At 37.6% G+C, this 72,089-nt stretch overlaps 1 long non-coding RNA gene across 1 annotated transcript; it reads right to left on the bottom strand.

Annotated features, from left to right (window-relative positions):
• Positions 1–31,797: 31,797 nt before the first annotated feature.
• LOC128785812 (uncharacterized) lies at positions 31,798–54,092 on the bottom strand. The gene is made up of 4 exons (XR_008430042.1): positions 53,967–54,092; positions 40,862–40,960; positions 38,462–38,647; positions 31,798–32,146 (listed from the first exon to the last, which is right to left on the bottom strand). It is a non-coding gene; the product is annotated as an uncharacterized LOC128785812 (long non-coding RNA).
• Between the last annotated feature and the right edge of the window lie 17,997 nt (positions 54,093–72,089).

Below are 72,089 nucleotides of genomic sequence, written 5' to 3'. Positions count from 1 at the left end.
GAGTATAAGAACACTTCCTTCTCACTAGTGACATTTACAGCAAATCCATGAATTCAGAGCAAAACATGTGAAAATCATTTTCTATAGCATCCCAAAAAAACACCTAATCCATGGATGGCAGGAAGCTGAGTTGTAACTGGCAGACCTCTTAATTGCTAAGTGATCAATTTAAAATCCTCCTCTCAATCAAGGGAAAGCATTATTAAATTGTTGCAATAATAATAATAGTTGTTGCCTGTTATATGGCCCATATTAATTGACATGTCAAATTAATTAAATGAAACCCACCTACAGCATGCAAAACTTACTTATTCTCTACAAAAACCTCTTGTTATGAAAAAAATTTCAGTTTCACCAGCAACTTTCTGTTTTGACCTTACATACACTAGATAAATCCAGAATAAGTAACAATAGTTGCTATGGACATAATAAAATAGAGTAGATAACTAGAGCCTGATTGACATAAACTTTTCTCCCTCAAGAAGAGAGAAAACATACTAATTTAGAGAAGAATGTTAAAATGACATTATCAATAGTGCCATGAAATGTACAAATCCAATGAACTGAAAATAGATGAGAGATAAGTTTTTTTCATTTTTTTTTCCATTACAGTAATTCAACAGATTTTTGGGGGGTTTGTTTTTGGTTTTGGGTTTTTTTGGGCAGTAGGATATGATGTCACTGGTACGCAACTGTTCACCCACAAAAGAAAGCATGTTGCTTTTGGTAAAAATATGACATGCTGCACCTGGAAGAACCCACTGACAAATGAGGCTGTCATGCCCTTCATTTCCCACCCTTTTTTTCCATGACATGAAACTGGATGCTTCCTGGATAGCACTCTGCAGTCCATCAGTTAAAGCTCTCCTTTACTTTGATTTTGTGAGACCCCTTTGGGTTTCTTTACTGGAACTTGATATTGCAGCTCACAAAGAAAATCATTCTAGCTCTGGTTTGGTGGAAGGATTAGCATTTAACGTCAGTGGTCTAAACTCACTTGTGAACAGTGAATCATTGCTTTCATTACAAGAATAGGCTTATTTTAATGAGATCATAACAATCTCCAGTTTAATAATTACTCATTCAATTCAAAATGTAATGGCTATATATAATGGTTATATATAATTTTGTTTTGGTAAAAAAGAAAAACCTGTGAGGAAATGCAATGATGCAAAATTAATCTGAAGTCTAATTTCCCTCTCACTTACATCAGTGCAATCAACTGAAATTTCATCAGGGAGCTACTTTCAATAAAGAGTATCAATAAAGAATGCTTATAGACATTTTATATACCCATAAAAATTGTGAAGAACGTAAATATGAATACATACAGCAAGTCTGTTGAATCTTATACCTACCTGGAGACTACACAGTAACTCTGGGGATAAAAGTGCTAGCTGGCAAAATATAAACTATCTTGAAAACCAGATATTTTGGCTAAGATACTCAACAAGTGTATTCAAACCTTGCTTCTTTTCTTTAAGTGCCCAGCAAGGTGCCCAGCCTGACTCAGAGATGCTGCACACTTGGTACAGCTAAGCTTTGAACCCTTACAGTTCAAAGGGTAAGCCAGACCTGCTGGGCAGGTGTTGGTGTGCCAGCAGTGCCCTGGCTGCCTCCAGGGCATCCAGCCCAGCAGTTGGGTCCTTCTGGACTGCAAGCCCCAAGGGTCTCCACTGACTTCTTCTTTCATGGCTGTGCCATAGCCCTGTGTCTGGAAGGCATAAAAATACCTGGTTTACCTCTAAGGAATCCACAAAGGAAACCTGACCTTGATGAAATTAAAAAGATATTTTGCATTTTTAACATTGGTGAGCTCATTATTTGATTTTTTTATACTAAGATTTATACCTGTACCTAAAGCACAAGATCTTACTGAGCTTCTCAGATCACTGTTACTGTGAAACACTTTTCCTCATAGGGCTCTGAGCACAATATCAGCTGTAAAACCTGCTCTTTCTGTGCCTTTTTACACAAGCATAATGATGTTATATGGGATTTTCTGCTGTAATCTGTCATTTTGGTCAAAACTATTTTTTCCTTTCTTTGTTATGGGGACTCAGTAGTGCCTATTTTGTTTATGGTAATAAGCACAGCACCCTTACTGAATAGCAAAGAGACAAAAAATATCTGTGACCTAACTTTTCTCTTCATTCTAAAGTTCATTTTATCTTTTCCCTTACCTACTCTGTTGTCATATTATCTTTCATTCAATCAAACTTTACCAACTTACTGCTGTGAGCAAACGCTGTTTTATATTTGGCAAGTGCTAGGACTTTGGAAGGAGAGCACAGCTGGAGTGGATATAATGAAGAAGCATTCTTCTGTACCAAAGTTATCTTGATGCTGATGAAAAAACCAAAACATACACAACAATATGGTGTATATTTATACCAGTTTAATGAGGCTCTATTCAAAAATCCAGCTGTGAAAATGTGATTAATCTATATATGTAGTCTTGCAGTACTAGAAAGTAAATTCTTCATAGTAAAAACTAATTTCCCCACATTACAGACTGTATCTTGTCACTTAATCATTTCCTGGAGAACATTCACAAGCATGTAAGTGCACTTTGGAGTTTGAATATGCTGCATGGAAAGCATAGCAGCTACTAATAAGCAGCACTTCATCAGTAGAGGGCTGAGCATACATATAATTCTAGTTCCTGAAATTCTTTGTTTATTTATTTATTTATTTACTGGGGGAGGGGAGTACTTCTCTTCAATTTTCTGTCTTTATTTAAATTTTTTTCTTTCAACAGAAAATCTTTAAAGCTAATACTGAATTACTTCTGTAGGTGGTGCCAGAGATGTTTTGATGGTTTTGCTTGCTTAGATTCAACTGTGTTTTAAATACATGAAACATTTGACTACATGTCATATATTATAGTTTTGAATCTCTCCTTGCAATCTCTGAGTGTTTTTTATCAGAAGATGAAAACAATTGTTATACAATCTGGAAAGCAGGGGATTGTCATTCATGCTCTATGCACTGTGCTGGCATAATGTACTTACAGAAGGAACTTTCTAAATTTTTAAGCAACAGCATGGAATCTTTTTAAAAAGCTTCTAATATTCTAGGTTATCCAAATTTTGGGTTTATGTCAAAGTTAAATAGAGACTTCATTACGAATATAGCAATTTCATTCATTCCATAGCTCAGGTTTGGTTTGGGGGTTTTGGTTTTTTTTGATTGTGGGGATGGGTTGGTTGGTTGGTTGGTTGGTTGGTTGGTTGGTTGGTTGGTTGGTTGGAGTTTTTGTCAGAGGAAAATGCTTTTCCTTAATTCACATAGTAAGAGACTGAAGGGTTAGGGGACAATTTCTTAAGGACAAAAGCAGATAGAGTCTGTAGATTCTATTATTATTTATTTGTATTCTAAGATAATTACTTGGGACTCCAGACACTGACCTAGAAGAATGACGAAGGATACAATAGTACCATCACAGTATTGACAGGGAACAGGAACCAGAGGAAGCTGAAAGGAGCCACAGGAATCTTCAAAGGTAGAGAAACCAGTATCCCATATATTAAAAACACTACAGGTAATGGATCTCTCTCGACTCATGAGAGGAATCTGCACTGAACTGAGAGACCTGAGCTTCTTAAGCTATACTTATGCGTAGAGCACTTAGTTGTGCTTTCCATGATCCAGTGACATTATTTTCTAACTAGCTGCACAGCTTCCAGAGGAGATTTGGATTGTATCTCCTTTCTTCACTTAGGTCCCCATGGAACAAACTATTATTTGATGACTGAAGTCTTTCTGGTGAAGAAGAGATGTTAAAATCCCCTCCTTGATTTATAAATCCAACTCCTACCCCAGGCAGCTCTGTTATTTTGCAGGATTCATGCTCAAATTTCCTACTTGGGAACTATTGTAATAATAGATAACAAGATAAAAAATAGTTAGGAAATGTATAATAAACCTGGAAAAGTAAAGTATGAGAAGAGAGAACAAATAAGGACAAGAGTCCTTTTAGTCAGTGGAAGGGGAAAAAAGGGGAGTGAGGAATAATGCCATATGTAAGAAAACATGTAAGCTACACTTTCTCTACCTGGAAAAGCAGGCTTGTAATTGGAGTTTTCTTGTTTTCTTTTAGAGGTAGAAAAAAAAAGAAATGCTTAGATTATGGTTTCCTCTGCACATTTGAATTAAACATTTTCATTCCCCCAAAACATGTCAGCAGCAACAAAGTCTGATGCTAAGAGGCTTTTTCATCAGGGAATGCCTTCTCTATCTGAACACAGGATTGACGACTGAAGTAGCATTTCCTATGGATGCTTGTTGCATATTTATTTTAATATTTCATCATTCACCTGGATATAGTTTTGACTGTATTGACTTTGGGGACAGGCAAGGAACACATCAGGCTCTGAAATTTTATATATTTATTGCATGTAATAGGATGATGAGATGGGAATAAATAATAAATAACCACAGGAATGCTAAACATAGACTACCAAACTGACTGCTTTACAATGGAGCTTTGTCACCCAGAGCATGTAAGTACATTAACAGTTTGTTCTCAGACACATCTGTGGAATAAGATATAAGTGAAAGGAAAGAATTACAGTAGCAGCAGTCAAACAAAAGTAAGGAAAAAGTAATTTGTAAAATTTGTACATTTTACCACTGTGACACTGACATCCAAGTCTCTGATTCCAGCTGTTTCAAAATGAGCATGGTGAAGTTTTCAGAGAAGAGACAGAAGCCAATTATGGCATATTTTTCCTCTTCCGTGTCATGGTTCAGAAGATAATGGAAGCAATAGCATTCCTGACACTGTGCTGTACATCAAGGTTCATTCCTGTGAAACTGAAATAATTCTGGAATCTGTGAATTTATTTTCAGAGGTAAAACTTTCATTGCAGGACTTCAGCAGACAGCAACTCTGTCTGTACTGCCATTCTCCAGCAAAAACGCTATAACCTCAGTCTCTCATTCCTCCCTTGTCTGATCCAGTAAACACATTGACAAGATTGAGTTATTTTCACCTGTAATTGGTGCCAAATGTAAAATTTAGGCTTACAGGCAGCCTGTCTGATCCCAAAAATCATGGGACCACTGAACCATTTATGTGAGAGAAGACCTCATAAAATGATCTAGGCTCATCTCCTTACAGCAGGGCCAACATTAAATTGATGTTGCTCAAGACATTGTCCAAGTAGGTATTGAAAATCTCCAAGGATGCAGTCTATATAACCTTTCTAAGCAGTCTGTTCCACTTTTTTATTCCATTTTTTTAAAAGAAGAGGATTTTATTACTTCTATCTCCTTAAACCACAGTTTAAAAAGTCACCTTTTCTTCTCACTTCCTATTCACAGTGCATAGGCTTTAACACATAAAATTTGGGATGGTGTGAAGGCTGTTGATACAGGCACATTTGTTGCCCGAATTCTACATTTAAAAGTTCAGTGTTGATAGCCGTGACTGGAAGAAGACAATCTTTAGGAATGTTTGTCTGTAACCTGCTTGAGCCGGAAGGTTGGACCAGGTGACCTGCTGTGGCTCCTTCCAACTGGGCCCATTTGGGCATTCTGGGATTCTGTGATCAAAAGAAATTCTGCTTCCTGATAGTCCAGAGATCAGGGCATAGCTGCCACTGAGAATCCTATTAGATGTTATTGTCTTGGTTTACTGCATGACACATGCACAGCTCTTGTGTTATACTTCTGTCACACAATACACCCTGGAAGGTCACAGACTGGTCTGTGACTCCCTGTTGCCTCCTCCTCTTACTGAACATCAGAAGTTGTTCCCTCTCCAGGGGAGGAGTTGATGGCTACTTCTTGTTCCACCTGGCCTTGGAGTGGTTCGAAGAGTTCTAGAAAATGTGCCTTGATCTTCCTTTACTTTGGAGGGACTATTAGCCTTTATAATAAAAAAAGATTATTCTATTGCTATTAAATCGTATATATTTCACTTCAAATATATATTTCTATTCGCTTCACTTCAAAAATATATTTCTATTCCATTAACAATAGACAGCACTGTATGGGTATCTTTTATGCATATGTGTAAAAATTCCACAAAAGAATGGTGCCAATTCTTCTTGCAAGTGATCTTAATGGTTTCATGAGGATTGCACATCCTTAAGTTGTAACATATGTCTCATACAACTATAATGCTGTGAGGTAATTATTTTTGCATAAATATATTCAGAGTTAAAACATGTAGAAACATTAAGCAATGGCATTTCTGTGGCTGACCTATTAAAAGATCCTGTGTAGAGAATGAAATGTCTCCATCTTAGTCTACTCTCAGAAGAATGTAAGTGATAATGAGCCTAGTAATTTAGCTTTCTTTATACCAGTAAATAGTTTACAAATAACATATAAAGCACAACAGTGTGCTACACTTTACATCTTTGCTTTCTCATTTGCTCTGCTGTGATGAGACAAGTCATTGTAGTGAGAGTGGTTTGCAGAAAACAGGGAAATGTCCTGTTTAATACACACTTTATATTCTGGGTGGCTGTAAGACTTGTGAAGCAATACTGTTCACACGGTTCCCTAAATAATTCTCTGTTGTGATGAGCTGACAGACTTAGTGGAGTGCATTACTTGAAAGAGTAAACATCAAGAAGCCTCCAGGGGTTCTCTCACTTCATTCATTTTGCATTATCCCATTTAGCAATTGTAGTTACATCTCTGCAGCCCTAATAACTGCTCAAGTGAAGTAATGTTATAGTTCTAAAAGACATGAACCTATTGGGCCAAACACAATCATATTCAAGTTCCAGTGATGGACATGCAGACTAAAATGTATGTAACAGCAAGGGGATACGAGCTTGCCAAGTAATCAAAACAGACCAAAACTGACTCACTTCCTGATACAAAGAGCTAAGACTTGGGGTTTTCAAAAACTGCATTCTGTACAAAATTATAAATAATTGCAATTCACATCAACCTACCCTAAAGTGGAAGCTTTTCTGGCTACTACTTGGAAAAGTTTTCTTTTAAGACTCTAGGGCTTTAACTTTCTAGTTTGTTTATTATTCAGTCACAGTCTGAGAAAGTCCTTTTCTCATGTGCTGCTAGGAACAGAAGAGCTACACTGCATTCATTATGGTCACCCTCACTGAGGCAGAATCTCTAGAAAGGTTTGTTAAGAGCTGTGAGCTTGTGTGGCTCAGGAGAACTGGAACCAGTGTTCTTAATCACTGTTGGCCCTGTAACACTTGAGTCCATCTCAAATATTGCCATTGTGCTTAAAGAGAATCAGAACTCCTACAGCAAGAACAAGCTTACGGAGCTAAGCTCAAAACAGGGCCAAGACAGGACTGACTAATACATAAAGAGCAATGGATATTTTAAAGGAAGTTTACATGTATACAACTGGGGCTTATTTCTGTCTCTTTGTTTCTTTAGCTAAATCAGATTCATCTGTAGGTTAAAACTAAATATCAGCTGTTCACAAGAATCTTCTGTTGTAACTTTCATTTTCTTCATTGGTGCTTAATCACACTCAGCTGTCAGGTGAGTAAGGAAAGAGTAATCAGAGGAGGCTTAAAAAGGAAATCCATAATCTTGGTGGAGAAATTTTGCCTGGAAAATCCCCTACAGTGGAGAAGGCATATAAATGCCTTGTGAGGCAATGCAGAAGAAAGAATCACTGAGCCTGCAGTGCTGGATAAATAGGTTTTGTAAATGTTAGGTTCATCCATCTAGACCAGGAGTGTTTAAGTCTATTTGCAGGAAATATTACAGCAAGTCTTTAAGCATAGTTTGAGCAACTTAACTTGCTCCAGATACTCCTCATCTCGTGTTTTCAAATCTGCAAATCACATCCTGAAGCTGTGTCAGGCTGAATTAACCAATAGATTGGGCCCCACCCAACCTACTGATCAGCACAGAGTCACACATGCTGTGAGCTGATCACTGCAGCCCTTGGCTGACCAATCATGAGATTAATTTTGTACTGTTTTATTTGTACCTTGCCTTACTCCTTTGAAAAAGTACAGATCAAGGCTGAGATTAATGGAGTGAAACTGCACAAGTCATGGCACTTATTTTAATGGATTGAAGCTAGTCTATTTATTTAAAATAAATTTATTATGGCAGGGTTTAGTGGGACAAGATATTTGTTGATGTACCAATAGTACTTTATAGTAGAAAAAAAAATTATCCCTCTGAGGCCTTATTAGGAACCTTAAGGGAAACTGTATAGAAAAAAAATTAAGTTCTATTAAGAATAAAGCCACATCTCAATGTGGAATTTGGAAACATGCATTCAGAATAAAAACACTTCTTTGAATCAAACTGAAGTATTGTACCACAGAAGAGTATTTTGCAATGTTATATAAAAGCTAGGACACATGCACATACAGTCTGTAGGATCAAACCCCAGAAGTGTCAGCTTTGTTTCGAAGTAGTAATATGTATGCATTCATGCAGACAAACCTAAGTTCTTTGGCAAAACCTCTCAGCATACTGCTTTAGTATGAATAAATAAAAGTCAGCCAAATGCATATTTAGAAGCAGTCAAAGTGGTATCTTGGAAAAAAAATTAAATGAGGCAAATATCCTAAATTTTTGAGTCCAATCTAAAAAACTGTTTTTAGCCACTGATACAGTCTTTGCTACTCCTATTTGTATGGAACTAGTTAACTGCAAATTCTCTTTCCTTTTAACTTATGTACATAAGTAACTAAATATTTATTAAATTTCATACACTATAGTTCAAAGGGTTAGAAATGGATGTAAATGAAAATACCTTTTTATTCTTCCTAGTCTGTTATATTTTAGTAATAGAGTAAACTGGGGCTACAAAACATGCTTTATTGGAAGCTTCCCTCCTTTTGGGGATACTGTAGTAGAGGAAGATAGAAAAAAATATCCTCTAGTAAACCTAAATAATGTTGTCTCTTCTGAGTGCTGGTTTTGACCATTTAGAGTCAGTCTTCAACCTATGCAGGGCTTAAGACTGTAATAATTGCTTCTTCTCAGAAGGCTACAGAAATATTTGTCGAGTGTTTAAAAGAGACTCGGTTCTGATTATTGATTAATTTTAATTTTTTTTAAATGAAATAACAAAGTGATAGTACAGTAGTATAAACCAGGGATCACTTTTTGTTTGTTGTAGGAGATTGATGAATTATTACCTTATTCTCAATACTGCTCAGCAAGATGCCCACACCGCAGGGTACCAAATAGTGGATAATCAGGGAAATCCTTTATCCTTTACTAAACTGATAAAATAATATGATGAATAGAGGAAGACTGCAAAGTGCTGAGTTACTATGGTGATAAGGGTGACACAAGGACTTCTATAGAATGGTAGAAGATAGAAAAGCACCGGAAATTTTTCTTATTAAATATGCACTAGTCAAGCTTTCTGCTTTGTGTTAGCTTGCTCACATGCAGTCTCATATATTCCATTTTTTAATGTCCTTTGGGTAATTACTTATTTATTTCATACAAATCATCTAAGTAAACACAGGTTTAATATAACTAGTTACTGAAGTTTATATATCTCTTGGGCTTTTAGTGTTGTCTGATTAGATTAAGGAGAAGAAAAACATACCAAAAAATCCTAGTTTTCTCAAGTTTCCCCTTAACTCCTATAATTAAGTCAGTAGTATACATATTTAATAACACTTTGCTTTACTATGCCCTCATATATGGTTGAGTCATATTTCATAGATGTATATTTTCATTAGATTAAAAAAAAAGGGAAAATGTAGATTTACACTGCATGTATTAAGCTCTTTCTGTAAAGACTGACATAAGAATAACCTGACGCCATATGGGATAAACAAATCTGACTTTTAATACTAACTCAGGTTTGAACATTTGTCCTGAATATACAATTGAATTGAATTCCTTCTCATACCCAGCACATCCCAAATTATAGTGAGGTTTTTCTCTGAGGTTGTGTATATCAGTAGTGGTGTCATAGTGCATATAGAATAAACTGGTTGTCAGAAAACTGGATCATGAAAAGCACATATAACATATTATCTTCACTCATTCTACTGCAGACTGCAGTCTTAGTCAGCAGGCAAATATACCTGATCTGATTTCTCACCCTTCTCCCTTCATCCTATAAACAAATCAAATTAAGCAATTACTAATTTACCATTAAGCAATTCACCTATTGTTCTCTCAGACCCTGTTTGATTCTCATTTCCCCTTTCTGTCACTACTTTTCAATCTCAGTTCTGTAGTTTCCTCTTAAATTTTGTGTAGCTTTCTATTTTCTCTTAGAAATTAGCTCCTTAAAATTATCACATGTTTAAAAATGTTCTACGTGAAAATTTTCAAGTTTTTATTTATATCCTTAACAGAATATTGCAACATCTGCATCTTTCTTGAAAAATATTCTTTTAGTATTGCAGAAAAGTTCCTGATCTCCCATATAGACTTAAGTAACACTCTCTTTATATTCATTAGAAAAATGTTGATTGTTGTACTACTAATCAAATGTGTGCTTAGAAGATCAATAAAGTGCTATAATATTAGTAATACAGAAATTTTAAATGCAAAAATAGTATGAAAATATTTATATACTTTTTGGACACACTTCAATATGAAAGGTAAAATAATGTAATAAACCACTAATATATTGTCCTGGTCCACCACTTTATGATGCTGAATTGTATCCCCATTCATCTGTTTAGCCCAGAAATAAGTTCTCTGCTTTTAAAACTAGATCTGAGAGTGAAGTGGGGAGGAAGGAGAAGCAGTGGAATGTCTGAGGCGGCTGTATTCAAAACACAGAGATAAGAGCTTCAGCCCTCTCTCTTGGTGTGTGTTGTCTGCAGCATGGACAGCAGGACAGAGCTCACCTGTGCTTTTAGTCAGTTTTGGCTAGCTGAGGCAGAGAAGTTCCCCAGAGTGTGGCTTTTCTTTTCTTGGAACTGATCAGTCCTGCTCTGGACCAAAAACCCAGAAGAGCACCTGGAGCTCACACCTGTGGCCCACCAGGGCCTGGCCGTGGCATTTCCAGCGTAGGGGGGACTGATAAGAGACTGAGTGAGCCGAGCTACACCCCCCAGAAAGGACCTTCTGAGTTTGCCATCTCTTCAGAACAGTGAGAGGTTCCATCGTTCAATATTACTCATTTTTTCAAGTTTGTGAGTACTTTGCTTGTTAAATAAAGTTTTTCACAGCTTTCTTGAAGGAGGTTTATCTCCCAGACAGGTGGGGGGGAGGGCTGCTGAATTTTGCCCTTGAGGGAACATTCCTTTGGAAGTTCCCTTCCAAATTTGTCCCAAACCAGGACATCTACAAATACAAGTACAGTCATTAAAATGTTATTAATGGTAAATATAGTGATAAATCCATCATGGTGAAGAAAGCATATATACAGGTTTTTGTTCAGTTTGGATGAAGACATTGAAGACAAGCATAGAGACAAAATATTTCTATATCCTTTGCTCTTTGACAAATTAGCATTATCATAGCTGTTTCAATATTTACTTTTTAGAATCTAAACACTGCAAAGAAAAATAGCAGGGGATATAACTGAAAATTAAATGCTTTTATTCCCAAAATATGTATAAAAGCCTAATTTTCAGATAGAGGAATTAAAGAATTCATCAAATCCTGTTTCATTAAATTCTCAGCTCAAATCTAGAGTTGCAAAAACCTAATCTATGAAGCTGTAGGTGGGTACATGATTCACAAGATCAGGTCCTAATAAATCAAACTTTCTTTGTACTCAGTTTGGGAACCAGTGCATTGCATCTCCTTACCTTGCATGAATTCAATACATCAGGCTTTCAGAAGATGTACCTCAAACACTTGAAAACAAAAAGCATTTCCTTTGAAGGTTAAATCACTGTAGTATAGATCTCAAAACAGTTTTTAAAACTGATTATGACTCTGATAAATCAGAGCAATTTCAAGACATTTTTTAAATGCTAAATTTTATATCACCATAACAGTTTATGGCAACAGTGTTGTTGAACTATAATCTGTTATTAAGTGCATGGAAAATAAATGGATGGGTTAAAGGACTCATTGGGGGAAGTTTGTAATTTTGGGGGGTTTTGCATGTGCTATAACCTTTTATCAAACAGTTGCACCACTGAGAATTTGTTGGGATAAGTAGTCTAGTTAGCCAGCCGAGCTCCAGGCTTCTAGACACTTATTACCTCTTTGTTTGATTGGATTTTGGTTTGTTTACTAGGTTAAACTTTTTAATATGGATTAACAGTGAAAGAGAACCTAAGTAGACAAATCATTATGCTCATGAGATTGTGAGGGACAAACACATTCATCATTTAAAGGACACACAACAGGTAATGCAGCACAGTGTGTTCACATATACAATAGGGAAAAATTACTGTTACATTTCACAAGGATGCAGACTCCAACTTCTTGCTAGGATTTTGAAGTTGTAGCATATTAATTTGCTGTTATATATTTATTAAAGCATGACTTGCTGTCATATTGCCGTCAGATAGAATTATCTTTCAAATATTCACCTCTGCTGCGTTCCTTGGGGACTCACAGATGTTTGATAGCTATTTAGTCCTACAGTTCTTATATTTACTTATCTTGATAATCTCATTCCATCTAATTCTGGTGATAGAGATGAAGGAAAGAGGTACATGAATAACCTTATGAAATCATAAATTCACAGAAAACATAGTCTCAAAATGACCCCAGGAAATCACCTATGCCATATTCCTGCTTTCAGGCAGCCCTGTCTGAACTTGTTTTACTTGTGCACCCCAAAACTTCTAAAAATATGAGTTAATATATTTCATAGTAGGATTTCCTAACTTAAGCAGTTTTAAACAGTAGTCACATCTTGCTTGTGAAATACATAATAGTGTAAGATTTTCAAGCACAGGAATTGTCACATCATAGTTACTGGAAACAAAAGAATAACTGATATCCATTTTCTCCCCATACTGTAGATATTATTGGCCTGACTACAATTCCAGTTTTACTTAGAAGTCTGTATGGGCTACTTCATAGATATGAAAGCCTTTCCTTATAGATTACATGATTTAATGCTGGATAACACAACTAGCAGCAATCAAGGTATTGACTCCTTTCAAATGTACTGTGGAACTTGGTGAGGATATTGCCATCAGCCTTACTGGGAGAATCATCTGAGAGGGCTGTCAAAGGCACTGAGAGCACCTCTCTCAGCAATTACAACAGGGATGTTTTAGATACTCCCAAAGGTATTTCTTTGCCTAACAGTAGTCAACTATGCCAAGAAAAAATTAGGTTTCATAACTTCCTATGTATAACATTTTTAAATACATGCCCATGGTGCTCTACTCTTGAAGTCCAAATGCCCTTTAAAATTAAATAAATATTAATTTCAAAATAGTTGTGGCAAGGGCTGTTGTGTAGAAACCGTACAGTGCAGGCTTCCATAGGACTCAGTGATTTAAGGGGAAAAGTGAAAATCTGAGAGGGTTTCTTTATAGAGTATTTGCTCTTTTAGATATGTGAACTACTGAACAGTTGCCTTCAGCCCTTCTTTCCTGCCCCTGCATCCAAGACAGATGACAGATGAAGTAGTACCAGGTAGGAATCTCATTCCTAAAGCAGGATTAGAAAGAGTCTTTCCTTTTGGCTGTAAACTCAGGATTTTTTTCAGTACATACAAAACCTAAAGGTTCAGACATTATTTTTCATTATGTGTCAGAGTGCCAGGCAAGTTCTTCAAAAGGGAAAAAAAAACTATAGTCCCATAAGGTAAGGCATCCTGCTATATTTCAAATACAACCAACAAGCACTTGGGAGAGGGTTTTCTTTACCTGCTCCTTCTCTTGTGCTGAGTTTGGAAAATCTTTAGGCTATAAGCTTTCTGGAAATGGATTAGCATCTTCAAAGCATGAGTGCAGAATGAGCTTTTTTCAATTGAAAAATCCCAATTTCCTAAATTCCCAACTAGCTTGAATTAATATGTCTATCACATAAAGGGTGATGCCAGATGCTCATAGGTAGAAGGCTTAAGTGGCTGGGTCTGCTCCCACACAGTGAATTTAAACTATAGTAAGATTCTTTCACATTTATTACATTTTCAAACAGCCATGGAAACAAAACATTTTTCAAAAGTGGTCTTACAGTTTTGGTTTCATTTTGAGCTTTCCGCCAGAAATGTTTTCATCAGGCTGATTAAATTGCTTCCCAGCAAAACTATTCATCCCTTTAAAAAAGTATACATGCCATGATTATGAACTCCTGGGACTCAGCTCTGACCATATGTGTGGGAAAGGCACAAGCTCCCTGGGCTGGATGCAGCCATGGTGGTGACAGCAGATCTGAGTGTGACATTGAGCATATGCCTTGCCTATAAGGTATATGCTGGGACTGTTCTCCCTTCCCTGCCCTGGTAAATCCATCATTACATTCAAGTCCCTGTACTTCCCGAGGAGTGGTGCACATGGGTTGCCAGTATTCACATCAAGTCCAGTGGCTTACTGAATAAAGAGTAGGTTAATGCTCACTTATTTGTGAGGACATCCCATTCCTTATGCTTTAGGCTTTACCTTTTCAGTGGCAACAGAGCTAATCCCCAAACCTTATTGTGGAAAAAGTTCTCTTGAATTCAATAGTAGTTTTGCATGAATTACTTTATAGCAATTGGTCTTATGTCCCCAAAGCTTTTCATTAAACCTTACAGATTTTTTCAGCCAATTTTAGAGACAACAGCTGCAGCATGACATCCATCAGCAGAGATCCATGGAGCTTCCCTCTGGTTCATGGCATGCCACAGTGTATAGCCATTCCTGCAAATGAATCTGCAGCTCTAAAAGGCCCTTTGGGGGTATGCCTACACCTCTGCTGTAAACAGACTGGGCTCTCTGAGCCTAAGGACAAGTGACATGGAATGGCTTGCATCCATTTGGCTAAAGCTTTATCTTCCCCGCAGCAGAGTAGCACTGCTCATACACCCCCTGCAAGAGCCCCAGGCTACCAACAGCAGCCTAAGCACTCTGGGAAAATGATGCCTGCAACAGAACAAAATTATATGAAGTAGTGCATTAGCACTAAACACTACAGATACCCACTGGAGCAGCAACTGAGCCTAAGCCCTGTGTCTCTGTTTCACTCACCACCACCAGTACCACCAACAAAGCCCAGTTTACTTGTACACACTCATGAAGATTTGTTAGTAAGCTCCAGATTCATTCAGTTGAAGCTAAGAGCTAATTATGTGTGTTTATATAAAAGTTATATGTGACACTGAAGAGATTAAATATTCATTATGACAGCATGAAAGAATTTCCTTTATGCCTAAATGAAGTGTTTAAAAATAAATGAACAATGTATTCTAAAAATTAAATACCTGTTTTCTCCAACCATGTCCCATAGCTTAGTTATGCAATTGGGAATTCTTCATTTTAATTTTGTGCATTGATTTCAGATGGCATTAATAAAATATTTCCTTTTACTGTAAAATATTAATAGAATTTGTTAACACTGACATGCACCTGAAAACTTACAACCATTCAATATACCACCTCACCAAGAAATCAACAAGACTATTTCCCAAATGGGTTAGTGACAGACACTTTTGCTAAAAATCTGCATTTTTAGTTATACAGTAATTCTAAATTCTTCCAGAACACTCTCCTCTCCCCAGAACCAGCCCAGTCACATGTATTTCTCTGATAAATGAGGTCTGGTTTTCATTGGATTAAATAGTGCTTGCAGGGAAGAGCACCGGCTGAAACAATAGCAGTGGCTGTTCCTTAATTTCACTTAGCCTGCAATACTTTCATTCATAAGTGTTAAATTGAAATTGCCAATACTAACTTACCAAAGAGCTGGCGGAAGAAGTTTATGTGCTATTTATCCTCAAGGGTCCAATTCAATGGCATCCCTGTAAAATGTCACTGACCCACTTCATCAATTACTGAAGGCAGGCATGGGAGCTTTACATTCCTCCTGATTGTACCAGCCAAATAGACCTTCTCTTTTTCCTTTATGTGATAACCAGACTGCTCAAAAAAGAATTTTTGTAAGTTTCTTTGCATTATAACAATTAAATTCTGCTTCTATTATGCCTAACCACAGACTTAAGAAAAAGCTGGCCATTATAAGATTGCATGCCAAGAAACCTGTTAATAGCAAACTACAGAAATTGTTGAGAGAGTCTCAGCTACAAGGGCAAAATACAGCAAAGAAACTTCAGAAGAACTGTAAAATTGTTTAATTTCAATGTTTTGTATTGAAAAGTCATACTGCAAGTTTTTGTAACTTGAAAGTTATGAAGATATTTTCTCATCAGGTAGGCAGATATTTTGTGGAGCATACATGCCCCTAAGGGCAAATTCTGTTGACTATTTGCTTTTATAGGGTAATGCTGCTTTACACATATAATTTCATAATAATATTTCATATTCTGACTTTTTGCTTTGAGGTTTCAAAAGTAATGAATTCTATTCAAATGCTGATTACACTGCAAACAATTAAAAATCTCTTACAATTAAATAAACTCCTGCCAGCTGGAAAGTATAATGTATCACAATGCTTTTTTCTTTACCTCATCTAATGGAAAGATGACACATTTTGATGTCATTTTCTTTTCCTATAATTTTAGCATCCAAAAGAAAGACATGTAGTTCAAGTTTGTCAATGACACTTAATAGAGCAACAAAAAAGCATTTCTACAGAGTAATTCCTCCCATCCTAGGACACATCATTCTGTCATTTGGTGGTTATCCTCCCTTATTTCTTATCTGCTGCACAAAAGTAATATCAAACACATGAGAGTTATCATGTTTTTCCATGCCCAAGTCTTTTGTGCATGCGATTCTGAACGTGCAGTCTCTGCCCTGCTCCACATGAGGTGTCTACCAGGTGTGTAAGCGCAATGCAGCCAGCCTGGGCTCCTCTAACCAGCCATGGAAGTCTGGCCATGAGGAACAGCTCTTGATGAACCTGGAAGAGGAAACAGTAAGTTATGGCTGCTCAGCTGGCCAATGTCCTCTAACACAAAGCTGTAATACCTCAAAATTGTATTACAACATCTAGTTGACCCCTTAGTTGAATGGCTTTGTGAAAGATGAACAGAAAAATGTAAAACATAATTAAAATTTTTTGTGCTGAACATTGACTTGTACATAGAGAAAAATAGGTACTAAGAAGTAATTCTCTTCAAAATTCTTTAAATATCTCATTTGCTTCATTGTTAAGATCAAGAGACAAAACTTGTTTGTCAATTCTGGCCTTTCTTTTACCAGATGTATCACACAGGCAGATGAAAAAGCTAATGCAAAAAACTCAAGAGAAGGCCTGTCTCCAAGGAGAAAACATAACTGACCAAACTACTATTAAACTATTTTAACTGCTTTTTAATGAAAATGATAGGTATTTAATACCTGTAAAACAGGAATGATAAAAGGACAGGTTGCCTAATAAAAACTTTGGGGTTAGAGCAAGGCAAAAGATTTGCCCATAGCATAAAATATGGCAAAAGCAAATACAAAGGACAACTCTTCAGAGTCTTTGAATACCCTAGAATTGAAGATACCTGAGCCAGCAGCAAGCAGTGTTATCTCTTTACCTACTGTGTAGCAGTTCAGACTTTCAAGTGACGCATGTGCATCCATGGAGGTCTGCTCTGAGGGTATTAAACCTGTCTTTGAGTTAATGCCTGTGGAGTGAACATAGCCCTAACATACTTTCACAGCTTCCAGCATCAGTGCTGGCTTATGTAGAGCTAATGAAGGATGCTTGCTCCTCACAACACCCTTCCAGCAGGAGCTCATTTGTAATGCTACTGTTGCTGTCAGCTGAGGACTGTCCTGGACATCACAGTAATAAAACATGGCAAACTACCTGCAACACTGTACAACTTTCAGCTCCCATTTCTTTTATCTTTTTGGACTGAAGGACTGATTATCAGATGCAATACTTTCATACACCCTTGTTTATGCTGTGACAAATGTGGCATATGCTGTGACATGAGAAAAATGTCATCCATGAGTAATGTAAATGTGAATGCATGTTTTATTGAGGTCTTACAAAATCTATTCTAACTGCTGCTAGTCCCTTTAGTGTGCTCAAGTTCCCCACTGAGGTTTTCCATCACCTATAATATGAAAGAAATTATGGTCATTTTTTGTGTGCTTAGCTTTGACTAAGCATTTTGCTTTTATTGATCCCAAAGATCTAATAAAATAAAAAGAATAAGCAAATAAAAAGAAGAATCACTTCTGAGTGTGTTTCCAGACACTTGATGAATCAACATTACTATTTCCACAATGTCCTAGGCGTATGCAGTGCTTTGCAATGCTAACAGCAAATAATCTGACTTTGCCCACAGAAGCCAGGGGAAAGTGAGAAGGTCAACACTGACCTCTGGCATCAGACAGGCCATGGAAAGAGAAAGCACTCTGTGTAACAAACTAATATAGTCTTGTCAGCTGATGGGAAAAAAATAGCTCCTGCTGTTTTTGTTGAGAGGTGTGTAAAACAGCGGTGCTGTATCTCTTAGGGCTGTTAAAGTGTTATTCTTGTCAATGGAAACTAATCAGTACCCAGAGTCCACTGTGTAGCTATACTGGGACTTGTTACAATCCTATCTTTTGAGCAGTTCAGACCCCTTCTTTTACCATCTCAGAAGCTACTTAGAATAGCTTCTTAGAAGCCATTTCAATTTTCTGTCTACCTACAATTTTCCCATCAATACATAACTCCAACACCCGAGTAGAACAACTCTTTTTGGGAGAAACACATCAGAAAAAAAGGCCTATTTAACATGTCTGATCTTGAGCTTGAGAATTGAGTTCAAGGATCTCCACCTGGACTTTATTAGACAGCACCAGCAAGAACCATGTTTCCCTTGTATGCCCCATCCTAAGCTCCATTGGAAGCAAGGAAAGCAGAGATATGGTCACTGCTGTGAGGCACCTTTACCACTTCACGAGCTTCTGAGATGCCACTAAATCTTTTTGAGTCTTGCAGGAACCACGCACTCTCTGAGACCTCCATGCCTTCAGAACAATTATTTTGGTTCTTACAGACAGAGAAGTCTGCAAATGGATTTTTCTGAAAGTGAAAATAGACAATATATATTACCCAGGAAGTCTTTTTATCTTTATTTGGATTAACGTCACCTTAGGAAGAGCTTCAATTGTAAACCTTTAACCATATATCATATTTTTCTCTGCTATTGGTCTAGACTGAAGGTGCCATCCTCAAAACAGTTCATTCCCTTACAAAGATGTAAGCAATTTTCATACTACATTTTCTACATTAATCCAACAGTGTATCAGACATGAATGATGGATGGATTAAACTAATCTGTTACAAATTCTTAAGGGTGACAAAGAAGAAAGGGGGAGGAGGGAATTCTAGGAGAAGGTGTTCAGTTGTTGGTTACACAGACATTTGAGGTTGAGATACAAGTTGAATAGATTAAACAACTTGTGCCAGGAATGACAGAGGAATCTAAAATAAATAAAGAATTAATACTGGAAAACAAAAGGGAAAGGAACTTAAAACAGAAATTCAAGGAAAACAGTGTTAATGAGGCTGGGAAAGCAGAGGGCTCCAAAAAAGATACTACAAGAATAGCCAGAGTTTCAGGACAAAATAATGAAAAGCATGGAAGCTCAAATGCAGAGAAGAGAAAGTAAGTCATAAAAGGAAGTCAAGGTAGAAAAGGGGATTAAAAAGTTCTGACCTCTCAGTGGCATAATTTAAAACTATAGCCAAAATGATGAAAATGGAGATAAGGGGACCTCCAGCAGGAGGTAACACATCTGAACACTTATTTGCCTTTCTTTTGGGCCAAAAAGTCATTTTCTTTTCCTGTAGCAATAACATAGGAATTGATTTCATTACAATAGAACAAATTTCTATTGTTACATTGGAAGCTATATTACAGCTTAGAGATAGTTTCATAAAATATGTTTTCAACAATGGATAATAGTTACTTCCTTCTTACTTCTTAAGAATGGTTGCTTGTGTTTCTATACAAATAAATACAAGTTCTTCCTTTCTATCAGTGAAGTTATTTGGTTTTGACGTGAAAAAAACATGAATAAGAATATGAGAAAACGCAATTTTAAAAGCTAAGTAATTTCTGTCCCATATGGGCTCTTCCTTATGGGATACATTGCAAATTAGAGAATTTTAAAAGACATTAGCTACTTTTAAAACAATAATATTCAAAGTTCATAGCAAGGATCACAAAGTATTTGAATATTCTTAAAAGGAGGTAATTTTATCATAATATCTGCAGCACCTCAGTGATATTTTACATAGTTTTTGTGCCACCTGGTGGTCACATTTCTAATAGAGTCACCCTGAGTGGAACACCCCAGGCACAGACTGTCCTGGGGGACCCAGGTGCCATGCAAGGAGGGGCAGGCTCACACAGGGAACAGCTGACATCCACACCAGCTTTCTCTAGGCCAAAGAGAAGGACTGTGGCTACTAAAATTCTCAAACAACAAGGTAACTGCTAGCTGGTCTGTCTTGTGCCAGAAGAATTCTCTTTCTTTTGTAAAGTAAAGTGTCTGTTTGGGACAGATGAAAATCAGCAATAAAATCAAGGTCATAAGAATATAAGGTCCATAAGAATATAATAATTTCTGCATTGGGTCACACCAAGGATCCAGTTGATCCAATACCTGTTTCTGGTACAGGATAGCACCATGAGTTAAGCAGTCAAGTTTCATGTACTTATATATGCTGAGAGCATAAGCCACCTACTTGAACATCTCTAGACACGATTCCAGATCCCTTGCTTTAAACAGATCATTAATTTTTTTATGGGTTAACTCCCAAATTAAGTTTTCATATTATTTTAGTGCTTCCCTTTCCAGAACCAAGGAGGTCTTTTAGCTTCAACAAGCTCACTGTTTAATACAGATCAACATGAGAAATGCTCAAGGAATGAGCATTAAGTATAGACTGTTTTTTTTCTTTATATATCTCACAGCTCTAGAGAATTTCTGAGCAGGCCAGTTACATCTGAATCACTATTAAAGTATTTTTTTTAATAAGACTATTAATTTCCTTTATATCAATAGACTATTTCTAGGCTGCTGGGATTTTTTTTTCTAAAATTCTTTGGAGTTCTAGAAATGGCTTTTTTCCATAAAAGTTCTTAAAATATCATAAAATGATGATCCATTCAATTCCAGCCCACACCCACTGAGTTCCTTGTCACTGGGGAGTAAAGGAGTAAAGTTTGACCTTAGAACCCTCACAGTGTCATGAAGTTGGCAGGTTGTAAGAGAGAACAAAATGCAAAAATATTTCATAACCCAGAAGATTTTCTGTTTGTGGAATGATGGTAATATTTTATATTTACATACTGCAATTCAATCTTCTTCAGCAAAGTTAGTTTAACCTCCTGTCACTCTTGATAATATTAGCATATTTTTTCTTATGTCACAAACGAGGAAAAAAGCCCAAAGAGAGTAAATAATCTGCCTTTAACTATTTTGGTGAACATAAGAGAGAATGAAAGTTAATACAATGCCTCAGTCCCAGTCCTGTGCCTTACACACAGGACAGTATTCCAGCCAACAATAACACACAATTACCATTTTGCTAGGCTTTTTATCTGACACATACAATGTGTGAACTCTATTAAAACTTGTAAATCTTAGCAACTGAAACCATGGTGTCAGCCACACAGGTCATTGTCTGGTGATGGCAAATGAATGCAGTACTTGTCTTATGATAGTTAAATGCTACATTCTTTGTTATGTTGGTTTCAGCTAATAAATCACAAACACCATCTTCATCTTTTCCTGCTTGTAAAGCTGATTAGGTCCTCAATATCAACAGCCTTTCAATAAATACTCTGTTATTTGGCATTAAGAAAAGCTGCAACATTGGCCAATAAGGACAGTAAGATAATTGCCTTCTGAGCTGTCTGGACAAATACATCTGTCACTGTGCTTGAGGAATACATCCAAGTTTATGCCACATGAGGAAGATTATACAGTCTAAAAATAGGATTCTCAGACTTAATAAAGAAGTTTATATCCCTTTTCCATTGTCTTTTGCTTAAGTCACTGATGGTGGACCTTGTCTTTTTGGAGGCACCCTTCTAATAGAGCTGTCTAAGTGTCACAGGCGCATTCTTGACATAGTGGTGGACGGCAAATGACAGAGTGACAGTTTCTCTGAATCAGTCCCCTAAATCAAGAAAAAATACTTAATTTAAGTTCTGAAGTGCCACCACCAAAGCCATACTTGAAATGGCATTGTCTAAGCATATAGAGTGTTTAGAGTCAAAATGTCATTTACTCAATCGTTAGCCTTACTGCTGTAGTGAAACTTTGTCATCTAAAGTAGTTTAAAATGGCTTATCTACATAGATGTTCACAGAATTTCAGGTAGGTGTTCTTCATAAACTCATAGAAAGTTAAAATCATAAAATCACGTAATCATCTAAATAGGAAAAGACCTCCAAGATCATCAAGTCTAATCTTTGACCGATCACCAGCTTGTAAACTAGACCACGGCCCCAAGTGCCACATCCAGCTGTTTCTTGAACAACTCCAGGGACTCCACCACCTCCCTGGGCAGTCACTGGATTTGCAAGAGATATTGGAGAGGACAGGAAATTCAGTTTAAAACTCTGATGTGCATGCCAACCCCTGTGAGGTTTCCTGATTGCTCTCTAGTGAGGAATTTGATTGTCTGTTTGACTGTGGCTGTCTCTTACAGAGCATTTTTATCAGATTAAGACCACAGTGGTGAGTTGTGCCATTTGTGCCAATTGGCACCTAGAGTAATAGACACTGCTATATTTATATGACTCAGCAGATTCAGTTCTTAACTTCAGCAGTATCTTGTAAGAGCCGCATAAAGAATTTGGTGGAGATTGTTAGATCAGTTGCTTTCATCTTCAACTTAAAAATAGGTATATTTTCTCCAACATTAATAAAAATATCAGAAAAAAAAAAAAAGATTATTGCCAAAGTATAAAGTTAGAGTGGATTGAAGGGAGCAAAAAGGCTTGAGAGGGAGCTGATAACAAAAGATTCACTATTATGAAAGAGGAGACTGGTGTAAGACCAGCCAATTGCAGACTGCAGTTATAGCTTCCTCCTGGTTCCCAACCCTTTGTAGTTCAGTTGAAGATGCTGAGATCATAGTGATTCTGCTAATAAAGCTTCTGCCATGAAATGGACCCAGAATTGATATAACTTCCCACAATGGCCATGTTGTATCTCTTTATTTCAAAATATGACCATCATAATCCAACTTGCTTCTCACAGCAAACACCCAGCTGGCTCCAGGGACACATTCTAACTCACAGAGATTCAGAATACTGGTACCATCCTAGTCTGAAGAGGAGAATAACACAATAACCTTATCTTCAACATACTTTCCCAAAATTCCCACTAAAAGTTAAAGATATTTTATTTATCTCCATTTAATGCAGAATTGATTTAGTGTGGGAAGATAATTAGCTATCCACTCTATACTTTGCAAGAAAGATTAATTGTCTAAAATTGCAGAGGCTGTGCTACAACTGATTAATTTGTCACTGCCATCCTTAAACTTTAACAAATGAATATGTTAAGATAAATCAGGCATTTCAACATGTCCCAGCTAAAGCAAACTGTTCTGATGCTCCTCAAATATTTTAATTCATCACTGAACTTAGTTCTGCATTGTTTTACAGTGACCAACTCAGCTTTCTTTAAAAATGTGATAAGGCCAACCTTGGGCTAAAAAGAATTCAGATCCCAGGAACTGCTCAACAATTAAGACCTAGTATCTTACACATTCCCAGATTAACTTGGAAACCTCTCACAATCCAAAATTCTATACCCTGAGGCCATAATCATCAATTTGGCCAGTATCGCCAAAAAGAAAACTGGACAGAAGACATTTATCCTAGGCCTTGCTCAGTTGCCTAAAAAGGAAATAACCTAGTGCCACCACAGGTAATTCTGTGTGACCCCAATGTCATCTGCATCACTCTTACACATGTCAGTGTAGCCTCCAACCTGTTCCTAGCCCACCTCTAACCTAACTCACAGGTTACAGTAACTCCTACTGAAAACTATTCCAAAGTGAGCCACAAAGTATAAAAACATGAAAAGATTATATGCCCTTACTCTGTTCAGACATCAGATGAAGAAAATACATCCAGTGAACACAAAAACTCTGAGAACATTAAATAATACATGAAGTAAGAGAAGAAAACCAGTGGGTACTGTTCATCCACGCTTTTATAATGACTGAAGGTCTTTTCTAAGGCCTCCCAAGGGCTTACATTAAAATGTCACAAATCTACTTGCACCTGGTATGTCACATGGAAAGGGAAAAATTCAGAGATATGGCAAACCTATATCTGACATAGGAATATTTGTGCGATAATAAACATTCCAGTCCTCTTGACTAAAAATTGCTCCATCCAGTTGAAAATAGTGGATTTTTCAAACTGTATTTATGGCAGTTTAAATGAGTAAAAACATATCCTCATGTATGTTCAGACTACATTAAAATGATATATCATCCAAGTCTGAGCAAAGTGAGCTGACATTTATAAAGATTAAGCATGCAGGTCAACTGTAAGGTAGACAAGTGTCAGATCAGCTCAGAATCCTTCCACAGAACCACAGAACCACTGAGGTTGTATGGCATCTCTGGTGATGATCTGGTCCAACAGCCTAAGACTGGGCTCAGCCAGGCCAGGCTGCCCAGGGCTGCATATGGATGGGTTTTGAATTTCAAGGACAGAAAATCTACAACCTACTGGGGCAACCTGTTCCAGTGTCTAACCTCCCTCATGGGAAAAAGAATATTTTCTTAAATTTAAAGAAGGTTTTCTGTGTCTGAGCATCATGGAATCATAGAATATCCCAGGTTGAATGCTTTATATGGCATAAGTGATATTACCGGGGCTTCTCTGGCCTTCTCAGGGCTTCTCTGGCCCTGAGAAGGTACTTGACACCCCCTCTTCAATTGTTTGTGAAATGTGGTCATTTTTCACACATACCCTTTATACAGATGGGAAATCCAGGAAAAGTCACGGTACTCTGTAGTTTTGGCCAGCTCCCCAGCTATCTGTCCTGGCCAGCAGCGTCTCCTTTCATAGCCAGTAGCTCTCCACATGCCTTTCAGTCAGCTTAAGCTCAACTGAAGACCTTGCCAGAGACTTCACCATCTTCTGGCACCTCTAACACATGCTAGGGAGAAATTTCCAGTATTTTTAATATGAAATATGGACTGAGGACTATAGCAGACAGCAATGATTTTTCTGTCTCCTATAAATTAATATGTCCAGTTTATACCCACCTTCTCAAGTCTGTACAAATCCAGGTCCTTAATTTAATTCAACTAATTTCTACTTTCTCATGTTTAAGGCTGAATTTGAAGGAAATTCTAGATGTATGTTATAATCTGCTTCTAAAAGCTCATCACAAAAGTTTCAGGGCTTCTGCTCTTCCCTATTTTAAAATGAAAATTAAAAAAACCAGTGCTATAGGGATTTCTCTGCTTGGGAGGTGATGGGGTGGTTTCTTTTGGTGTAATTAAATGTCCTTGCATGCAACTGCAAAGGACAGATCTTGCCCTATTTTCTTCTGCTCCTATGTTTCTGCAATTATTCTTCATATTTTATCTTTATTTTTCAAGTAAATATAATTTTTCAATATAAGTATTTTCCTTTGTCAGATGAAAAACATTACAGTGTTTCCAGTAAAAAAGACATGAACAAGTTTTTATTTACCACTATTTACTGAACAAGAGGGATCACAAGAAGGCTGAGAGGTACAGGATATGTGACCACATACATCACTTTCTTAGAAAACTCAACTAAAAATGACATAATATATTGGCATTGCAGCTGTCTTCTCCCCTTGTTTCTATACCACTCTTTTTTAAATCAAGTATCCTGTTATCCAAACTACTGCTGACACTAAAATACATGATATCTACATTTTCTTGTAGCCAGAACTGGGACTGAATGAATCATTCCTATGACTCATCATAATTCTTTTTTTGCATACCAATGTTACAATGTACTGAACAGTTTAACATAAAAAGTGGAGTTGTCCCCCTGTTCTGATAGGATCTTTTTGCTAAAGATTCAAATTACTCTCTTTCAAATTATTTTAACTTACGTTCTTCCTGGGACTTTGCTTTATTGGCAGCAGAAAAAAAACAGCAATTAAAGTTTAAAAGCTCATCTTTTAATCTCTGTGGATAGCCCTCATGAAAAAAGACACAGTCCCCATACATTGAGTGATATTCTAGTTTAAAATGGCAAGAGTTATCAATATTTTTTTTTACACAGTTCTAAGGCCTAAATGAATGCCTGGATTAAGCATGCTTTTATATTCCTGCAGCAAAGAATCTTTTCCAGCACAGTTATCCAAGCAGTACAAACTACAAGAAGCATTATAAAGCCTCCAGTTCAATTCACAGAAGTCATACACCAGCTATCATTTCTTGATAAAAGACTATATGGTACTCCTGGGACACTAACTAATAGTGGGATTTGTATTCTGGTACCCTGCAGTTATTCAGGAAACAAAAGGTAAAATAAATCACTTTCAACCACCTGGATAACTTAGAAGATCCACTCAGATCAGGAATTCAGGCCCCAGATCTGATATTTTCCCCATAGTTTCCTGTGGAACATTATCACACTCAGCTACTTACTCAGAAGGATATTTAACAGGAATTTCCCTCTGGAGGTACTGCTCGTGACAGCCTGTGAGATAGGAGACATCTGAAGGGTGGTAAAGAGGATTAATCTGTGTTGAGTGTACAGTATAAGAAAACAGAAGTGCTTGGAGGAAACCAGAGGAAATCACAAAATGGTAGGAGGTGGTAGAATGAGTGAGTTGTTTTCCTCAGTGCACAGATTAGTAGGGCCACTCACAGGAAAAGGGCTTGCTTAGGTAAGCAAACACTCAGAGGTATTCAATGACTGTATTTTCTTACTACAAAGAGGCCAGAACTGTCCAAGAGCAGTGGGTGGTAACAGACTATGAAGCATGTGCTGGGAAGGAAGTGAATGCGGCATTTGCAGTGAGTCCTGCTGCAGGGAACTTAGAGCAATCGAAAACACATCTTCTGAACAGTGTACACGCAGCTATGGAGATTGCTATTATGACCTTAAACCCTGAAAATGGCAATGCATTTTTTGTGTTTCAGTGTGTAGAGCCACTCTTCTAGCAGCTGAAAGTCTTTTGAGAAATAAGGAGTTGTTTGGTGTATGATATCCCATGAGCACAGTCTTCCGGTGAGATGTCTGATGAAGGCAAAAAGCTTATTAAGTTCATTTAAACTGAACTAAAGAAATGCACTTCTAAATAAAGTTCATATAAATAAATCTAAATAAACACAGCTGTGATATTTCAGAGAGTAGTGTTCTTTCTATGCCTCCTTAATGTATGAGATGAGCATATCAGTGTCAGAATTTAACCTTTTCCTGCTAGATAGCGACAGTTTAACCAAAGGTTTAGCAAAACGTTTTTGCCAGTTTTGCCATGCCCTTAGTGCCCCATCTCTTGATATATCTATTACATTTCTGTTATGGGACATAGGCAATTGTCCTTTCGACTGCTTTTTCTAGGATCATGTCCATGGTGCAAGTTCCCCCCCCCACTGTAGCCAACACAGTCCCTAAGCTTCCAATTCCACAGGGAGGTGGGAAACATTCAGCGTGGCTTTCAGACACTGCAGGATGGCTGAGGAAATGGCTAAATCTTGAACAGATATGGCTAAATCTTAAACAGATTTGCCTGAAGAGTGGTGAGTGTGTCTCCGTTGCTTGACAATACAATGCTCAGCAGCTCTCACTCACTATTTGTACTACTGTATGATGGAACTCTGTGAAACAGCTAACCATTAGTGTCACACCAGACAGAAATGCTGCTCTGATGTAATTCATTTTATTCTCAGAATAAAATGCTCCAAGTGACAATATGCTTGCTGGTTTTAAATGTCACCCTAACAGCATCTTGAACAAGCATTTAGATATAATTTTCATTCATTAAAAAGGAAGCTTTTTCATAATCATCTGGATTTTAGAATCTGATCCAGATAATATAACAGTAGATGGTATTTGCTGATTAAATAAAAAAATAAGGCAGATTTGGGTTTTCTTGTAGTCTAAGTATGTAACATCCAGAAAGCTAGTTCAAACTTCATGCATGTTGTTGATGTTGAGCTGAATATTCACTACACAGCTTAATAGTTCTGTCCTATCCAGACTAAAAAAAAAACAAACAAACAAAAAAAAACCAAAACAAAAAACCCAAACAAAAAAAAAAACAAAAACAAAACAAAAACAAAAACAAAAACAAAAAAAAAAAAAAAAAAAAAAAAAAAAAAAAAAAAAAAAACCACAAAAACTTAATCTGCTTGGAAACCCAGGATCTTTGTAGCTGGAGAGAATGTATGTCCCAGGAACAGTGTAATGGTGGATAGTATTAATCCAGCTATCTCCTGCTTGGGGGACACAGTACTTAACTTTGAATTAAGCTTTTTTTGCTTTCTCTATAAGGCATTAAATAATATCAAATTACGTGATAACACCATCACAGTGCAGAGAATGCACTATGAATTTCCAAAGACCAAATAGCTGAGTGATTTCCTTTAATTCCCACCACTCTCAGAAAAGGTTATGGTTGCTTAACACTACAGCTCACTTGCAATGAAGAGTTCAAATGGGTCATCCAAGTAAGCATGTTAAGAGAAAAAAGTACCTTGATCATTTATTTGAAACTTGCCAGTACAATTTCTATGTATTTCTGTCTGCTATTTTGATACATGAGCAGAAATAGCCATAACAATAACACACCACCATCCCTCCTAGCTTATAGCCAAACAATCTGAAAATGTGGAATTGGTCTCATTAACAGGGATCACCTTCCAATTAAAGAAATGAAAACATGCAGACTTCAGAGTAATTAAGATCATGTCATTTTAAACCCCTCAATGCTTTCCAGAGTCCTCTTGTTCTCTGGCACTCATTTTGCTTTTGTAGTTTCTCAGGCTTGGCAATGTGCTCAGAGGTCTCTTACACAAACATTTAGGAACATTAAAAAGTTACTGTGATGGAATTACAGAGGCCAGAAACTGTTTCTTATGTGAATAATATATGGACATGGAAAATCCCCAGAGGGAGAACACCAGGTGATGCAAAAGTTGGAGAAAGCCTGAAGGCAGAGAATCTCTTCCCCATGATTTCCTGGACCATGTATCCCCGAGGGTAATGTCAGAAATTACTAGCATGGTTTTCAAGAGCACCTATCATGTCTGCAGCTCCTGTGTATTGAAGGAGCAGTGTGGCAGACCAGAGTGGATGAAGACTCAGAATTTGTCACTGACCCAGTGCATTAGGGATGGGAAGGTTGGTAAAAGCCCTTCTAATTCTGTAAAACCTTCTAGCTGCCAAGAATACCATTACCCAAGTGTTAGATATTGCCAACCCTTTATCTGTTTTCCATGGAGAGGATCGTGTTTGTGCTATACATTTGAATTTCAGCTTTCCCCAGCTAAGTATTCAGTTATAAATTTCATATTTCTGTCAAATAGAAGCAAGAAGAAAAATTAAATTAGACAAGAGAAGGATATACGATGTCTGAAGGATAAATGCTGGAGGCAAGTGATTTAGATTGTTTCTTTGATTTATTAAATAAATCAGCTGGTATTCCTAACCTAAGCATAAAACCTAACTATTTTTACTATACTTGCTCTGTTTTATATTGATGGGTTCACTGATTTTTCTGAAATACCTCCCATAAACCTCCCTAAAGATTTAGAAAGACCACAGGGAAATAAATCAATGACAACATGCCAAAATCCATCACAATGGCTGCTGTTCTAATTCATTTGATACAGGTCAGCTCAGATCATGCAGCTGGAAAGTACATTGATTTAATTAACTGCAGTACACTGTATTGTTTTAAAAGGAGATATTCTTTCCATGTTTTACATATACATTTTATGACATACTCAAAGCAAAAAGCCACACTTGGAACATTGGAAAAGAATAGAGCAAAATTAAGTCACTGAAAAAAAAAGCCGATTCCAGTTTAGTCTGATTTAAGAGAGGTAGAGGTGATCTGAGAGCTAAAGAATCAGCAAATAGCAGAAGTGATCAATTTTTGTTTCAGTCTTACATGTAGAGCAGAATAGAATACAAAGCCTCTAAATCTAAAACTACGAAAGTCAGGAGGGGAAAAAAATTACTTCTTTACTCAAAATCTAGGAAGATAAATAGTAACATTAATTGTGATGCCCAGCTGAAACACATATTCTTCATTTATTTTAGACTGTTGAATTGATGCTCAGGCCTGAGACCAGATTGTCTGTTACCACCCTGGCACTCACCTTCCTTGGCACTGGAAGAAGTCAGTGAGGGAAGTATTAAACATAAAAGTGCAACCAAGCCTCAGCTATGAAAGCCAAAAGCTGATGTCAGCCAGGGAAGAGCCTGCCACTGCACACTGGAACCCGGGCTAGGCTAGCTCCCTCTTGCTCCAGTGAAGCGGCAAGTGTGGGGAACTGCCTTGGCTGGGGTGAGGCCACAGGCAGAACATTAGAGGTGACAAAGCTCTATCCAGAGAGGCGGTAAAGAGATGGTGCTCCTACACAGCAGGGCAGGGACCAGGCAGAGAAGAAAGAGGAGACCCTCCAGTCATGGTGTTCCAATGAACTTTAATGAAGTCAGAGTGGTTAGGACACAGAGAGCCTCAAGCATCTCAGTGCTCGGCGTTTTAAAGCATAGCAAAACAGAGCGTGTACACAAAATGAGAACCAATAGAGTAATACTGGAGGTGGAGTTTTGGGGTAACAACCAACCAGGACAGGGGGAGAAGTCTTGGTTGGGGATTGGTCCAGGTAATGAATGATGGGGAATGTTCTGGAGTAAGGGGCAGGGTTGCCTTGACAGGCAGGGAAGAAGGGGCGGGGTTGCCTTGATGGGCAGGGAAGGCTCTGGAACAAGGAGAGGGGATACCTTGAGAGACATCTGGAAGGGAGGGCAGAACTTAGGAAGAAACCAACTTGGGGAAAACATGGCGATAACAGAATGGACCATTTGACAATAAACATAAAACACGAACCGCAGCAAGAGCCCTGTGACCCTCTGACAGGATTATGTTCTTCAGTATGGGTTCATGGTTTCTGTGCTGTGAGTAGGTACTAATATGGGATCACAGAATCCTAGAATTGCTTATGTTAGAAAAGACCTTTCAGATAATTGAGTCCCATTGTAAATCTGACACTGCCAAGTCCACCACTAAACCATCCCTAAGTTCCACCTCTACACAATGTTTAACACAACTTCCAGTGAAACCCTAACCTATTCCAATTCTTGACAACCCTGTCACTGAAGAAATTGCCCAATCTAAGTCTCCCCTGATGCAAGAAGAGCCATTTCCTTTTGTCCTATTGCTTGCTATCTGAGAGGACAACACCCACCTGGCTTCAGCCTTCTTTCAAGTAGTTGTAGAGAGCAATAAGGTCTCCCAACTAAACTCAGCTGCTTACCATTAGATTTGTGTCTCAGACCCTTCATCAGCTAATGAGATAAAGTAGTAGTGAGGGGCCCAAAACTGAACACAGCATTCAAGGTGCACACTTACCAGTGCTGATACAGGGAGATGATTCCTTCCCTAGCCAGGTAGCTGTCCAGCCACTCTTCTCAAGTCAGTAGCATTGCATATTGGGGTTACTGAGAAAAATTAATTTCTAGAGCATTGCCTGGAGCAATGCAGGGCTCATGACCTGCCTACTGCTTCTGGGAAAGCTGCAGGAGATACATGTGGCTTTTTCCTCCTTCTCCTCTATTTAGTTTCTTCCCTCCCACAGGAGTAAGAGGAGAGGAAGTAGAAATAAAACCAGAGCTTGCCCATGTTCACTGTTTATTAGGCTGTGCACTCATGCTAGAGGGCACAACCAACCCATAGCTGGCTGCAGCTGCCACTCTGGAAGTTTGTGTTCAACTGGTGTCTGAGGTGGAGCATCCTTCACATTCTCACCACCCTGCCTTTACTCCTTGGTGTTACAACCAGCTGCTGCTCACTCTGGATGCATAACTGTTATGGCAACCTCTTCTCCCCATGAGGAAGCACTTGGAGGTGGTGTAACAATACTGCAGCAGCATGATTGCACTGCCTGGACTGACGTACAGCGCCGAGACAGACTTACTGCCACCCGCAGCACACGCACAGCGCGACCCAGGCCCAGGGAGCACAAACAGTTTAATGGGTACCTGGAGGAGCAGAAATAAAGCTGTGTGTAAATCCACACATATGAAAAGGAACTATGACGTTTCTGCAACAGAATCCACATGCTGGTCAAAATTAAATGAATTATTCAAACCAGCCACTATAGTTGTTTCAAACCTATATTTTATATGGGAAATTGGATTCTTCCCCAGATACTCCCTGGTTCTAGTTCTATATATTTTAGCACCGTGAGAATCTGGGTGATTCGCTGTGGGATTCCCTTTCTGTTTGAGAACCTATGTGAGCTAGCCTCAGGCTCAGATTTTGTCAACACCTGTGAAACGATATTTCCTTTTTCTGTTCCCTCTCCTCTAACTGGAATTATTATTCCCAGTGTCCATGGGGCTGATTCACTCACAATTAGGGTCAATGAAGAGACATGAGGAGACTTAGAGTGTTTAGTCTTTTCTATGAAGACAGTCCTGAAACCAAATAATTCAAAACCAAAAAGAAAATTTTGCCATGGCTTAAAGCACCTTTCTGCCTTCTATTTTCCTGAATATTTCTGCATTTATTAGAATGTTCTTGATTCCCTTTTGTAAAGATTTTCAATTTTAAAATATGTGTCTCAAAATAACATGTACTGCAGAAGAAAAATAAATTCATACCAAATCTAACAACCCCATCCTTTCAAACGAAGGAAATAACCGCACATGCACCTGCACATATTGAGTGTAAATAAATATGTACCTATCAGAAATATGTATCAGGCAATGTTGGATTTTTTTACATCAGCATTAACACAACTCAACCCTGGTGAGATGGGGAACAAAGTAAACATGAAAAATGCATAGAATTATGAACTTTATTTTGATATCAACCATATAACTTCAGGCCCAGACTTTTTAAACTGATAGAGATTTATTCCAGATTTATACCATTTTAATGGATCTGTAAGGGCTGATGATTACAGCTAATTACTCAGATTGGAATAATCAGGATGCACTAAACTCAGCAACATGAAGCAATCTAGTCTTGACTTGGCTAGAGATTGGGCTCCAGAATGGAAGTAACATAAACAAAGAACCTTCAGACTTAAATTATTTTGGTATGCAACTTTCTTCTTGGTCTCCCTGAAGAGAAGCCATTTTAAGCAAATGAGGAGGAAGAAATGCCTAACTGAATTTTTGGGAGGCATAACAGGTACATTCAACAAAATTGAATTTTGTCCAAAGAGTTACTTTAATGTCAGGTTGGAAATGCTTTTATTAATGTGATAAAAATCCTCAAGTTGTTTTTAGCCAGTATGTAACAACTGATAACTTTTAAAAGTTTACAGACTGCCAGAACTACAGACAGATTTCATAGCATTTAAATTTTGGAAGCTGTAAAAATAATGTTTAAGAAATATGTTTAAGCCTACCAATCAGCTATGAGATAAAAAAAGAAATAACTAAACATGTACAGCCCATGCTACCTACATGTACAACATTTGACAAAATATGTTTATCAGATGGTAATGTGTTAGAAGGAGCTGATAAGGCAAAACAGATGAAGTTTATTTCTTTTTTCTAGAGGTGTAGAGACTTCAGACATCTTGGTAACATTGCAAGTCAAACTGTAACTCCCTAGAGCTCTTCTGCATGTAAAATAAAATAGACAACACCTGCCATGGAATACATGGAATGCATAGAAGAAGAAAAATTACCATAGAGCATTTACTGCTCTGTTTCCTATCTCTGGATAGAGGATTGTATTTGAGACTTCTCTTTTGGGTCAATATCTAGCTGATAGATAGGTCTTAGAAACACCAGTGCCAAGATCCAAATTTTAAGGAACTGGGAAGCTATTAGAAGTTTTTGGGAGATACACTTTACAGAGAGTCTTTAGAGCCAGACATGTACTTTTGAGATTAATGTGGTCTCAGTTACAGACTGTGATGAGAAATCAGGAGGCTAGAAAAGCTGGGAAACAGCCCTGATTCTCCAAAATGGCAAGGATTTGGCAATGTATTATTTCTTACACAGAGGGAAAGCAGGATTTTTAAAACAAACAAACAAACCCAAAACTGAAAAGTTCTGTTTCTACAAAAACATGATTTCAGGGCACAAAGATTATTTAGGTCATTATTCTATACAACCTGGATTTTTTTCTCCCATAGTTCAAGCAAGCAACACGATTGCAAGAAACCTTGAAATTCTGGTATACATTAACTATGGGTTTTTTTCTAATTTATTTGGAGCAAGAAACATGCCAAATAAAAACCAGCATTTTAGCTTAATTATTTTTCAAAACTACTTCAGACTTAATGATTGATTTTTTTTCAATGGAAATAAAGTTTGGATGTTTTAATCTTTTTGTGCTCTATTTAGTCTTCTAGTGACATATTAGTTTCTTTATCATAGAGAATTTAATATCCAAAGCCCAAGTGAAGGTTTGCAAAATCTCTGTATATAACAGAAAACACAAAACACAAATGCATAGTACAAGAGACTTAATCAGATTTTTTTCTCCTACATTATCTCAACAAAATAATTTGTCCCATTGCTCACTCCTCCTTAAATCTGAAAGCTTGTGTGAAGGATTTTAGAAAGCACAGAGAACTGTTACACAACAAGCCAAGTATTAGGAGAGTATTAGATCTGAAACATTTTCCAAGTAATTCGCTTCTTTACGAGAAAATGGCCAATTGTTTGTGACAATGAAATAGTTTCTCATAACTATTCTCCATTCTCTTTCTAAAAATAAAAACCAGTCCTAGTTAGATATTAATTTTCCCTTATCCAAATACAGGGCAGCATACAGGATCACCAAAAGTTGATTAGGAATTCCTGATAATTAATATAGTCAAAGTCATTTGAATCAGTTGCAAACTTAAAGGTTAAATTTGTACTTCTATTTATTATTAATATGAGCAATCACAGACATTGACAAACTTTTGCTAACTCAGAGTAAGGAGTCAATACTCCTTAATATTACCTCTGGTCTTTTCTTTCCTTGGTGAAGGTGAGCAATGCTACAAGAGATAAGGACATGCACTGTTGCAGTGAGTGCAGAGGAGGGTCATGAAGATGCTTAGAGGGATGAAGCACCTCTCCTATGACAGGCTGAGAGAATTGGTGTTGTTTAGCCTAGAGAAGAGAAGGCTCTGGGCAGACCGTAGAGCACCTTCCCATACCTGTAGTGAACCTAGAGGAGAGCTGGACAGAGTCTACTTACAAGGACCTGCAATATTAGGACAAGGGGGGATGGCTTCAAATTGACAGAGGGAAAGTTTAGACTAGATAGCAAAAAGAAATTCTATACTGTGAAAGTGGTGAGACACTGAACATGTTGCCCAGAGAAGCTGTGGATGCCCCATTCCTAGAAGTGCTCAGGGCTAGGTTGGGCAGGGCTTTAAGCAACTTGGTCAAGTGGACATTTCCCTGTCCATAGCAAGAGAACTAGATGATCTTGAAGATCCTTTCCAACCCAAACCATTCCATGACTTGATGATAAGTGACATTCCTCTGACTACACAGAGAGGAGGCAACTGCAGAGTGTCAGCAGCAGAATAGCAGCAGAACTGCCTTCACCCAGGGACAGGGACAGGCACTGCCCCACTGTGGGGATTCACACCCAGGATGCTCTGAGAGCTGGTCAGTCACAAGGCCAACAAAGAAAAAAATGAGCCCTGAACCATTACAAGCTTGTGTAAAGCTACTTGCTGGTGAAGGAGTACTTGCACCCTCTCAGTAACACCATGCACCAAAGGCACACCACACAGCTCATCTCTTCCACCCCACATCACTCTTACCCTAGAGAAGTTCTCTGACAAATCACTACCTTTGCTGGCACAGCACAACCTACTGAAAGAGATATGAAATATACATTTTAACACAAAATCTGAGACTGCCTTTAGTATTTCTGAATCCTGCAACATTGTGGGGAAGTTCAAAGAACACCTATGATTACTATGATGTTGAATTTCTAAGAAACCTATAACAGAATTAAGGGAATTAAATATGAATTATAGTATTTAAAGAAAAATAATAATAAGAAAATATCTGGAGGGATTTTTTAGAACTTTTGTATAGTGGTGATCTGAGAAGAGTATGATGAAGGAAGCAGCCAAAATTGTAACTAGGGATAGAGGTTAAAAGTTTCCCTTTAAAATACTTTCAAATTTTAGCTACAACTTATAAGAGATTTAAGAGATTTTGGAGTGAAATCACTGAGCTCAGGCTGACTTCATTAGAGCTACTCATGTGAGGAAAATGAGCAGGATTTGGCCATAAAACAGAAAGGCCTTTGGCCTTGTTTTCATTGCCAAGTATTTTCTAATTGATACTGCATGTAAACTCTGCCCTCTGCTAATACACTAAACAATCAGTGCTATCCAAATCCATGGTTCATTTTCAGCCTAAAACGTGATTTTGTTTGTATCACTGTCACAGGAATGATGAGGGAGCCAGGAAGGGGCTATGTCATTGGACAGCTCCCTCCTCATGCTGCACCATGTTTGTGTTATTCTGTGCTCAGAAATGGAGAGCCCTCTTAGCTGTAGTCCCCTGGTAAATCTCCACCCAGCTGTAATCTCCTGCACCTTGAAGAGGATGGGATTCCTCTGCTTTTTCTGAACATTGCCTTCTGTCCATAAAACTATCAGCCTGATATCCAAATCCTTACAAATTTAATGTGAAATGTACCCTGGGGGTTGGACAGCCACAATTCCCTGAAGAGAATTGGGAAATATTTTGGTAATCTCAAATAATTTTAGTAAAATGTAGTATAAACTCTAAAACAGTACTATGAGTTACCATGATTTAAGTTTTTTTATTAATTCTACTATTTTGCAGCATTAAAATCTTACTAAAAAACATGTTCAACTTCACTGAATAATGCAAGAGTATTTTCAGTATACAAACTCATGACTTAAGGCTGGTCTCTGAAGTCAAATTTTGTTTCCCAACAATTGCTTATTCTCTGATGGTAGCCCTACATATTATAACACCTGATGTAGGTAAAAGCTATTTTAATATACAATCACATCTCAGGATCTGAACAAACCATCTCTCGTGTGCACAGTTCTTGGTGGTGGTGCTTGATGCTGAGTCTAGAAATTCAGTGTATCAGGTGCTGGTGATGGATGATTACGACTTGTGAAAACAGGTCTTTCTTTTAAGATTTTCCTCACTTGTCTTCTGGTATTATTGAATAATTTTGTAATATTTACATTTGTTTCAAAAGTGCATTCAAAATTTATGGAATTAAAATATCAGAAATAGTTTTTCTTCAATCTAACAATCTTCTATCAGAAGGAGACTTCCAAAGCATCTTTGAATTAATTTTTGTTTGAAGTGGAAAGATGTTACAATATCCCAAGTCACGCAATGTCCATGAAAAAAGCCCAGATACTGACAATGTCTATGCATTTCTCCCATAATAAGTCATCCTTGTAGCCAAATATATGTATCTTACTTCTTATCTAATTGTGACTTCCAGCCATTACAGTTTCATTGATTGTTCTTGCTACATTCAAATGGTTATATCCCCCACCTTGTGTTGTTCTTTGGTAGGTGAAACAGAGTGCTTTGAGTGCTGCACAGTAACATCATCTCATTTGCTTTCTAATCATTCTTCCATGGACACTCCTCAGTGATGAACAGTCTGTGTGGACCACACACTCCAAAACAAGACAGAGGGGGTGGGGTTGCTATCGCTTAAAATACAGCCCAGATGGCTTCCTGCAAGGGAGTCACACTAAGCTCTTGTTATAGTCAGTGAGGGCTCCTTTTCATGTGTGATTCACAGTGTGCTTTGTACATTTGAGATGAGGTGAATCACACCCTAAAAATGCCTATTTGAAGACAATGATATCATTTGGATAAGTTCTTCTATTCCAGAAGTGGTAACAGCAGAAAAATTACATATGGGAATTTTTTTATCTTACACAATTGCCTCAATTTACCTTCTCAGCAGTCATGTTTGCCTATTTGTCCACTGCTTCCAGAGTGTTCTCAGTCCTTCTGATCACCCTCATGGCCCTCTTCTGGACTTATTCCAACAGGTTCATGTCCTTCTTATATTGAGGGTCCCAGAGCTGGAGCCAGTACTCAAGGGGGTTCTCATGAGAACAGAGTAATGGGAGAGAATCCCCTCCCTCAACCTACTGCCCACGCTGCTTTGGATGCAGCTCGGGATACAATTGCCTTTTGGGGCTGCAAGGGCACATTTCCAGGCTATGTCCAGCCTCTCATCCACCAACACCACCGAACATCCACCAACACCCCTAAGTCCTTCTCAACAGATATTCTCTTGGTCCGTTCTCCACCTGTCCTGTATTTCTGCTTGTGATTGCCCCAACCCAGGTGCAGTACCTTGAACTCAGCCTTGTTGAACTTCACGAGGTTTGCAAGGTTCCACTTCTCAAGCCTGTCCAGGTGCCTCTGGATGGCATCCCTTCCCTCCAATCTAATGACCACACCACACAAAGCTTGATGTTTTCATACGTCAGTCTCCGCACTCTTCCCAGGTTACCCATTGTAGATTCCACCCTCTGTAGGCTTAACACAGACATGTACAAAAGTCTAGTTGATATTCTTTCACCTAGTCAAACACAGAATGCATACACATGCATACACATGCATATATGTTCCATATATGTGAACATGTGTGTTGAACTTAAAGTCTCAGCACAAGTTTAATCTCAGATTTCAAAGCCTGTAGATACCATTATCCAAAGAAGAAATTTCTATCATGTTCCTAGGTCTTCTGATTTGTTATCTAGGTAATCAAGAGCATTGAGTCATGACACAGCCATGTGTTAAAATAAAAAATGTCCTGAAGATGAGGTTCTCTTCACTAATAGTGTCTACTATTAGTTTCAGTATGTTTTCATTAGAACAATAGGATTTCTTACATTCAAATCAATTGCTAAACCATTAACAATTGCTCCATTATCTAAACCAAGAAATGGTTTAGAATAATCTTGTTAGTATTCTTTTCCCAAGAAATATGAATGTAACCAAATTGATACAGTTTACCATAAAGGAAAACAGGCAAATTTCCATTTCTAGTATTTGCATTGCTTTTTGAAATTCTGAAATGTTCTGTTACATTTTCTCAAAGCAAAAGATTGCATTTTTTCACGTTTAAGAGAATCTTATTTTTAGAAGCTAAGGAAAACATTTCATAAACCTTCTAATATTTTTTTTCCAAATTAGCAGAACAAAAAAATTTAATTTGATATTATTTTAATCTTCATCTCTGTGTGTGCATTTTACATAAATGATAAACATAAAAATGCAAGAGTATATGTTTATGTTAAGTCATATGAAAACTATGGAATAGCAAATCTTTAGGAGAGAGTATAAAATCACACAAACACTTTAGCTTCTTCAGCCTATATTTTGAAATGCAGGATTTTACTGCTCAATAACTACCAAACATTTAATAAGCATGGATCATTTTCTTCAAGGATGCAATTTTTTTAGCATATGCAAATTTTTTGCTTCTACAGCATCTTCAAATGAAGCATTTCAAGTGTAACTAGGCATTTTATGCTACTTTCAAACTTCATTTTATGCTCCCAACATTTTTTCATTTGAAGCAATGAATAATTGCTTATCTACCTTCTCAGCAGCTATCATAGACAGTCATAGATATGTTTCCTAAGCTGAAAAGCCCTTGAAAACACTATTTATTGTTTCTTCTACAAAATCTGTTCTTTATCTTTTAATTTCAGTTCTTAAACTCTTTTGACAGTCCAATTTTTCATCCTGATTTAGTCTGGGGAAAATTTTAAAATACTAAAAACATTCTTTGGGGATGGGAAAATCATTTTCTGTCCAACTCTAACTTTCAGTTCCATTTTGCTATGAACAACAAAGCATCTAGAATCCACTAACATGTATAATACATCTGGAAGCAGGTACTTCAACACTGAGAGATTCTTATACAATGAAATAAATTTAATCTTCTTGACTTCCTCAGTTGATTTGTTTCTACACAACCTTCTTCTATTTTATTTTCATTAAATGTATTTACCATTAATAATTATTACCATCTGTTCAAGTTTGGATCTGACTTGTAGTGCTATAAATTAGAATTAGCTTTGCAGAAATCATTCTGATTTTTGCTTTAGATTATAAACTTGGTCATATTCTACTGTTTTTATTCATGCCTGCTGCAAGTTTATAAACAGTAAAGTCTGTAGAGAGAAATTGGGATAACCTCAGAAATCAAATCACTTTAAGGAGTCACAAGATTTCCAAAGGGCAATAACATTTATAGACACCCAAATTAAAACATGCACCATTAGGAAATATTTAGCACATCTACATTTCAGTTTGTGTGTATGTATTAAAAAACAAACAAATAAAACAATAATAATTTATGAAAATCAAATGGTCTCATGCACTGATTCTGCAAAATTACAATTCCAGCCATACCAAAGCTGCTAATGTGAGTAACCAAGATGATTCTAGATGTGTTATGTACCATGTGCATAAAAATTAGAAGTTTTTATATTTCTTTTCTTAAGGGTGAAGCAAAATAACCTAGATGTAAGACAAAGCCAATTGGTTGAAAGGGAACACCTATAGGAAAATAAAATGAAAAAAGTGAATGTATGTGCTTTCTCCTGATACCTTCAAATCAAGGATATGTGCATGTCCAGAAGCCATGTTTCTCCAAGAGTACATATTAAGACATGGATTTAACAGTACCTATGCCATAGTGATCATTGCTATGAAAGACATTGATCTCTATTGCTTTACCTTATTTGCAATTTTGAGGATTTATCCATAGGATAAAGCATTACAGGTGTCTTCAGAAATATGATGGATTGAAATGTACCTCAAATATGGATACACAGACTGAATGATAAAAGCAAAAAAAAAAAAAAAAAGACATTTTAAATATAGAAGAAAACTGGGGAAGAAAGAAAATATTTTTTGCATAGGAGTAGCATTGGATAAACTAAATAAATGATCTTTGAGCAACTATTTCTTAGTTGAGCTCAAATAATTAATCTACAGCTTATTTAAAGTATCTATTTTTGCTGCTAATTTTGGACTATAAGGCGGTTTCTTTCTAATGTATAAAAACTAAACATTCTAGTAATAAAATACTTCATCAGAGACTTTAGTGGTGGATGCAACTTTGCATCCTTGCTATATTTTATATCACAAAAAGTATTCAAGACAAAGACCAGCTCTGTAATTGTGGTTAAGACTGGCCAGCATATGAGAAAACAAATTCAACAATATTAAGGATGTAATTTCTAGTAGTCTTATTAATCATCTGTCAAAAAATTACTGTATACCAAAAAGGCAGCATGAATTGCAGAAAAAAAAATAGGTAGTACAATGCAGATATTGTGACAGAAATTTTACTGAATCAACTGCCAAAAAAATAAATTAACTTTTTTATTATGAAGCTCCAGAGAGAGCAGAAGAACTAACTTACCAAAATACAGGGATAAAGTGTGCACTGTTAGAATGAGAATGCAAGGAAGGTTTTCATTCTGCATATCAAAGAGAAATACTAGAGAGCAGGGGAAGTAAAGTTAGTACTGGAAACATACTTTTGATTTAACTTTTTTAAATCAGAATTCAGTGGTAGTCTATAAATTCTAAATGTATTTACTTTGATATTACAGGCATTAGTATATCCATCAATTCTTTTTTACATTAGCATATGGGCCCATATTCCTTTCAAAATCTTACTAGCCTGCATGCTAGCATATGATCTTGAAATAAATTTTTAATATAAAGTGTATATTTTTAATATAAAAATATAATGTTTAATAGCATCTCAAAGTAATTAAAAGGCCATTGGAGGGGAGTGTAAAGGAAAAAACTCACATCCCTGTTGTGAGTCAGAAAAAACTCAGATGAAAATCTTGCCTGTTTTCAATCAGGAAAACAGGAAAAAGTCTTCCACAAGTCAGATGCAGAAACCTTTTCCTCAGACTGAAAAACTCCATTTTCACTTTCATGTTCAGTTGTTCACATGATGGCTCCACCAGATGTTTTCTCATGGAGCACCAGACCACAAGAAAACTGTAAAATTCGGAAACTGTAAAATTCTGTTGCAAAATAGAATTGCCACCCTCTGGTTGGCTTTTCTGCATGCAGGACATCCATAACAGGAGAGGGAAAAAACAGACAAGAGGGAAAGGACATATCTTAACACTGCAAGTCTTTCTACTGATTATAAAACCATTTTGTAGTAGTTTGTATTTAGGAAATGGAAATGTTTAATAAGTGAATAAGGTGAGCATTACTTTATGCTAGGCTTCAGTTGAACTACTGTATTGATTCAGTTGATTACACAGCACCATGTGCCTGAAATATATTTGTATTTGAGAATATCCTTTTAGGTAAAAATATCTCGTCTTGTAAGACAGTTGTATTTTCTGGACCACTGTTACATGTTTCAATGCAGTATGGAACAATAGGAATAGCTGAATTACTGCTGAGCAACCTAAAGCAAAGGTATGTCCAAGATTAAAGGCTCAGGTTCTGGAAGCAGTAAAGGCAGGTTAATGTGTCACTGCCTCTTCTCACAGCATCTCACTGGGACAGCAACATGATTACACCTTTTCTCTTTCCAGAACTATCATGTTCAGCAGACCCTGCAAATACTGATATGCAGGCTGGAGTCAAGCCTCGAAGACAGTGAATTTCATTTCACAGATACATCTTTTCTCAGTTCTTGTACAACAATAATAAAAGTGACTGAGGGTGACATGATTTGGGGTGATCAAGTGGTTAAATGTTTAAAGGGCTTATGGCACATTAGTAATACTGAACTTGATTAAAGGGATGAGATGAGGACATTGGTGGAATGGAAGATGAGAGGCATATTCTTTAATTCCATTTTGCATCCAAGTCTTCTCCAAGCAGCAGCAATGGTTTATAAAAGCTTTTGAATAGACTGGGCAGCTGCCTCTTCTGGTTCTTTTTTCTCTAGCTGTTTTCTATCTCCTCTCATAAGGCTCCTATCAGGTGAGTGTCTACTTTCAAGAAATATCACAACTTCATCAGGATAATGTGCTGTATTCCTCTTCTGCAAAGTAACCTGACTTAGAAGGCCTACAATATCTTTTTCTCTAAATATTCTTCTACTCAGATGAGAACAAAAAAAAGGAGAGATCACAGAAGGTACCCACAAGAATCAAGTCCAAACCTTAAGTGTATGACCCATATGGAGATCAAACACACAACCTTGGTGTCCTTAGCACAATGATCTTACCAACTGATCTAATCTCAGGGTAAGATGATTTAATGAATAGAAGGAAAGAATAAAGTGAAAACTTGAGTTATTTTAGAGCATGGAGAGTGTGGAAGAGTAGGAAGGACAAGGATATATTTGCTGCCTTGAACATTTATTTACTTAATTATATTCTGACAATCACAGCCAGGGAGTGAATAAATCCACAATGTTAATGAAATGTGTGATATTTTAAGTCATAAACCTAGGCTGAGGAATGAAGAGATAACTTCCATGTCAGGTTTTGAATTGCTACCAGTAGCTAACATTTATGAAAGCTCATACCTTTCTCAGAGTGGGATTCACTGCTGCCATCCCACACTGTATTGCTGAAACTTTAAAAACTTGAAACTTGTGGAACATCCCACATTTTGCCTAATTCTGAATGCATAAGTCTCTGTGCTACCGATAAAAAAAAAAAAAAAAAAAAACACCAAAAACATATATTCTGGAAGCAAAATTACCAGAAACACTCTAGATTTGTGTCCATTTTTGTAATTTCAGAAGGTTTCTGTACACTCTGTGTATGTGAAAAACTCAGAAATATTCTAATATTAACACTAGATACCTAAATAACTGTCAATCTGTTCTCAAAAATACAAAATCTGGATTTCTCCTTAGGGCAAAAGTCACATTATTCAGACTAATGAAAATAAAAGTCATGATGTGGAGGAGTAAAGCATCTCTCAAAAATCTTAAAGCCATCAGTCTCTGAGCAGTCCCTTTTAGCCCTGTTTCTAAAGAGAGACACATATTTTCAAGGTCTCACTGGAATATTTTCTTCAGCAGCAACTCACAGAAGACTCCCTAAATGCGACACACATGTTCTCATGTAGTCTGCAGCTATTCAAGTCACAGCTCATAACAGATTATGAAAACTGTAAGACTCCTGGTGGAGATACTTTCATGCAAAAAAACCTTGGGCTATTTACCAGCCTTCTGTTGTGTGACTGCTAATGTGACAGATTGGCTGGCAAGGGTTTGTGGGGGAATACAGCTGGGACAGTTGATACCAACTGACCAAAGGGATTGTCTACAATGTGTGGTGTCAAGCTCTGGAATAGAGGGGGGAAAGGGTGCTCATGGTAATGACATTTGCATTCTCAAGTATATATTACAGGTGTGAAGCTCTGCTCTACAATATAGGCCTGGGCACCTACCAAAGGTAAGGAGTGAATTTGTTCCTCTTTTTCCTCGGCTTGCACACACTCATTTTACTTTCCTTATTAAAATATCACTATCTTCATCCATGAGTCTTCTTGCCTTCATTCTGTTTTCATCCTGGCCCTCAGGAAAGGGGATTGAGCAAGGGAATGGGTGGGTGTTTGACAGGTAGCTGCAGCCACTTCACAAAGTTAAAATAGGGTGTTATATAGAGACTTTTCAGTGAATTACTTGTTCCTTCAGATTTATTTTTACAACACACTTTTTGTCCTACGCCAATTTTTTATCTTAATCTGGAAAATCAAAAACAAAAATTCAACTGCTCTAAGATGTAACACTTTCTTCAATCCCAATGCTATTCACAAATATGTCATAAAAGTAAGTCAGAGATATTAATTTGAAATCATATGTTATGAAAATATAATCACAGAATCATAAAATCATAGAATGGCTTGAGTTGGAAGGGACCTTAAAGATCATCCAGTTCCAATCTCTCTACCATGAGCAGGGTAGAGAGTCTTTCCTTAGACCAGTTTGCTCAGAGCCCATCCAACCTGGCTTTGAACCCATCCAATGGGTTCAAAGATGGTTGGGATGGATGGGCTCTAAGCCCATCCAACCTCCAGGGCATCTACAGCTTCTCTGGGCAACCTGTTTCCGTAGGTCACCACCTGCACAATAAAGAATTTCTTCCTAATTTCTAATCTAAACCTCCTCTCTTTCACTTTGAAGCCATTTCCCCTTATCATGTCTCTACATGCTCTTGTATAGTCCCTTTCCACCTTTCTTGTAAGTTCACTTTAGGTACTGGAATGTCACAATTAGGTCAGCCTGAAGTCTTCTTTTTTCCAGGCTGAACAATTTAAATTCTCTCAGCCTTTCCTCACAGCAGAGGTACTCCATCCCTCTGATCATCTTGGTGGCCTTCTCTGGACCCACTCTAACAGGTCCATGTCCTTCCTGTGCTGGAGGACCCAGAGCTGGATGCAGCACTGCAGGTGGGGTCTCGGAAGAGCAACACAGAGGGGGAGAATCGTCTCCAATTTTTTGCACAGCTCTGTTATGCTGTGAGAGATGGTGCCATCAACTTATATCTTCAGCAGGCCTAAACAGTCCTGACCCTGTGCTGAGGGTCACTACATGAAATTTAGAAACCCTCTGGTTGATGGGATTTCAATTGTTCATGTGTAACCATTCTGATCTCAAGCAAGATTCCAAATGAATATACAATTTTTTATTGTCTATTTATCTTATACCTCTTCCAAATTTTAAACAATACAGAGGCCTAGAAAGGAAACATGTATCTGTGTAAGATTACTAGGGGATTTTAAGTTTGTTTTTGGATTTTTGTGTTCTTTACTTAAGTAACAAAGGACTTAGAAAACTTGTCTGTTACAAACTTTTCGCTTTCTTCCATGTAATATTTTGCATTTTGGCATAAAGGAGATGTAGTCCCCAGAGATTATTTAAAAGCAGTTAAAATAAGCAATTCTCAGTCATTATAGTATCCATCTGTATCCTCCTAAAATAATTGCATCTATGCATCTTTTAGATATTTTACCTCAACAAGTTTAAAAATACCTATACCTTAAATTAGGAAATCCATTATTTTGTGAGAATTATGAAAGTAAAACCCCATACAAGCATATCCCCCAAAAAATAATTTTAGAAAATAACAGCTTGGAGATTATCTTAAAGTCTTCGTCATCAGAAATCATGTAATGAGTAAATCTGAAAGAGAACAGAGTGGAAACATCCAAATATAAAATCTGTCTTATTTTTTTATATATGTGGTTGTATTCTTAATAACAACACCAAGTGAATGGGATTTAGGCACCTAAAGCTGCCAATGCCTCATGAAAATCCCATCTTCATAGACAGACCCATAGTGACCAAACTACAGTGTCCAGAACTGCCCTCTGGGGACTCCCAAAACCCTTCACCTATGACTGCCAGATGACAGGACCTCAGTACTTAAAACCAGGCACAAATAAAATGCTTATATCAGGTGGGTTAGGTCACACCTGCAAATAACATCTTCATATATGTCAAAGGTTTTCTGATGATTGTTCACCCAGCATCCAGGTATCCAATGGCAAACAGAAAGCTGTGAAGTGTTTGTTGAGGACATTCAAAAAGTCCTTGGAAATAAAAAGGTTCCTGACTAGCTCATCACAAGTTCATCTGCTACAGGAAACTAACCATTGAACAAATATTAATAAGAAAGAGCTATTTGACCAGGTGTAGCTTGCAGATGGATTTAATTTCAGGTAACAGCCTCAAAATGACAATAATTATCCATTACTTATTTACCTGTCTAAACTTCTCTTTGCAGAAAATAAACAATCTAGAAAAGAGCCATTTACACCTTTGAAGTATTTCCTGCATTTATCAGTGGTGATTCTTGTTTTAAGCACACTTGTAGTCTAGTTTTGCTCAGTCTATTCAGTCATTGAAATTCACATTTATCTTCCAGTTGTTCAAAGTGACAGGAATACATATAACATGAAAAACTGAAATATGCTGCCTCATTTCCATCTACATTTCTCCTTAACCATTTCTTTTTGCCCTTCCTATTCACTGACCTTTTACCCCCTTTGCCTTCCATTATTCTTTATAGGGCTAGATACTTTAACTTTTTGCTTACAGTTATTTGTCTGTGGAAAATTTCCTTCTTTGTCTTCCTTCTCATTTCTCAGTAACATGATTACTTTTTAACTTTTTAAATTTTCCTTTTGTTTTGCCACAACAGGGGTGCCCAACCAGCTCCCTCAACTTTCAAATGCCTTCTGTACTTTTTCACTAGCCTTCTTTATCCCTTTGCTTCTGCTTCAGCCCAATCCTGCTGTTAAAAGAGTTCTTGGGGATTTGTGGTTTTTTTTTTTTTTTTTTTCTTATGGTGGATGTTTTTTGTTTGGGAAGATATTTGTCTCTGACATTTGGGTATTTCAGAAAGTGCATCCTTTTTTCCTGTTCATGTCTCAATGGAATAGAAAGAATAAACCCCCATGTGTTGGATAATGGAACACAAACCTGAGAATAATTTCCACAAGAGATTAGCAGACTTTTTATTGTCACATGGTCTTGGTTTATCAGAAGGAACATAATTGCTGATCTGATGGGATTATTTCAGGTAGCACTTTTTTTTCACAACATAGGACTTTTCAGAAATATTGTAAGGTTATATAGCCAGGTGGAAGAAAACCCTAAAGTAGGATGGGCTGCTGATTGTGTGTGATAGGAATTAGACTGTAAACTGAGCAGTTCCGTGGTGTGACTGGGACAGTAAGGGTAGTGATTAAGACCAGTTGCCAAGTGGGTCCCAATTGTGCAATTGAACAGTTGACTTGCTGGAATTCCCTTCTGTCGTTCCATTCCATGGTATGAACAATTGAATGTCCTGGCAGTCAGCTATTTCACTTCCTGCTCAGTTTAGCTCTCAAACTAAAGAGAAGTATGAATTTTGTAGTGAAACTGAGACATAAAATGCAATGCAATGAATTGGCATTCAAGTGGGCTCTTTGTTGTTTGAGACAAATCTACACATAGAGAAGGCAAATTGGGAATGACAATCTATCAATATCAATATCAGGGTGCTTATGAACCTTTTTTCTGGCCCTCTCTTCCACTGCTGAGGTTCAGGCAAAGTGCCATGGCAAACTGGCTGCTAACAGCTGTGAAGTACAAATCTTCCAAACAAACAAAGCAAATGTAAATAGGTGGCACACCTTTCCTTCTGTGTAGACTTTAGCAGGACACAGAAAGAAAAAAAATCTTCCCAGCCCAAAACTGTTTTGTTTGCATATAACAAATTTTAGATTTTCAATCAATCAAATTTTACTATTCACAACAAAGAATGAGAGTCACTTGATGTATTCTGGAAAAATTACTTTTGAAAATTTGCTGTGTTTTGAGGGGCAAGGCCAAAAATCTAAAACCAAATAAAAACCCCACCCCCAAAACAACAAAAGAAAGAAGTAGGTAGAAAAAACATGGAGTTATTCTTTCTATTTGACAAACTAATCCTTCAGAGAAGGAAAAAAACCCAGAAAGTTTTCTATGTGTCAAGAAAAAGAAGGTCTGAATATTACCAGAGAAAAGAACCTGGAATAATTCTTATCCAAATTGTGAGTTTGATTGGTTATTTCTGCTATAGTTTGAATTCATGAACTCTGGGAGTTGTGTCTGGTGTTTGTACCATTTCTCCATGTTACACTGGAATGCCCTCCATCACAACATTTGTGCCCCTTGTATAGTCATTCTGAAATGTCTGAGGGAAACTTATACTGTAGCATTGCCTTTAGTAAGCTAACCAAGCCAAAATTTTAAATCCTTTTGCTAGGAGATACATTTTTTAATTCAGTGGTCATGCTCATAGCTTTCCTTGGCAGCCTCCAGTTTTTAAATCTTGTCCAAACAGTTTCTGTATGTTCTGAAACTGATGTATTAGAGAAAGATTCCCTTTATTCAGACACAAGTGGGTTGTTTGAATAATGTGATACATGCTTTTGCAGTACACCTCTGCAAAACTTCGTGGGAAATTAAGCTGATTAAAAATTGAACATCAAAGTCACTTTGGAAGGAAGGAACATTGGTAGACTCCTCAGAAGCTTTTTAGACACTGTGTACAAAAACCAACTAAGGAAAACATGCTTATGAGGGAAAGATACAAGAAGCTATAGCATAACTTGAAGAGAGTTATTAGTCTGAAACACCAGAACAATGTATTTGGATAATTGTCTATAAATGGAGATTGACAGTTCATGGTTAATTTCATGTGTTGGTGTTCACATCACAGAAAAACCACTGCCTATATATGGAGATAACCAGAAACCATTAGAGAAACAACTCTGGTTTAAATGTGGGGCTGTGATCAGGGCTTTCACACTGCACTTGATAGTGCTAATTAGGGAGCTTTCTGCACCTTCAAGAATAGGTGTAAGGAGAACCTCACACATCTCTTAAAAAACCCCAAACAAAACATATGGTAAGAGTCTAATGCAGTGTAAGTACCAGATTGTGGGATTCCTTAAAGAAACTGAGTTGCTAAGCAAGCTTTTAATGGCTTGCAACTCAAACAGTTTTAGCATAACAAATCAGAAAGATGGAACTTATTTACTGATTGAATTCTGTGGGAAAATACTGCAGAAATGTTATCCTTGGATGTGAAAGGTTAGCATTTTTACAAAATATACAGAAAACCCATAGGGAATTCTAGCACAGGGAATACAAGCTCTCTTACTTATGATGTGGACTGAAGAAAACTCTGTAAAAGCACCCACTGAATGCTCAAGGCGCTCTTGACTGTGCTCCTAAACAGAAGAAAAAACCCCCAACCAAATCTCACAGGTTTAGTGACACTAAATGAATTTATGTAAAGTAGTAACACCTGTTGTCTATCACGCAAAGCCCACAGTTTTCCCAGTCTCAAACTCTCATCTCATTGCAGTGTATTGCAGCACTGCAAAACCCCCCATGCATGGGGTTTTGAACAAATCCCTCTCACAAACAGGGAGCGTAAGATGTGGAATATGGCACTGGTCTGAAATTGGCAACAGCTCAGATTATGGCTCACTGCTATATGCCAGTGGGGCCCAGTCAAGTAGCTGATCATGTCCATGTGTAGAGCATCAGATGGTAACTTAGCATCTCCTCATGACTCCCAAATCATTACTCACTGTTTTGCTCTTATACAGTTAGGCTGCCTGAGCACTCAAAAAAAGTGCATGAGCAGATCTGAGGTGCAGATCAAGGTCAGTCTTCCAATGAAAGAAAATTAATGATCAGAGGTAGTTATGTTCCTAGGGTTTTTTCTTCACAATATGTGACTTAAGTTATCTATGGACAGGTCGACTTTTCTTGAGACAAGGTTAAACAAGAGTAATCACACATCAAAACAATGCTCAAGCTACACCAAATCATATACTTGTCTCCAGTGCAATCTATCACTTACTTCAAGCTACAGAATCCCATGTGTCCCCATATGTCAGATAAGTGGTAATACAAACAACACCCCAGAGTAACTTAGCACTGAAAACAAGCCCTATATCTTGAATAAAAATAATACTATGCAATACATGTTTACTCTATGAGACGATTAACTTCTCTGGAAGTGGGGGTTCTTTTCTATTGAATATAAAAGGAGTTTACTATTATTGCTTTAGACCTGGACAACAGATTTTAAATTGATTAAAAGTTTAGATGCCTATGATTATTAAGATAAATTTCTCTCCTGCATCATAGTCTTCAAAGAAAAATGATCATAGATTGTGGTGCTATACATAGTTAGAATAATCCCAGCAGAATACAAAAACTTAGGTCCAAAAGGTGTTTTTAGGAATTTGATGAAACCCCAAATCTGAAATATCCACAGAGTTGCTTACACCATAACCTTCTCATCGCTATGGAAACAAATCCAGTGGGAAATGGCTGCATATTTCTTTTTAAGTGCCAGTAATTTCTAACAACATAACTTCAAGTGCTCCATTAGTGAAAACACTGTTCACAGCTATTTTTAACCTGTTGTCACATTCAAAATGTCTGGTCAGTTTATTCAAGGAAATAACTGTCTTCATACAGGTGAATATGCTAAATATAGCATAGATGAACTTCATATAGATGTGACCAAGCATAAAGATACAAACAAAAAGATAGAACTAAACAAGCTTACTAAAATATGGATATAATTGTTCAAGGAAAATGTTCTATCATGCTCTCTCTAAACCCAAAGACACAGAACTAGTTTCATAAGTGGCTAAAAGAGGTGAATGAAATATGTGACCAATCATAACCTCGAAGACGTAACTGTAAACAAGTCCAGCCAAGATGTGCTTTAACAGATTTTGCCACTAAAATGAGAAATGGCAATATTAACAAAGATGTAGATTTGGAATAAAAAATTCATGTGTAGTGGTGAGAAAAAAACACAGGAGCAATTGAATTAATTAATCATAACGCATGGTATAACGGCAAATATTCACCATATATTTTCACAGTAAATATTTATATTCAGGGAATAAATTATATTTTTTTTTTAAGCAGAAGAATAAACAACATAGTAAGTTAGTAAAAGTCCACAGAATTAATCACAAAAGAATGATATCTAATACACAGAAGTTATAAAAACTTTGCAAAAACACGGTAAAGAAAAGCAATTTGGACAGCTTTTCCAACATAAAAATAAAATTGTAAGAAAACAGTCTTACAAAATAGAAGACTATATAAAAAAATAGTCTCATATCAAAAATACACCTGGTAATTCATCAAAAAAAGTATTGCAGAACAGTCTTTTCCTAATTATATCCGGAAGTAGCTGCTGAGCATCTGCACCAATGACGTCCATTCCGTACGTACTTTCCTTGGGGACAGCAGAGTGCAGAAAAACAATGATGTGAGCACTACAATATCTTCCCACTGCAATGCTACGGTTTGTTTGTCTGCTTGTTTTTAATAAAACTGTAGTAATTTCTTCCACTTTCTAAGGGATCTCACAGACTCCTGGCAGCAGATACAGTATTAGCCCAGCAGCAATCTGTCTTGTTTTGGATATGAGGAAGCACTTCATAGAAATATAAGCATAAAAAATAGATTTGTTTTAAGGGAGATTTAGTTAGAAGTTGGTATTTGACTGAACATAATCAATTTAATTTATTTGTTCAGACATGCATACCTTCACTGCACAGATTTTGGAGTGTTGATTCACAGATGAAATAGATGAGTATTCATCTTATGAAGGTACTTTCACAAGTTGGCCACTATGTTTTTAATCAGCTGATGCCACATTCTCCAAAACAAAGCCACCTGGCTTGGCCAGCTGTCTCTGAGAATTGATGGAGAAATACATGGAAGAGGAGGGTACTCAGAGAATTTTCACTCTTCACACTTATCAGAAAGTGTGTTGATGAGAAACTATTTTTAAAAATAGCCCACCTTCTAATTCAAGTGCACTCATAATATATGCTTAGAAGCATAAGAAATCTGATGGATTTTATAAAGTAACTATAAAGTCCTGGCAGACTTCCTTACCACAGAAGAGGGCTGAGTTAAGTAAATTCAAGTAAAAGACTTGTTGGCATTTAAACAGAGTTATCCTGTTCATCAGGATAAAATGGTTGACCTCAAATAGACCAGACAATATCTCAGACATAGTTCCTGAAAAGGGATGGCATATACTGTCTTGCAAAAACACCTGCATGACATCCAGAGCTGCCAGACTAGAAAAACCCTCTTCATAAGAAGGATGCTGACTCAAGAATTCTACTTCAATGCTAAATCTCAGTCAGGAATGCCGACTTTGAAGAACTGAAAAATGCTTGAATTAATGATTAAGTAATTTATTTATTTAAAATATAAATTAGTTAATTTAGTGTTCATGTGAGTTGTGTGTGGTGGGTTGAACTTGGCTGCCTGGCAGGCCACTACTCAGCTGCTCTCACTCCCTCTCCTCAAAAAGACAAGTGGTCAAATAAGATGAAAAAGATATGTTGAGATAAAGGTTATAAGATAAGTTACCTTCAGCCCTCATGGGCAAAACAGATTAAACTTGAAGAAAAACTCATTTAATTTCTTGTCAATTAAAAAAATTAAGATAGTGAGAAAAAAAAAAATTATAGGATACCTTCTCTCCATACACCTTCTTCCCAGGAACAGCTTCAGCCCTTCATTTCCAACTCCTCTAACTCCTCCTCAGACTCAGTGGTGCAATGTGGCTCCTCCCCACTGTGGGCTGCATTCTTACAGTATAAATGTACTCCACCACAGGCTCTCCATGGGCTGCAGTTCCTTTGGAAAATATCCACCTGGGCCAGTGGGGGTCCTCTATGGGCTATTGCTGTGGTTTCACCTCATCTTGCACCAAGTACCATGCAGCCAGACTCACTCCCCCTGCCCTCCTCCCCTTCAGTACTGGGGAGAGAATCAGAAGAGTAATATCTAGAAAACTCATGGGATGAGATAAAGACAGTTTAATAGGGAAAGAAAAAGCTAGGCGTGCAAGCAAAGCAAAACAATTAATTCACTGCTTCCCATGAGCAGGCAGGTGTTCATCCATCTCCAGGACAGCAGGGCCCCATCACAGCTACTTGGGAAGACAAATGCCATCACTCCAAGTGTACCACCCTTTCCTCCTTTTTCCCTCTACTTTATCTACTGAGCATGATGTTGTAGTCTGGAACATCCCTCTGGTCCGTTTGGGTCACCTGTCCTGGCTGTGTTTCATCCCAACCTCCCATAACAAAAACATCTCTATTATCCACCCTGTGTTCAGCACAAATCAAAAACATAGCCCTGTACCAGCCACTGAGAAGAAAAGTAACCCTACCTCAGACAAAACCAGCACAACTGTGATGTGAATACCTGCTCCACCATGGTCCTCTCCACAGGCTGCGGGGGAATCCCTGCTCTAGGGCCTGGAGCAGCATTGCTTTCTCCCTGTGTTCTCACCTTGCTGCTCATGGGGTTGTTCCTCTTTTTCCTCAGAATCTTTTGTGTCATGTTTTGCCCTTTCTTGACTTTGTTCTCCCACGGTGCCGCTGCCCCGACCGTGGTTCAGCCGCGCCCTGCGGAGGGCGGTTGGATCTGGCTGGAACCAGCTGTGTCCAGCTGGAACCGGTTGGATCCGGCTGGGGCAGCCCTGGCCTCCCCTCACCGAGCTGCCACTGCTGCTGGGCACCCACAGCCTCTACAGTATTACTGAATAGAGAGTGCAGTACTTAGTCCACAAGATCCATGTGCGGCCGGTGGCTGCAACAGAAGCATTTCCCCTTAACCATCACTGTTGTTTGAGTTGACCCCAGTGGTCACAAAATTTGAGAGCCAATATTTTTCACCACAGTTTACTTAGCCTTTAGCCTAAAATTGGTAAGACCAGCAGGGATGTCAAATACTAACTGTGGTTATTTCAAAATGACATACTGGGACTGAACCAGCTGCTTTCACGGAAGCCTGTGGACACCCATAGGGGAGTAACACGGAGAACTTGCTGCCATCCTGCCCCCAGCAGAGAGGCTGCATCCACCCTCTTCTACATGCTGATGCATTGAGTCATCCTGTGAACCCAGCCTCACTATTTTAAGACTCCATTGAGCATACCATGTGGCCATAAATAGAAACATGTCTGAAGGCAAATAAATACAAAATAAATTGCTCATTTTAGCTCATTGCTGAAACTGTAGAAAATAACCATCCTTTCAACAAGAAAGTCAAGGCAGTTTTTTGCCATTTTTAGCTAACAGTTCATCTGTTTCCTTTGAGTTAAAGCATATTTCTGTACTTTGAAAGTTCTGTAATCTGAATAAATTAGAATCTATTTTATCTCTTTCCAATATCTTAACAATTTTTCTCTTCTTTATTTATTTCAAATAATTTCCATTTTAATTCTGTACAGATGATAAGATTCAAGTTTTCAATTTCTGGAAAATTAGCATCCTGTTTGGCTTTTGCTGGCAAGAACTGATGAAGTATGCAGTCACAGATTACACCTGCTGGCTTTGTCTTCCTTGAGGTTTCAGTCTCTGCTTTACCCAGTGTCATGGTATCACAGTTAGGGATTTGCTAATACCATGTGAGCATGACTAGCTGGAGTTGACTGGGGCATAATGGTGTTCAGGTCAGATATCTGATCTGCTGGAAACTCTGTATTTTGAGGAGTCATCCATTGGTGTAGTTTAAAGATATCTCTCTTCACACTATGCAAGATCACTTTCAAGACTTTAAAAGTATGGAGAATTTGGTGGTGTATGGTGATGACTGTCATGGTTTAAACCCAGCAGTCAACGAAGCTCTACACAGACATTTGCTCAAACCTACCCTCCCCCTTCCCCCCAGTGGGATAGGGAATAGAATCAGAATTGTAACATTGAAAAAAATCATGAGTTGTGATAAAGACAGTTTAAGTAAAGCAAACAAAATCTGCATACACAAACAAAGCAAAATAAGGAATTCATTTGCCTCTTCCTACTTACAGGCAGGTGTTCAGCTATGTCCAGCTCCATCACGCAGAACAGTGACTTGGGAAGACAAGCACCGTCACTGTGAATATCTCCTCCCCCCTGCCTTCTTCCTCCTCCTTGCCCCAGCTCTATATGCTGAACATGACACCATATGTTGTGGCATATCCCTTGGTTCAGCTGGGATCAGCTATTCCAGCTGCATCCCCTCCCAACCTCTTGTGCACTCAGATTCCCCCCACTGGTGGGCTGAGGTAAGAAGCAGGAAAGGCCTTGATGCTGTGCAAGCCCTGTTTAATGATGACAAAAGTAACTCTATTGTCACCACAAATCAAAAACACAGCCCCATACCAGCTGCTATGAAAAAAAAAAAAAAAAAAACAAACAAACAAACAAACAAAAAACAAAAACACAAAAAAAAAATACACAAAAAAACCTCTATCGCAACCTAAAACAGCACAATGGCAAAAACCTGCAAGGTCTGGAAGGGCTAAAGTGTTTGAATATTCAGATACACAGCTCTCACAGCACCAGTCTGTCAATATGACAGTTTATGAAAACTGAAGCTCTTTTCCTCAAGGAGAAGCAGAAGGACCATATTAAATTGTAAAGAAAGCAGTGTTAATTGTGACAGGCAACAACATTACAGGAAATTTGAAAGGCATTACTAGAAGTCATACAAGCCAATATTGACAGAATAGCAGAAGTGAAAGCTCTAAAGTTACTTCTATCTTTGCTTGGCCCAAAGGAGCATGTTACATAATTCAGTTGGAAATCCACCAGAAATATCTTTGCCTTGGTATCCCCATCTGTTTGTTCACTCCGTACCTATTAACAACCCAAAGCTGTCATATTTTTAGGTGTCATCTTGATGAAGACTCTGCAGGGAAACATGCATGCTCTTGCGTGCTTGCTCAAGGTCTGACAAGCACACTGTATGTTCACATGATCCACAATTTTCAACATACAGAAGATTAGGTGTTGTATTGTGTTTTTATATCTCTGTAACAGTTCTGTAATGGTTTGCCCCTTCACCCCCCGTTTTCTCCCAATGGTTCCACCCCGAGCTTCCCCGCCTTTCCCTCAATGCCAATCTCCCTGAAAATGCTCAGTCATTCCCCTGTCCCCTCCCTGGCACCCTGTCCATCACTCGACTCCTTATCCCACTCTCCCAAAACCTTCTACCTTGGGCATCGAGTGAGTGGACGAGGGCCAGGGGTCCCTCCCTTAAACTTCCCCCACTGGTTTATGTATCTGTCTATCCTTCCACCTTCCACTCCCCCAAATCCCCCCACTGGTGAATGGGTGCCCTTCCCCCTGGTTACCGCCCTGATATTTGAGCTGTTGCGAAAGCCTCAAAGGCGCTTTTGGCTGTAGGACACTCTGGCCTTCAGAGCTCCTCGGAGCTCATATTAAAACCTGAGACTGTCTTCCCAGCCTTGAGTAGGCTCCCTCATTACCTCCTCGGACGCCGCCTCTCCTCCATACAAGGCAGACAGCGCAGCGCTCTGTCTTAGCCGCTCCCCAAATCTCCTCGAGAAACAGGGGAGTGTCCCCTGCTGCTGACTGTGCCTCGGCTGGGCAGGGTGAGCACGGCGGCAATTAGGTGCTCAGGCTTGGGCATCTTCTTTCCAGTTAGAAAAGCTCTTTTCCTTCTGAATCAGTCAAAGATTTTTTAAAGTTAAATTAAGTAATAAGTATTTTTTTGTAATAAGTTCTGGTTTTAGTCTTCCCAGGACATGATTCACTCTTAGCCCAGGGGCAGCAGCAATGTTAACATCAGGTAAGGGCAATCCATAACTCTTTTGGAGAAGTACTAGAATTAGAAATGCATAATTAATTTGGGAATCAAAAAAAGGCTTGTGAAAAAGATTTTAATCTGAACCAAACAGAAAAAAAAAAAGAAATGGCATGAAGGGAATTAATGATTTTATATAATGATTGTCTCTGTTGAAAGTGATACCGAAGATGGAGACTAATCTTTTCACATTAAGCTAAGGGCCCACTTAACACAGAAACACACAAAGCGGCAGTTAATAAACATCCAACTAAACTGGATGGTCACATTGAGCAAGTAGTGGTCAGTGGCTTAGTTTCTGGATAGAGACCAGTTATGAGTGGTGCCCCTCAGGACCTGTACTGGCACCAATACTCTTTAATGTCTTCGTCAATGACATAGACAGTAGAATCAAATGTACTCTTAGCAGGTTTTCAGATGACACCAAAATGAGTGGTTTGATTGACGTGACTGAGAGACAGGATGCCAGACAGAGGGATCTGAGCAAGCTTAAGAAGTGGGCCCATGAGAGTCTCATGAGATTCAATAAGGTTAAGTGCAAGATCCTGCACCTGGGTCACAGTAATTCCAAGTACAAATACAGTTTGGGCAGAGAACTAATTGAGAGAGCCTGGAGGAGAAGGTCATAAGAAGGATGAAAATCTGGACATGACCCAGCAATGTGCTCTTGTATCCTAGAAGGCCAATCATATCCTGGGGTGCATCAAAAGTAGTGTGGTCAGCAGGTCGATTCTTCCACTCTATTCCACTTTCATGAGACCCCACTTGTAATGCTGCGTCCAGCTCTGGGGTCCTCAGCACAAGAAAAATGTGGACCTGTTAGAGTGAATCCAGAGGAAAGACACAAAGATGATCAGAGGGCTGAAGCACCTCTTCTATGCAGATAGGCTGAAAGAGCTTGGATGGTTCATCCTGGAGAAGACTCCAGGGAGACCTCATTGCAGTCTTTCAATACTTAAAGGGGGCTTATCAGAACATTGTGAAAAGACTTTTTACTAGGTCCTGTAGCAACTGGACAATAAGTAATGGTTTTAAATTAAAAGAGAGTATATTCAGACTAGAAATATGGAATTGTTTTACATTGAGGGTGGTGAAACACTGGAACAGGTTGGCTATAAAGGCTGTACCTGACCCATCTTGGAAACATTCAAAGTCAGGTTGGACAGGGCTAGGAACGACCTGACCAAGTTGAAGATGTTCCTGCCCACTGCAGGGAGATTGGAACTAGATGACCTTCCAAGGTCTCTTCCCACACAAACCATTCTATGATTTTGGATGATTAATGAATATTACAGCATAGGGGGTCCATGCCTTCTTCCTCTGACAGTGCTGGAAGTATTTTACAGTTAAATAGCTGAGCTGCTTTTTTATAAAAAATAGAGACAAATTTGAAAGATTAAATCTTTGACAACCTCTAATGTACAACCAAAAATGAACAGAATGAATCTGAACAGGAAGCCTGAAAACACAATTGGAGTGCAAATTTTAAATCACCTTGTTAAAATCATATGGGTTTTTAATGGATAATAATGTTTGTAATATTTCAGCTAAACAGTCAATATAGGGTATCCAACTAATTTATTTGTACTTCAGAAAGCATTTCAAACAACCCACTAAACAGGCAATTATGAAATTAAATAGATACAGGGTAAGAGATAATGAACTTCCAAGGTAAGAAACTGGTAAACTTCTAAAATAAAGATATACTAAAACACAGTCTACAGATTTAGGGGCTTTAAACAGTCTTTTCATATACATCCACAAAATTACTTTTCATCATGCAAGGAAGAAGAAAAGGGGAAAACCATATAAGCAAAAAAAAAAAAATATTCCACAATATTAAAAACTCATCCAGAATGCTAAAAATTGTCAAAGACACTGTTTCTTGGGAAGTTAACCTTGTTAAAAACAGATTCTAGTCTTCGTGCAACCTCTTGGAGACTTCTTAAGCAACTAATTGGGAAACAAAAAATATTAGAACACTGACATGGAAAACTGATCCATGTGAACGACTATTATAACACTGTCTTAAACAATGCCATAACTTAACAAGTCTGACCAAGTCACTTCCAACAAATTATTGAATAATTTTACAGTGGAATTGTAAGGAAATGCACATGTTAAAAATAAGAGTCATGGAAACCTATCTATTAAAGAAGAGCTTGAAAGATTAGAAAATATATTAAATAATGGGAATCACAAATTTCTGCTTTTACTTACCTCAGCATGTGTAATTGCATAGAACGGAACATAAGATAGCATTGGTTTACAATCTGTGTAAGTTACCTATGTAATTGCCACATGGTGTTTAACAGTATGACAGTATTAAAAGAATATTTTTATGGAGTCACCACAAATAAAATCACTTATAAGGGGAACTGCTCTTATGCTTCAGGGCATAATCAAACCAGGAAACAATGGGGCTAGAAAGAAAGTTGGTGTTGGGGAAATAATACTTATGTCTGCTAAGTGTATCCCGGCTTCCTGCTTCACACATTCATAAGTTCTTGTGATAAAATGTTGTATGTTTTCTCACATTGCAAGCCAAAAACTGTGTCTGGCTAGGTTTATTGCTTGCTCCCAAATGAAACTTTCCTTTTGTAACTCTTTAGTTTCCTACATTATTTTAACAGCTCATGGAGGCCATGGAGGTCCTACATCCTACTTCTCAGAAAACCATCAGAGCTGCAAAATATTGGTCACTATTACAGAAATTATCTGACTTCATAGGATTTTTTTTTCAAATTTCCTTCTTCAAGCTCAATATGTCATTGCTTTTATTTGGTACTATAAATCTGTTAGTCACGTAATCTCTAATTTTAATCCCTGTACTATTTGGGGATTTGAGAGTGTGCAGAGAGCTCAGGACTGCTTTCCATATGCATTCTGCCTATTATATAGCCTTATGCCAGCTAAAGATTATCATCCCCACTAGTCAGCATTGTAAATTGCAGTGAAGTTAAAATCTGAGCACACCCAGATCCATCTAACTATCTAGCTGAGCTGCTGAAATTGAACAGATTAAGTTAGTGCCATTATAAACTGCAAGTGACGAAGAAGAGACAATCTCTGAATCCTTCTCTATTAGACTATGTTCAAACTGAAGCCTCTTGTTTTCCTTTTCTCTTGTCAAATATTAAAGATCTTGACACCTATGTAGACACTTACAAAAAGTTTCTCAGTACTGGTAGTGGGCTGACCTCTGGTTGCTTTCTCAGGAAAGGGTACATAAGATGCCAGGAGTCTGGCCATACTTACAAGACTAAAGAAGCTGTAAATCAGCTGTTTTTTGGTTTTGCTGACAATTAACTGGGCAGTAGCTGTCTGATAACAACTTTTTCTTTTGCACAATGTTTTATTCCAGGAGGTGCTGATTATTTTTGAATCCAAATAAGAAAGTCACATAGATTTCCAAAGATAACTATTTTATTAACATACCAGAAAATATATACTAAATTACAAAATATATACTAAATACAAAATATTAATATTACTCTGATTCTGGAAATACTGTGATGACACAGCATCTGACAGACCTCTGCTCAGGGCATTGCATACAGTACATAACCTGTCCATGGTGAAGTTCACCAGCATTAAAGCTTTTATTGGGTTTTCCTACAAGTAAACAATTCTATTCATCATTTCTGCTGTTAAGCAAAAGGATGTTTATATGAAAACATCCTGTTTCACTATGAGATAAAGACAAGGACATGCTGGTGACGTCATTACTAGTGATCCCACGTCAAGAAATTTGTGCCATTTAGCACAGCCCTAAAGGCCAAGTACTGTTTGGAGTAAAGCACAAACCTGAACCTTCTCAGGTCAGCTGCTGTGTGGATCAATAACTCCTCATCCTACTGCAGTCTTTGTTAAGGATCACAACAGAAGTCACAGTATCTGGGATTGAAAAACCAAGCATATTGGAAACCCATTATAGGATAATGGTCCTCATAGGGGTTGGGCATTTATTTATTTATCTATCCATCTAAGTTCCTTCAGTGAAAAGAAGTATTTTGTTTTAAAGTGTGAAGAAGAGCTATGTCTTTTGGTTTATTACACAATTCCCAGCTGACATTCTCATTTCACAATAAGACATACAGATTTGTGGAAATTTATACTTTCTGATAAGTTTAGTACCGTTTTCAGTATGATATGTGACATTAGAGATATAGCCAGATGGAATACTTGGTCAGTGAACATTTCTTCACTGAGATCCTCCAGGCAATGTCTTCCAATACTTTTGAAAGGGTGCAGGGCATGGAAGAATTCAGTACAAATGTGACTTTTTCCTTGTGGTTGTTAGGCCACAACCTAAGTGGTGATCGTGGACTTATGATTGGTTTCACTTAAATAAGAAGATACAAATGCTAACCTTTTGCCTAAATTATTATAAGACTTTAAAACCTCTCTTAAAATCAGAGGTACTTGGGGTTAGTTTTCTGTTGTCTATGTATATAGGACATATGTTGTCTTTCTCCTACAAAGTAAATTCCATGGAAAGAGAATGACCCTTTTGCATCTGTATACTCTCTTTCCTTTTGTTTGTCAATATATTAACCAAATGATATCTTTTCTCTTGATTAGATTTTAGAATCATAGGATAACTAAGGGTGAGAGGGACCTCAGTGGGTTTCTAGTTCAGCTGTGTCATCTCTGAGATCAGGCCAGGTTGTTCACGGCTTTATCCAGTTAGGCCTTGAAAAACTGCAAGATGGAAGTAGCAAGTGCTAAGTAGAGAGAGAGAGAGAGAGATTGACCTTCCCTCAGTGAGCTGGCTGTGATCCTGCTAGTACAGCACAGGAGATGGTCTTGGCTACCACTGCTGCTGGAGCTCACTGCTGGCTCAGGCTCAGGTCGCTGCCCACCAGGACCCCCAGGACATCTTCAGCAGAGTCGCCCTGGGCAGGTAGGCCCCAGCTGGGATCACTGCAAGAAGATTCATTTCATTTGAAATACTGATTTGCAGAGTTGTTCTTATTGTGGAAAAGGGATTTTAACAATTTACTGACTCATCATAATAGCATTATCCATGAAGCACACAAAAATTTAAGCGTTTCCCTGCAGTTCACCAGCCTCTGAATGCATATCTTGGTTCTTGCCTCAAAGTACACGGTGATAAATGGATTCCTGTTTCAGTCCTTTTCCAAAGGATTTTGGACCAGTTTACTACTGCAACTCATAGTATTTCTATATCTAATGTTCCTCAATAACTCTGCTGTCTGAACTACACATTTTTTTTACACTCACCATCAGGTAAGACATTTATGTCCTTTAATATTACACTCTATCACTGAAAAGAATGTAAAAAGTTGTTGTTGTTTTTTTTTTTTTTCTTGTGGAATCTCTTTTTAAAAAGTATTTCTCTTGCCGTGGCACCTTCAAACAACCCTTCAGTCAAATTTTTGCACACAGAGTACTGTTACTGTTACTGATAACCATGGAGCCTTTCTAAGTGTGAATTACTTAAATTCTGAAAAAAATTTATTTACACATAGCTTTGGTTTGCATCCAGCATTATACCCGAAGACTCTTCCAACTGGGCATTTGCTAATGACATTTTGAATGTTGCCTCAATTAACACACCTTCCTGTTTACTGGTTCTGTTTTACCTTGGTATATTTGATGGCAGCTCTCATTATTTCATTAGTAATGATTGCCCTTGTACCTAGTATTATTTTAACCATTGTGGATTTTTCCCATGCATGTAGCAGAGATCACAGCTGGATTTTCCCCTGGCATTTTTTTAAAGAAAATCTGTGAACTCTTTAACAATTCTTATATTTTCAAAATCACAATGTTTGGGAAATGAATATAAGTATTCCCTGAAGTTACTCTTTCTTCAAGAACAGACCATTTCAATTTATAGTTATCAAATTGCTTCCCTTTTTTCATTCATCCAAGGAGTGATTTATTTTGCTTGGGCAATTAATTTTACTTCATGGTGGTAATATCTTGTTTCTTTCTCTTTATAAACAAATTGCCTGATGTTTATGCAGAATGGCCTTAAGCATTTTCATTTTTCCTGATTTTATTTATTTTATTCTTTTTACTATTGCTTCATTTCTATGCCACAAGCAAAGTTTTTTTTTTTTTTTTTTTTTTTTTTTTTTTTTTTTTTTTTTTTTTTTCCAAAAATAGTTTTTTGTAGAAACTTATTTTTTTTTAAGAACATGTTCAGGTCGGCCCTAATACTCTCATGGGGCAGATGAGAAAAAAAAATGTTTAAAAGAAACAACTGAGACTGATACTTTGAACCTAAATATGGATTCTCTATGCTGTGATGGAAACCTAATCTTTCCAGGGAATCCATTGCATATACTAGAAAATCTGGTTCAGTTCTTTTGGTTTCTTGATCTATTTTTTAGATGTATATAGATAGCTTTATGTTCTAAGTAGTAAAAACTTAGGATGAGAGATGATCAATGAGAGATCATGTCTCTACTCAGTTTAGGTGTTCCACATGTATATTTCTGGCTTTCAGTAACCCCAGCTGGCTCTGTTTCCTTTTAGATATCCCAGCCTAATAAAATTTACCTTGCCTTCTTGTGTAGAATTGTCAAACCACCTGTGATCCTGTGATCTTCTAAAGAAGGGCTTGCCAGACTTGAAATTTTCTGAGGTTTTTTGTCCGAGGCTTCAATTTTCAGTAGGTTTCATCAATTCAGTTTCCATAATCTTTACTCCTATAGTGTTTTTCTGTCACTTATGATCATCCTACCTCTTGTAGTCTGAAAAATTACAAAATTTTTCTTGTTAACAAGACTCACACTTCCGTCCCATATAGCTCTTTACAAGATATTTAGTTTATAAGAACTGATTCTGTCTATGATGATCCAGACAGAGAAACCTGGGCATTTTTTTAACCTCTGCGGAAACAGACTATTTCTGCCACAGCAAACAGTAAAGGAAATTTCTATAGCTTACAGTTGCTTGATCACACCTTGTGATGAGCAAGAGCATAGTCAGTAGTGCTAAGACAGCCTGCTCTCATCTCAGGCAACAAAACCTCAATCTTCACCATTGTGTGGCTTGTTCAGTTGCATTCCTGTGGAACAAACAACATTACTGGAGCTTTCAGATGTGTTAAACTCAGCTATTTAAGGAGTCCTTCTTTATACTGGAAAGGGAATCTGTTGGGTTTTGCCTTATTTTTACCAAGCTTTTCATGGATTGTGACCACCATGGCTCATAGCTGGAAGCCAACACCCCTCTAGGTGTCACTGACATTAATCTCTAACTTCATTCTTCTTTTCTTAAAGGAACTGTTCCCACTCCTCATGTTATTTTGTACATAACATTATTAAAAGATAAAGTAAATAAACTGATTGCTTTACTAAAAATTAACAAGAAGTTCTTTGCAAAGACCTTCTGGGATTAGTTCGCTTTGGCTTGCTGATATCTTTTTCCTTGAAACTTCTTTCACTAGGAAATGTGTTGGTGGAGGTTTTAGGAACAATTACCTATGTAAGCATTAGTCTCAACTTATGTTCACCAAATAGAACTAATTTCAATTTATACTATTGCTGATAAAAGAATAGTTGCATCTATATAGGGGCATTTCTTCATGTAGCAAATGGAATTTCACCCTGGTGAAACCAGAGGCAGAACAATATTTGTTTTACATGCAAATTTCAATCAAAATACCTCTCACAGTGCAAGATGAAGAAAAGCATTCTTGCATTTACCATGACAGGAAAAGCAGGATAATATCCTTTCAGTACGGTGTCTTTATTATTATGTAACAAAATTGTCTCTGCAGAATGTCCTCATAAAAAAGGACCATTTGCTGACAAACTTCCTCTAGCAGAGAGCTGATCTGCCACTTGCAAAATGTTTCCAGCTTTCTGAACTGAACACTGAGGCTGAGTCATATGTAGCTGTATACAATAGGTCCAAGTGTGGACAAACAAAATACTTACTAAGAACCAGCTCTGCGCTGTTATGTCATTATCTGAAGTGTGGGACCTAATTGCTGCCAACATAAAAATGAGATACAGTTAAAGACTGTACCACCATTGCTAGAAGTTTCAGAGAGAAATCTTGATGTATTGCCTGTAAAAAGAAATGGTGTGTGGTGTCCATCTATCTGTGAATAGTTAGATCATGTCTGTTTTGAAAATATACTGATTTCTGAAGTGTTTGCACATGTGTCTTTTCATCTAGACATTGGACTTTCATTACAGAGGTTTCATAGAAAAACCTCTGGGAAGAGGTTTTTTTTTCATAGAAACCTCTGGGAAGACAGAGAAATGAAAGGCTCCCTGCTGGCCTCAAAGGAAAAAAATATCACAGGTTCCTGAAATTCTCTGTGATTGCCTTGCATGCTAGTCATTCCAGACAAAACACCTAGTACAGTTTTGGATGTCACTGAGGTTTTGACTTTTTCAAATATTCATGCCTTCTCTCATCATTCCTGTTTGTTTACTGCAACTTTGATTTGCATTTTTATCATCCTACAAAACACAACTACAAATGTATATATACAATAAAATTATTATAGTTTTTCCCCTAAAAATATGCCCACCTTTTCCTTTTGTGTTCTTGGTTTTAATCTACTTTTAGCTCTCATCTCTCTGCCCCAATGATTTGATTCTTGACCCTGCTGTTTCCTTTTTACTTTTCTCATTTCTTTTCTCAACTGAGTTATCCTTATGTCAAATTGCTTTGCTTTGCTCTTTACCTAAAGAAAAACATGTTCTGGATCATATGTAGTGAGCACAGACTTACACCCCTGCATTGTTTGGTAGTAGTGTTGGATTGGTTCCTGCCACTTTCCAGATATAATGTTGAGGTGGAACTGAGAGAGAAAGAGCTCAGGGAAAGTGTCAAAGATACAACAAAATCTTTTCTGTTTGTTTGTTTTCTCTGTTCCCCTTCACAGATACAGTAGAAAGAGTCAAAAGGCAGAAATACATTTCCTAAGTTTGAAGTCATCAATACAGTATAAAAGATATGCATGTGGTAGTCAGAATATGCTCACATTTTGACACTTTTTTGACAAAAACTACCATAAAAATGAAGTGGGGAAAAGATAAGTGTTATTACTATCAATTATTATTTTACCATGGTGTAAATGTACCAACAATGTAAGCATGTAGAAGCTGTAAAAATGTATCCAAGATAGAGCTCATTTTGTGAAGATGGTGGAAAAAACACTCCAGATCTAAATCTAAGGCTGAAAGGAATGTGGTAATCCCACACAAAGGACTATAGGCTCCTTTCAAACCAGACAGTAGAGCCAGACAAAGTGCAAAGGGAGGGCAAGAGTCCCCTTCCCTAAGTGACACTGACCACCAGGAGTTCAAGTCTATGTCCTGTTTAACACCAGTTTGGAAAGAGAAGATGCATGTCTGCTGAATTTTTCTTTTTGAACTACACTTGTAATAGTCTGTGAAGAACAGAAATTCAACCCTTCTCAGCCTTCAAGTCCTACAGTAACCCATGGGTTGTCCTAACCCCAGAGCAGCCATCCACCCCTCTGCTTTTTGCTGTCTTCTTCAATCTCCCTTGCTGAGATGACTCCTCCACTTTCTGACGTTTAACCTGCTGAGATGACTTCTACTCCTCCCTTTTCACTCTGCTCATCCCACCTTGCAATCTGAAGTGACCCTCTCACGAAGCAGCCCTGTTACTATCTGGAAAGAACATCTCCCTTCTTGCAGGCAGCTCCCAATGCAATCCATTGTGTGCAGCAGGCAGAACAAAATAACCCCCCAGTCTTCCTCCTTACAGCCTGGCCTACTTTTGAAGAAATACAATGTACAGTAACTGTGAGAAAAACCATTAAATAGTTGCACAATCCACCATAAATATCAAAGACCATTCTGTGATTTTTTGAATTTTATGTTGCAGAAGTTTCATATGCACAGTCATCCTTGCAGGACCGATTTGTAATACTTGCATCACTGAATCTCTCTCGAGAATATTGCCACTGTATTTCTATGGAGTGATCCATCACTGTGTAATTTTGATAAGAGTTGTATCACACCAGTAGTCCTTTACACTTCTGTGTACTATTGTGACTGTATTTCCAGGAAATCTGAGTCAGGTAATTTTCACAAAAGCTTTCTTTAAGGCATGTTCCTTGTGGGGTCCTTAGGTCTTCTTAAGAAATCAGCAGTACATCATACCTATCTATGACAGCAGCCTTGTAGATACAGATAAAGTGGGATTTTCAAAATACCTAAGGGGATCTGACTTCTGCTGGGTTAGAGAAACCTGTCCTAAATTACAAGATAAAGGGCTTTTGCTACACAGCTTTTCCAGTTCCAATTTTTTTCTCATTTATGATCCCTGATCCCATACCCACTTTACCTTGCTGCACTTAAAGAGTTTTTTTAGGTTCCATTTCTTGATTGAAAGGAGATAAAGGCAAAGACAAGAATAATTAGAAAATACAGACACCAGCTATATTATAAGTATCATACATACACTAATTAAAAGCATCTTGTGAATGAGCGTACATGTATATATGGTATCAGTCAGCCAGCATTAACCTAAGTGGAAAAGTTGGCAATATCTTCAGTGGAAAAGATTAGGAACTTTGTGTGCTTGTAAGCCACATGTGCATGTGACACTTAGGGACACAGTTTAGTGCTGCACTTGGCAGTGCTATGTTTACAGCTAGATATTATATGACAAACAAATCTTACTCACTTTTTTAAGTTTTGGGAGGTACACTTTCCATACACAGTACGTCAGGATACCCAGAGCATTCCGCTACTTTCACACTTTACTATCCAGGAAGGACACACATTTTAACCCCTTCAGGCATTCAAAACACAGATTTGTGCCTAAAAATGTGGCAGCATGGACCACTGTGCTCAATGGGACAGAAATGGTAAATTACATACACAGTACCCAGAAAGCATAAGGCTACACTCTTCTGAAGCTTACAAATCTGCTTGTACATAACCAAATTGAGAATTCATCCTTCATTCAGATGATACTCTTCATTCTTTTTTCCTGGTGTTTTTTAAAGTGACACACCCCTGCAATGACACCATCCCCTGAGAACGTGGAACACTCTGGAGTGGAAGTGCTGGGAGTCATAGGGTAGCATCTTGATAGCAATAAGTTTATTATAACAATCAGTGTTCTTCTAGCTTATACACTAGTATTGTAAAATTTTTGTCCAAAGTGTTTTTAGAGTAAATTGCTAATGAGAAATAATGAAATGATGAAAATTCTTCCTTCCGCAATTTCTTATTTAAGGCAGCAAACTCCCAACATTAACTTATTCCCTTCAGAGCCATACAACAGACTCTGGCTTACTAACTTCCTGCCTAATGGGTCTTTCTACACAAATTTGGCTTATATGGGTTTATTTTTCCCTGTAGAGAAGATAGCTGGATGATGCTTTTTTCGTTGTTCTTTATCTATTATTTACACAGAAAAACATTCCTTTTTTTTTCTTGCTGAAAATATGCAGTTATTCCTGGCACACATAAAAATGGTCTTGTTAGTGTAATAAATGATCAGTTACTGTATTTTCTCTTGGCTGGTATATTACTGAAATACACGTTGAATGTACAGCAAATCAAATTTTGACTGATATAATTGATAAAATTCAGACACTGCATATTTTATGGGTTTGTCCCAGTTTTGGAGATACCCATGTATATTTCCTCTGATCTACAAGAACTGTTTTTCCATGATTCTCCTTTACATAGTTGTATAACATTAGGTTTAGCCTTAAAACACAGATAATATGTAATATTTGTTAACCACAGCTAATACATACTCACATAACACATTCCATTTCCATTTAGTTAAAGGAAGATTAAATATGATGTTTTTTAATATTAAAAGATGGGGGGTTTTTAGTGACAGAGAAAATCCATAACATTGGGAATTGGAAGGGTTTTTTAAATATTACTGTTCTAAATACAAGTTCCACTAGGCCCATGGAATTTTCTTGGCTGACATTTAGCTGTTAGTAAGGGTGACCTAAGTGTCTGACTAATGCAGATATCATGATTAATGGAGGCATTCAGTCATGGGCCCAAGGAGATGACGTGCTTCAGGTGAGACTGCATCACAAGAAATGACTAGACACAAATTGACAGAAACCTGTCAATATGATGTTTAACCAGACACAGCATCTACCTGATGTCTCCTCAATCCTGCCTGGGGTTTATTTTTAGGTAGTCCTATATGAAGCAAGGAGTTGGACTCGATGATCCCTGTGGGTCCCTTCCAGCTTGAGATACTCCATGAGTGTGTGAGTCTCAGAGAGCTACTTTAAAGGGAGCAGCTTCCTCCAGAGGAAGTCCAAATTTAACTGTACATGTATCACCCGTGTGAAAGAGGTATGAATACAGTAAGCAATTTAAATGTGAACAAAGTAAGGCATTGTTGACTCAATAAGGATTACACAACAAACAGGAGACAGACCCTGGGAAAAAGTCATGTTCCACAGAAACAAAATTTTTAAAAATCAAGAATTTCCTCTATTACTTGAAAATCCGGAGTTAATTCCTCCCGTACATTCATTACATTCAATATCAACAGCTTACCTGACTAGGCAGATACAGAAACATTTGTATTTCTAAAAGTACTCTGAAGTGGTCTGAAGTTATGCACAAATACAATACTCAACCCAAGAAAATACATGTTCAGCATGGTCTTTTTAAGCTTAGGTTAAATATTCTGAGCAAAGTGTACAAAAATGCTCAGTGGAATTATTACCATATTTGTTGTTCTATATTCCAGCACGGAATACATGTGCATTTGTGTTAAGGATATAAAATCAAAGTCAAAGGTCAGTCTAAGATTAGTCAAGTGACCGCCTAGTAGAATTATCCTGGTTTCTGTAGCTGATAGGGAAACTCATCCTTGGGATCAAGATGAAGTGTAAATGTGGCAGGCATTTAGAGATCATCTTTAATAAGTGTGTGTACAAACAACTCTTCTCTGTTATCCCCTCTGGCACTTCTATATCGTAGCTAAAACCATAGCAGCACATATCTATAATATTGCATCACTGCTGTTGACTGCTTAGCCACTATAAGAGACTGAAAATAACTGGTTTAAGCATTGTTAAGAAGAACTTCTGCCCATAATGGCAAAACTGTATAAAGGAGCTGCATCCACTGAAGCCCACCCTTCCCTGAATATGGCTCCTGACTGGAACTGGACTGTGAGTTATGCCACCTAACAGTGACTCTACTGTCCAGTCATCTCAGGTTGGGGAAAAGTAAACAAGGCTGAGGGAGAAGAATGTATGCACAAGGAAAGCCAAACCCAGCAGCTGTCCTGAAAACCAGTTCTGGCTGGATTTGGGGTGAGGGAGGCCATAGCCAACAGATTCATTTGCTGAGGCCAGGTTTGCACACATTCCCCTCAAACTGAGGGGATAGGAGGAGACTTTTTGGGAGTGTAGTGAACACCCATCCTCCCTTGCACAAACTGGATTTTACTGGTTCTAAAATCCCCCCACTCTGGGAAGGCCAGACACACACCTGGGACATTCAGGTGAGAGGCAGCTGAGGAGGGATCATAAACCATCAAAGAACCCCAAAACACCCCTAGGCTCATTCCTGAGGCCTTGTACCAGGGGACTGCATGTGATGCAAAGTGATGCAACCAATCCAGAGTCTATGGCAAGAGATGGTGTAAAACTTCCCTGCCAGAGGAGGCACCTGGATGTTCCCAACTAGCCTGAACATACGTTAATTCACTGAACTGTATGTTTTGTGGCACCCTCACCACCAAGATGAACAGAAGTGAATCAACAGGATGCCATCAGGATCCACAGAGTGGTGATATTTTCTACTTAATTAGTCCTCCTGTAACTCTCTCTCCACCCTCCCCCCCCCAGCCTTTTCTTTTTCTTTCTTTCTCTCTCTCCCTCACATTTACTGTTAAATGAAATCCATGCTGTTGACTTCAGCATATGGTCTTGTTTGCACCTTAATTCAGGCAGAGGTATCTCTAGCAATTTTAATAACTGGATGATAACAGCCATAGAGGCTGACATAATAATTTCTACATTATACATAAAGTGTCTTATAGGATACATAGTTTCACTTTTTTATATATATATTCCTGTATTCTTAAGAAATTCAATCTTAAGAACACACACAAAAAAAAAAAAAAAAAAGAGCTTATTTTTCACTGTTCCTCAAAAGTACAATTAACAGGTCTTGTTATTTTCATTATTTCATTATTTTAAGTGTCTGCTTTTTAGGATTTCTTAGAAAGTTTCCAAGAAATAGTTTTCAGAAAAAAAGGTATTAAATGATCTGGAAAATCAGAGTAATTCTTTAAAGTGGCAAAGTCATATGTCAAAGCAAGAAGGAGTGCAAAACAGTTTCAGAAGAACACCATAAAACTAGGTTCTGAGAATATACTGATAAAGTGAAGAGCATGAATACAATTTTCAGTAATACTTTTTGCCAGTATCAAGGTATGTATTGGTTTGCTCATTTATTAACCACATGATTTACAGAAAAATCTTTGACATCTCTTGATATTTTCTGTATTTTCCCCACATTTACAAGTCCACCAGCAGAAAAGTTCTATCATATTCATGAAGGCGCAGAAAAAGGAATGACTGTGTTTCAATAAAACCTTTCACAATGGAAAATACACATAGGTAATATGTTATTTCTTATCAATTAAATCTTTTATAATCCTTGACTTTGACATTGTCAGCAGTTATTTTGTTAAGATCTACCAAGAAAGTTAGAAACAGTCCAACTGTAAATCCCCCAACCATGAAAATATTTGGAAAAGTAGTTCATTCTTGCACCCTCCCAGACACCTTCTCTGCCCTCTTTTTTATTATTGATCACCTGTTTCTGAAGAGTAAATCTA

Source organism: Vidua chalybeata, chromosome 3 (genome assembly GCF_026979565.1).
Source record: "Vidua chalybeata isolate OUT-0048 chromosome 3, bVidCha1 merged haplotype, whole genome shotgun sequence".
Classification (NCBI taxonomy): Eukaryota; Metazoa; Chordata; class Aves; order Passeriformes; family Viduidae; genus Vidua; species Vidua chalybeata.
This window is presented reverse-complemented; position numbering and strand designations above follow the sequence as displayed.